At 45.0% G+C, this 72,089-nt stretch overlaps 1 long non-coding RNA gene, 1 other non-coding gene and 1 pseudogene across 3 annotated transcripts in view; 2 read left to right on the forward strand and 1 right to left on the reverse strand.

Annotated features, from left to right (window-relative positions):
* The first annotated feature begins 11,174 nt into the window (after positions 1–11,174).
* Positions 11,175–12,409, forward strand: LOC118001983 (annotated as a pseudogene). The gene has a single exon (XR_004676902.1). The product of XR_004676902.1 is annotated as an IST1 homolog (transcript).
* A 22,008-nt stretch (positions 12,410–34,417) lies between these two features.
* On the forward strand, positions 34,418–34,524 carry LOC118001998. The gene has a single exon (XR_004676908.1). It is a non-coding gene; the product is annotated as a U6 spliceosomal RNA (small nuclear RNA).
* Positions 34,525–64,289: 29,765 nt separating this feature from the next.
* The window catches only part of LOC118001912, a 111,393-nt gene continuing 103,593 nt past the window's right edge, over positions 64,290–72,089 (reverse strand). The window contains exon 4 of the long non-coding RNA XR_004676880.1: positions 64,290–64,315. This is a non-coding gene — a long non-coding RNA (uncharacterized LOC118001912). The remainder of the gene's footprint in view (positions 64,316–72,089) is intronic.

Here is a 72,089-nt window from a genome sequence, read left to right on the forward strand (position 1 = left end):
GAAACAGACCCTGAAATGACCCAGATGTTAGAATTAGTACATAAGAAATTTAAAACAGGTATTATAAATATGTTCAAAGTCTTAAAGGAAAAGATAGTCTTAATGAGCAAGCAAGTAGGGAATCTGAGCAGAGAAATTAAAGCTATAAAAAAGAAACAAATGGAAATTCCAAAAATAAAAAAAACACAAAATCCAAAATGAAAAAATTAATCAGATGATCAGATTATATAGGGTAGAAGAAAAGGTGAGTGAACTCAAAAAACAGATCCATATAAATGATCTGATCTGAAGAACAGAGAAGTAAGATCAAACCAAAACAAATAGCCTCAGAGACCTGTGGGATATCAAGTGGACTAACATGCACATAATCAAGTCTCAGAAGAAGAGAAGAGTAAAAATGGGAGCAGGAGAAGCATATTTGAAGAAAGTGTGGTCAAAATTTCCCCAGATTTGGTGAAAAGACACCAATCTACAGAACCAACGAGTCCCAAAAACCATGCGATGGCAGATCATAGTCAAAATTCTAAAAATCAAAGATAAAGAGAAAATTTTTAAATGGGGGGGAAATAAAAGTGGAGCAAGAAGAAATGATATATTATATTCAGAGGAACAACAATTCAAATGATGGCTGACTCTTCATCAGCAATAATGGAGGCCAGAAGACAATGTGATGAAATCTTCAAAGCTCTGAAATTTAGAAGAAGGAGGAAGAGGGGGAGGAATTTTCAAATAAATGAAAGCTAAAAAAATGTATTCCCAGGAGACCTTTGTTACAATAAATATTAAAAGAAGTTATTTAGTATAAAGAGAATAATACCAGATGGACACTCCGATCTATAAAAATGACTGAAGAACACAAGAAAGCTAAATACATGGGTAAATACAAAAGACGGGTTTTTCTTAAGTTTTGTAACAGATAAATAACTATTAGACTAAAAGTACTAGCATATGCAGAGTAAAATATATGACTCAAACCCAATCATATCGATAATTGCATTGAATAAAAAGGACTAGGCACTCCAATTAAAAGGCAGAAATTGTGAAGTGAAACCCAACTATCTTCTGTTTGTAAAAGACATATTTTAAATATAAAAGAACAGGAAACAAAAGCGAAAATGAACTTTTGGGACTTCATCAAGATAAAAAGCTCTGAACAGCAAAGGAAACAGTCAACAAAACAAAAAGGTAGGGGCACCTGGGTGGCTCAGATGGTTAAGCGTCTGCCTTCAGCTCAGGTCATGATCTCAGGGTCCTGGGATCGAGCTCCACAATGGGCTCCCTGCTTGGTGGGGAGCCTGCTTCTCTCTCTCCCTCTACTATTCCCCCTGCTTGTGCTCTCTCGCTCTCTCTGTCAAATATATAAATAAAAATAAAATCTTTAAAAAACAAAACAAAACAAAAAAACAAAGAGGCAACCCTTGGAATGGGAGAAAATATTTGCAAATGATACTATAGATATAGATCCAAGATCTATAAAGAACTTCTCAAACTCAACACCCAAAAAACAAATAATCAAGTCAAAAAATGGGCAGACGACATGAACAGACGCTTCTCCAAAGAAGTCATATGAATGGCTAACAGACATGAAAAAATGTTCAACATCATTAGCCATCAGGGAAATTCAAATCAAAACCACGTTGAGATACCACCTTATATCAGTTAGAATGGCAAAAATTAACAAGGCAGGAGACAACAAATGTTGGAAAGGATGTGGAGAAAGGGGAACCCTCTTACACTGTTGGTGGGAATGCAAGTTGGTACAGCCACTTTGGAAAACAGTGTGGAGGTGCCTCAAAAAATTAAAAATAGAGCTACCCTATGACCCAGTAATTGCACTACTGGGTATTTACCCCAAAGATACAGATATAGTGAAAAGAAGGGGCACACGTACCCAATGTTCATAGCAATGTCCACAATAGCCAAATGTGGAAGGAGCCGAGATGCACTTCAACAGATGAATGGATAAAGAAGATGTGGCCCATATATACAATGGAATATTACTCAGCCATCAGAAAGGAAGAATACCCACGATTTGCATCGACATGGTTGGAACTGGAGGCGATTATGCTAAGTGAAATAAGTCAAGCAGAGAAAGACAATTATCATATGGTTTCACTTATATGTGGAACAAAGGAATAACATGGAGGACATTAGGAGAAGGAAGGGGAGAAGGAAGGGGAAAATGAAGTGGGGGCAATTGGAGGGGGAGATGAACCATGAGAGACTCTGGACTCTGGGAAACAAACTGAGGGTTTCAGGGGTGGGGGTGGGGGGATAGGTTAGCCCGGTGATGGGTATTAAGGAGGGCACGTATTGCAATGAGCACTGGGTGTTATATGCAAACAATTAATCAGGGAACACTACATCAAAAAGTAATGAAGTACTGTATGGTGACTAACATAATATAATAAATAAATAAATAAATAAAGGCACAAAGACATACTAAGCAAATGGTAGGCACACAAAAACTAGTGTGGCTGCCTTAATATTAGACAAAGTAGACTTTAAAACAAGGAATATTACCAAAGATAAAGAGGGACATCTCATGAAAATAAGAGTCCGTTCTAAATGAAGACATATAAATATGCACATAAGCTATTTGTATGTACATATGCATGTTTTTCTCTTTTAACTCCCAATTCCTTCTCCATTCCACCTTGCTTCAGAACACTGATCTGTGCTCCGGAGTTTGGAGATTTCTCAGACTCTCCTGCATCCAGGCTCTTTCTACATGACCAAGGACAATCTGATGTCCTCAAGTGAGATCTGGAAGGCAGGAGTGAGGTAGAAGCTGTGCATCTGAGCACAGTCAAAGAGGCCCTTGGGTTTTTTAACACCAGTGTTAGCAGAGGTTTCAGTGTCTAGTCATTATCTTGAGTGTCTACTGAAAAGGAACAGGACATCCCTTTTGCTACTGTGGATCACAACAAGTCCTGGAGCCAGTAGACACATCCCATTTTCTGCTTGGGGTTACTCCCTCCTCCTGGCAACCCTTTATCATGGAGGCTTGGTTCTGGAGTCAGTGGCTTCCTAATCTGAAAAGTCAGTGCTGAAAAAAAAAAAAGAGAAGTCAGTGCTGCAATATGCCTTTGGGACACATTCCTAAACCTGAACATAAAATCTGTTTCTTCAGCATTCCCAGTGACTCTCTAAGCCAACTGAAGACTGGTAATAAGTTCTGTCCTGTCTAATCCAACTAGAGAGGGCTCCATTTTCAGCAACCCAACCCTGACGGATACAGGTCTGATCTTCTAGCCATGGTTATTGTGTTCATTCACTAAAATGTTAGGGTTTGTTTGCTACCCCAGCATACCCTATCTTCTCCTGATAAATGCAGTGACTAAGCGGGTCTTGTAGCCCATATCTGTCTAACTCCAAAAGCCTGCTCTTAACTACCCTCTACTGCTCACAGTTCTCTTGGAAGGGCAAGATGGATGTATGGTCATGAGAGGTCATATTACAACACAAGAAGGCAAAATGAATATACAGCCATGAGAGACGGAAGAGCAATATAAGAAGGCAAGATGAATACCTAGTCATGAGAGATGCACAGCCATGCAAGATGGGAAGGAAGGGCTCAGATGAGTGGTGTGGACAGTGAGCCTGTAGGAACACACACGAGCGCTCCCCAGGAGTGGAGATGGTGAGGAGGGGTAAAGCACAGGACCGGGACTGGGACTTCACATATTTGGCAGAGGGGAGAGAAGCTAGAGCTCGTGGTTCTGACCGAGTCCGATTTCCTGATTCCCTCCCTCTCCCTGTGTGACAGTGACAAAAGCCAACTGGATTCTACCACAGACACCATTTGCAGCAGAAATCCAGAGACTGCTTGGCCCCTGCAGAGCAAGCGGCTTATTGAGAGAAGATTGGATCGGTTAGCTCTGCACACAGTTTTGTCCCTGGCCGCTTCTGGTAAATGAGCGTTGGCACATGTTACCCACCTTTCCGCACCTGTTCCCTGAAGCGGCTTAGTCAGACCTGCTAGTGTGCTAAATGATGGGTAAGTCTGCGAGAAGAAAGTCCTACTTAGAAATACCAGTACGTACAAGGAAGGAGAATATACGTCCAAAAGTACACCCCTAGCGTTTTGCAGAATTGCTGCTCTTGAATTTCACTGTAATTAATTCATGTCATTAACACATTTCATAGGCTTGGAGTAGCATCATCTTTTACTTTAAAAAAAAATCACAGCATATCATCGTTTGAAATAAGACATCAGCTTTCTGGTTCCTAGCTCCTGATACTGTTACTTAACCTGTCAAAGATTCTATTTCTTCAATGAGGACCTGGGAACAATATCTGGTGATCAAGCCAGTTTATTTGTTTATTCTACCTGCATTCACTGAGTGCCCGCTCGATATTGTGAGACCCAGGAAATAGGAAAACCGGCCCAAAGCAAATATTCATTTATCTCAAACACTTAGCATTTTGTTTAATGGTCATAAACACCTGCTCTGATGCCAGGTAACTGTGTCTATAATGGCCACTCCCATTGGGTGAGGTGGGTGAAGCCCTGCTAAGTGAAAACCCCACTGCTGTGAAGCCAGGGGCAGCTGCAGACATGGTACATGGGTGGTAGGTGGTACGTGGCACACGTGGTACATGGCGGCTCCTCGGGGCTTTGCACCTGCTGCAGTTCTGGTGCCTGGGCTGCTCCAGGAGCCAGGAGCCTGGGTAGCAGAAATAACCCTTGAGGAGCATGCGTTTTGGACGTCATCTCTTTCAGGAAGAGGGGGGATTCAGATCCTCAGAGGGGGCAAATCCTGTTTTTCCAGTCCTGTGCCCGACTCCTGCTCTGTTTAAAAGATTCAACTGGGGGCACCTGGGTGGCACAGTCGGTTAAGAGGCCAACTCTTGGTTTCGGCTCAGGTTGTGATCTCAGGGTCCTGAGATCGAGCACCGCGACCGGCTCTGCACTCAGCACAGTCTGCTTGTGTTTCTCTCTCCTTCTCCTTCTTGCCCTCCCCTCCGTGTGCTCTCTCTCTCTAAAATAAACAAATCTTAAAAAAAAAAAAAAAAAGATTCAAATGGAAATCATTGGTAGTTTCAAACAACTGAGCTTTAAGTCCTGAGAAAGACAAAACCTATTTACCCAGGAGAGGCAAGAGGGGAGCAATGGAAGGAGCCAGCAAGATCAAATTAAATCCCTCCTCTGCCCCTCGGTCGTTTTGTGATCTCAAACAACTCACTTAGCCTCAGCTTCCCCACCCATCAAATGAATGTGGTAAGAATTCTCGCCTCTTGGGCGTTTTTATGAGGCTCTGGGATAAAACATGTCAATGGCTTAGGGAGTTGCTAATATGCAGCAAGTGCTCAATAAAACATTATTATTTCTATCATAAACTTTCATATAATTACCCACATTTCACGGGACCCTCCCATCTCAGCAAATTGCTGCATTTCTGTGCATGCCTCTTCATGCACATGCTATTTTACTTTCTTATAACCCCAGAGATGGATTGTTCTCTGACGGGTCACATGCTGCAGAGGAACCTGGCATGTGCTTTCTGGAAGCTGGGCTGGTTGCTCGGCCCTCCTCACTCAGAGGCTTCTTCAGCAATCCCACAGCTGCGCACCAGCCCTCCTCGGGTGACTTGCTTCTCCCTGGCATCTCCAGCAACGCCCCCACTGGCCATTTCAACCCCAAGGAGGCCACCTGGCGATCTCCACAGGCTTCCCACAGGCCAGAGCTCCGACACCGAAAACGGCCCCAGGATGGCCCTGGGTGTCACTGGAAGATCAGCTGACTTACAGAGAGGCTAAATCCCTCAGCCTGCCTGCCCTGCAGGAATGATCATGATGAGCAAAACGGAAGTGTGGGAGTCAGAGGGCTGAGGTCACAGACACACTGTGGGCCGATAGGCAAGGGCTTGCCTTGGTGGAGCGTCACTCCTTAACTGTACGCCGAAGGGCTGAACCCTTTGACCTGTAACTAGGGGCCCAAAGTCAGCAACATAGCCTCTGTCTGTCTGTCTGTCTCTGTCTCTCTATGTTGCTTTGTCTCTCTCTTTCTTCCTCTCTCTGTCCCTCTTTCCACCTCTCTCTCTCCATTTCCCTCTCTCTGTATCAAAATTTCCTGTAGGCCATAGGTTGAAGACTGAAGTGGAGGCCTGTCTACTTCTCAGAGTTAATCTGGAGCATTCCAGGCTCAGGGAAGCAGAGACAGAACAACACAGAAAAACTACTTAAGTATTTTGGCCTCTTGTCATTGAATCTCCAGACAAGCGTTTTGAAACTGCTCTTACCTATCTGATCTTATTGCCATGTTACCTACTTGCATGTGTTCATCTTCAGGGATGAGTTCAAGAGTGGGGCTTGTGATTGTGGGTATCTCTTTGCTGCCGACGGAGAAGCTTCTGTTTGGAAATCCTCACTCATCACAATAAGACTTCTAGTTCAAAATCAAGGGATTAGAAAACACTCTGCAGGCAGGAGCGATTTCCTGTGAAGTCATAGGCTTCCAACCATCCTCCTCCAGGTATCCAAGGCTGAGTGGGTGGGGGAGGAGGGAAGCCCAGGGACCATCACCTGAGGCCCACACCTGGCCCCTGTCACATACACTCCCCATGTTGCTTCTCTCCAGGGAAAAGAGGGTATAAGACCCCCAAGGGTAGCTTTGAGAGGGGCCAGGTAAGAGCGAGTGGGACAAAGAAAGGTAACACCAATGCCCGATGGGTGGGGCTGCATGGGTGGGGGATGTGCATGGGGTGAAGGTGGTCATGTGACCTGGGCTATTTCAGAGTCACATAGAACCACCTCCTGCTCCAGGTGCCTCCAGAGGGCTCAGAGCCAGCTGCAGAACACCCCTGTGAAATATGGGGTGCCCCCGTTTATGGCCTCCTGGGAGGAGACTACAGGCAGGATGACCCCGGCTCTGCCCCAAGAACCCTCTCAATGCATGGAACTCAACTCTCCCTTTTCAGGTTTTCTCCACGGACAGAGAGGGTTCTGTTAATTGAATCATGTTCCTAATTCGTTGGTCCCAGAACCCAGTCGGGAACTTCAGCATTTGCCAGTTGCTGAGTTATTCACAGGAGAGGGTTGCATACACCTTCACCAGCAGCCTTTAGGAGAGCTGAGTCCCACCTGCTTTGTTTGGAAAGGGCTCACACGGTAAGTATTAACTTCTGCCTGAGCCAGCAGCTGGGAACGATCCTGATCCAGTCTTGCAAGTGACTGTGATGAACTGTGGCCCCAGCTCTCTCGACGGCAGGTGTCAAACTGACATAATCCCGGGGTGGAAGTGGGGCAGCGGGGGTGGCTGGCCATGAAATCTTCGGCTGTCCATCCCCATGTGCTTCTGTGGATATTTGTGGTTTGCATTTCCAGTGGATTTCATTAAGTATGAGTCTCATGGCCCCAGAGAGTCTGCTAACATGATCACGACTCATTCAAGGAAAGAAAAATGGAAGCAGAGAGAAAGCGAGTCCACAAAACTGACCAGGGGCAGAGGTAAGGAGGCAAGTGGGTCCCGCACACCAGCCCAGCCAGGGCTTTTGGCTCGGACAAGCTGTGAAGCCCCCACTCCTACAAAAGGGTGCAGGGGTCGCTCCAACTATGGAGCCTTGTGAAAGTCATCCTTCCCAGAAGTGGGGGGTAAGGCTTGGGGCATAACAGGAGAGTCTCTTAACAAGAGATCTGCTCAGAGAATTTTTCTCCCAACAGTCAGGAGGGCCTTCGATTTGTGGGGAACTGGGCAGAGAAAAGGGGTGCTAGCTGGAGGGAAGGGGGGATACTTTCCAACCAAAAGAGTTCACAGAGTCACGATGGTCTGGCTCATGATCCGCCTGGTGACCATCCAGATGCTGAGAAGTCCCACGGGAAATAAGACTGGAAAAATGAAGGTAAATATGAGCAGAAACTGAGGTCTAAAACTTGTCATATGACCAACAAGTCACTGGATGATTTGGTTTGTGCCGCAGATATTTGAAGTAATACTTCATTAACACAAAATAAGGTATTCAATGTCTATGTTAGTTATAAAATATAATTACACAAGGAACATCTGCCCAACTTAAGAACCAGACCAAAGCCTTTGAAATTACCTAGATGTTTCCTCCCGATTGGTTGGCCTGCGATAAGCAAAATCCTGAAAATGGTGTTTATGGTCGCTCCTTTTAAAAATGAGAGCATGATCACTCTGTTGCCTTATTACTTGAATTTTCACTAAGAGCATTTAATATTTTACTTAAAAGCATACTTTGTAGCATAAAATATCCTTGGGTTGACATCACTGAGTCCAGCTTCTTGTTATTCACACCTTTGGTTTTTATTAACTTCGCCCCCCCTGCCAATAAGCTGAGCTGCACCGTGAGGGAATGAGACGTTGATGGGCTCAGGAAAGATAGAGAGGTGCTGAGTGTGGTCCAGGTCCTGAGGGGGTCTGGGCAACCCCTGAACACGAAAGATAGTAACTTATGAGCACTTACGTATGGCAGGTGCTGTTCTTAGCACTCTGCTAGCATTTTAACAGATTATCCTCACAATTCTGCAGTAAATTCAGTACTATCTTTGTATTACAGAGGAAGAAAATGCCTCCTAAAGAAATAACTCACACAAGATCACTTACTTTACAGAAGCAAAGGCAGAATTTAAACTCTGCCCTGGATAGCTCCAAAGCCAAGGCCTTTAGTTTCAAATCAGTCATTTTACTAGACAACCTCTATTGCTCCATTGAGTTTGACTTAAAACCATGACAGTTTAGGACTGAACTGGGTGTGGTTGGAGGAGTTAGGAGTTTTGCTTCCCAGTTTTGTTTCAGCTCAGGTAAAATGGGTTTTAGGACTCCACTCTACTAAAGTGAACCAAATGCTTGAGGGACCCCAGCCCAGCACTGCATGTGATGTGAGCATGATCACTCTTTCTAAGAGATTTGTTTGACACACAGAGACATTTGACAGCTCCGAAAAGGGCTTGGGAAATTATAAACTATGATATTAGACAAAAAGACGAGCAGTTTTCTGAGTTCTAGAACAAACAGTACCTAGGGAAAGAAAAGAAGAAGCTGACAGAGATTAGGGGAAAGATTAGTAACACCCTATTTAAACCTAAGCAGACATATCCTGATATGCTGGCGCTGAGGTTTTGGAAGCTGGGGTGGAAGGAATGGTAGAAGTCACAAGCCACTGTTGTAAGTTGCAGAAGCACTGGAAGTTCTTTAGGAAAGAGCAAAAGAGGACCTTGGAAATTTCATTTGAGGACCTACTGTATCATTTAGGGGCTAGCAGATACCAAGGGTCCCTCACCTATTGTCTCTAAGTTCCTTGAGAATAGGAACTGGGCCTCAGTCCCCACTTTCCCTTCACCTTCCAACAGTGTACCTTTCACTATGTGGTGTTGCAATAACCCCTCTGACCTCAGAACCTCAAGGAGCATAAGCCAAATTTATCAGGGTGGGAGGCACAGATCGGAACCAGAGGCCAACTTCTGGAAATGCAGCCCCAGAAGTGGACCAAGACGTGTGCTGACTGGCAAACCTTACGCTGACCATCACCCCCCATGAGCAAGTCATGCCTCTGAGTCTTGCTGCCTGGTAAACTTCTGTAGATCCCTGCAATAAAACAGACGATTTCCACTCCCTATCTCACTTAATTTACTGCTCAATTTATTGTGGGTGGGGCTAGCCACAGGGAATTGGGGCTTGAAATGGTTCGCTTTGTTCTCTGCATGCTGCCTACACACCCACTTCTCTGCCATCTATGAAGGAAGAAAGTGCAATGTGCCTGGAATGAGAACACTGAACTCCCATGATGATATTCATCTTAGTGACTGAAAAAAAAAAAAAGGCAGAGAGGAGAAAGAGACTTAAATTAACATCCCCTGGATCTTCGGGGAAAGTGTTTAAACACTGAGAAAAGAACAATACCATTTCAGTATGGGAAGCTATACACAATAAGCACACTTACTTTTTTGTTTTTTTAAGATTTTATTTATTTATTTGAAAAAGCAAGAGAGAACAAGCTGGGGAATTGGCAGAGGGAGAGGGAGAAGCATGCTTCCTGATGAGCCTGATGGACCCTGGGATCATGACTGGAGCCAAAGACAGACACTTAACTGACTGAGCCACCCAGGCGTCCCTATAAACACATTTTCTATAATGGCTTTTTCTAAACATGACTCCTTAGTAACTGAGATTAAGTGTAAAAGTTGTAACGAAGGAAATTTCATACCTTTCTTAAGATTAGCAAGGCATTTAAAATTCATTATATTTTTCATAAGGTAAAAAAAAAAACAACTTTTGCAATCATTAAACAAAGTTGGATTAAAATAACCACATAAGTGGCCACTCAATCCTGAGGATGAAGAAGAATGTTCTTGTTTGTCTCATGACTTTGGATGATTTCCCTGGTGCTGAGTCCATGGAAGCATCCCTCTACAGAGCTTGGCGAGTCAGTGTGGCTGGTGTGTTCACATGAAGGAGCAGAAGGTGTGTGGGAAGGTGAGCAGGGTTCCCATCTCAGAGCTTTGTACATCACATTGGAACTACATCCTAAAGTCGGTGGGTGTTCAGTGAAGTGTATCAAGTAAAGGTGTGGGGAGGTGGGTAGGCCCCAAGATGGCCCAGTGACTGTGTCCCATGATATTCACACCCTGGTTCTACCCCTTCCCTTTGAGTGCGGGCTGCATTTAGTGAGTTACTTCTAATGAAAAGAACACAGCAAAAGTAAAAGGAGGTCATTTCTGAGATTAGGGTATAAAACGACTGTGGCTTCCATCTCAGTTTCTTGGTCTCTGTCTCTGTCTCTCTCATTGAGAGAAGAGGAATAAGTTGCCATGCTGTGAACTGCCCTATGGAGAGACCCACATGGCAAGGGACTGATATCCACCCAGCTAAACTGCTTCAGGACTTCTGACCCTCAGAAGCTATGAAATGATTTTTGTTGTTTTCAACTGCTAGATTTGGGGATGATTTGTTATGCAGCAATAGACAAATACATGTCTATTATTTGTATATTAAAAAAGAATGGCCCTGTTGAGACTCCGACTCTTGATTTCGGCTGAGGTCATGATCTTAGGGTCATGAGGCTGACCCTGTGTTGGGCTCTGCGCTGGGCATGGATTCTCTCTTTCCCTCTCTTTGCCCCTCTCCCTCACTTGCACACTTGCACACTTGCACTTTCTCTCTCCCCCTCGCAAAAAAAAAAAAAAAAAAATTGAAAAAGAAAATGGGCTGAGGGAGCCGCCATTTTGGGTGCTGAGCTTTAAGTGCCAAGTTCCTTTCACCCGTTTTCATGCCTGGATTCAGCCAGGAGGAACAGCACAGCATGCTGGGCTCTGGATTTAAAGCTGAGCGTTTACGAGTCAATTTGCGATTAGTCATAAACCGTCTTAAACTATTGGAGAAAAAAAAAACGGAACTGGCCCAGAAAGCAAGGAAAGAGATTGCTGACTATCTGGCTGCTGGGAAGGATGAACGAGCTCGGATCCGAGTGGAGCATATTATCCGAGAAGACTACCTTGTGGAGGCCATGGAAATTCTGGAGCTGTATTGTGATCTGCTGCTGGCTCGGTTTGGTCTCATCCAGTCTATGAAGGAACTAGATTCTGGTCTGGCTGAATCCGTGTCTACGCTGATATGGGCTGCTCCTCGGCTCCAGTCAGAAGTGGCTGAGTTGAAAATAGTTGCTGATCAGCTCTGTGCCAAGTATAGCAAGGAATACGGCAAGTTATGTAGGACCAACCAGATTGGAACTGTGAATGACAGGCTAATGCACAAACTGAGTGTGGAAGCCCCACCCAAAATCCTGGTGGAGAGATACCTGATTGAAATTGCTAAGAACTACAATGTGCCCTATGAGCCTGACCCTGTGGTCATGGCAGAAGCTCCTCCTGGAGTAGAGACAGATCTCATTGATGTTGGATTCACAGATGATGTGAAGAAAGGGGGTCCTGGAAGAGGAGGAGGGGGTGGTTTCGCAACACCAGTTGGGGGACCTGATGGAACAGTGCCAGTGCCTATGCCCATGCCCATGCCCATGCCCTCTCCAAGTACTCCTTTCTCCTATCCACTTCCAAAGGGACCATCGGATTTCAATGGATTGCCAGTGGGGACTTACCAGGCTTTTCCCAATATTCACCCACCTCAGATACCAGCAACTCCCCCATCGTATGAATCTGTTGATGACCTTAATGCTGATAAGAATGTCTCTTCTGCACAGATTGTTGGCCCTGGGCCCAAGCCGGAAGCCTCTGCAAAGCCCCCTTCCCGACCTGTGGGTACCTACACAACTTTGTACTACCGGAGCTGTACCAGACACACTACCAACTGCATCTGCTGGTGCCAACGCCTCAGCATCTGAGGACATTGACTTTGATGATCTTTCCCGGAGATTTGAAGAGTTGAAAAAGAAAACCTAGTTCTCTTCAACCAGGCAACCTCCAGGCTCTGAGATTTGAGACTGAGCTTTTTCTCCTTGTAACAAAGAATCTCCATGAAATTCGTTTTCATCACTTAACCATCACTGAGCACACTCTTCCTCTGGGTTCTCTTTCTGCTCTAAATTCTGCTGCTTTCCAGTTCTCTGTTGCTCCTAAGAAACTAATGATTAGAGACTATGAGGCCAGAGCAGCTGACCCCGGGCAGCCGAGCTTGTCCATCTCCCTTGAGTGTGAGCCCAGGTTCTCCCATCACCTGTCCTTCTGTTCCTCTACAGGGGAGTGGGAAGGTGAAAGCATTATGAGGAGAGCTGCCAAAGATGGCTGGACACGGAGAAGAATACTTCATGAAGTCTCTCAGCCCTGTGCTGAAGTTCTAGAGTTAGAAACAAACCCCTCTGTCCAGAGGGGTTTGTAGTGAGCAAAGGTGTGCCATGAATGGGAGAGACGGACTCTGGAAGCCCCTTTAACAGTTCTTGGAAGCTGGGTGCTCTCATTGGGTTTATACACTACTCGCTGCAGGCACTGTTCTACCTGGATCCAGTTGCAGAGTGTATTGGGAAAGTTGAAGGCTTCTCTTGGATCTACTGGATTCTCAGGGAGCCCTCCGTGGCCTTTTGCTTTGAGTGCTGTGCTCCCCTCTTGCCAGAGGGCAGCACTGCATAAACTCCTGTTTCCCCCAGGGCATGTTCTGTTGGACTGCATTTACTGGTGAACGAAGGACAGGTCACACACTGGGCAGAAGTCACCAAGGCTAGGGTGGGCTTCCAGTTGCCTTAACAGAAGTACTCAAGTTTCTTGGGTAGTGAGCTGGAATGCCTACAGGGGAAGTGGGGTTCCTGTTTTCATTTGAAAACTTCATGATTAAGAGAACCTTTAAAAACTGATTTCACATAAGTTTTGGGTGCCCATAAAAAATGTGGCTGCAGTTGTTGACTACTTTTCTAGGTGGATGAGACTCTTACTATTGTAACTTAACGGTGTTCCTTTACCCCCTAGCTGAGGCCATCCTTCCCCAGAGGGATGGCTTTGGGATCAGAAGATAGGACTCTGGCTTTTGTGTAGTGTAAATATACACACCTGTTTCAAGCAACTTAAATGTTTTTGATTGGTTTGTATCTCATAGCTCAGTAGCTGATAATAAAGTTAAAAATTCTGAAAAGAAAAAGAAAAAGAAAATGGCCCCAGCACACAGGAAAGAGTGGAAACTGCCAGGATGGTGCCTTGGATTCAGCAAGTGATGGTTAGCATAGTAAGAAGGAGGCATTCTAGGGACAGTTAGGAGGAGGGCAAAGCAAGTGGTGAATTGCTTGCATGTTAGGAAGGAGGTAGGGAGAGGAGGCAGAGGTGGTGCCCTGGTTTCTGGTGTGAGCACCCAGTGGGCAGAATGACCACTCACTGAGGCAGGGGCCCCAGCAAAGCCACAGGAGTGCACAGAGAGATGATGTGCTCAGGCTGGGAAAGGTCGATTTGAAGGTGCCTTAGGACATCCAGGTGGAGGCACCTCACAAGCAGCTGGAGATGTAAGCCAAAAATTCCAAAGGGAGAACTGAGAACTAGAGTGGTGGCCTTTGCAGTCGGTGGCATTTCGGGAGAGGGGGAGAGGGGGAGAGAGGGCTCCATGAAAGTTACTTCCCTGTGCCTCTGATTCCCAGTCTGACGACAACAAATTGGTTGAGCGTGTAAATTGGCTATCCTGTAAGGCACCAGAACAGGACCTGGCATGTAATAAATATTCAAGAATGGCTATTGTTAATGAACATCTTTGGAGAAGAGCAAATGGCCGGGATGGCCCAGGAATTGAACATAAGTCAGTTTTCAGGCACAATTATTTTGTACTTTGGTTTTCTCTTCTACAACATAGTTGTCCAGTTGTCAAGAGAAATCTGTGTCAAAAAATCTCACATCTGGTTATGAGAGGATAATGTGAATAAAGGATGTTAGCTCTGACTTCAGGGTCCAAGACAAATTCAATTCACGAGGGGAAAAAAAAATCTCAAATGCTTTCTCTACTGGAATGAAAAGTGCATTCTTTTAAGGAGTTGAGGGGCAAAGACCAGGTGGAGAGGTACTTCCCTGGAGGCTTTCAGAGCAGTGAGTTTGGGAACCTGAGGGAAGATATTCTAACACAGTCAAGTTGAGACTAGAAAATTGCCTCACACACACCAAGTCCCAGAATGAGCCTGCCTGCCTTGTTTTCTTCCTAATTAAGATGTGTCCAGTGAAAAGAGGAGGGGCATGATTCATGTCTCCGGCCATTCATAAATAGTTGAAGCTGACACCAAACAAAATCTCAACTGTGTTCCCCAACACTTTCTGCTTGCCCATTGATCAGACCACCATCCTCGTTGGGAGCTCCTGGCTAAGCCGATGGGTAACACAACAGCTTAATTACCGAATGTGCGGTTTCTTCAGAAACATGTGCTTTGCTAACCACGAACGATGTTTTAAAGCTGAGAGTGGCACATGTGAATGAATGAATAAGGAAAGAAAGAAAGAAGAAAGAAAGAAAGAAAGAAAGAAAAAGAAACAAAGAAACAAAGAAAGAAAGAAAGAAAGAAAGAAAGAAAGAAAGAAAGAAGAAAGGAAGGAAGGAAGGAAGGAAGGAAGGAAGGAAGGAAGGAAGGAAGGAAGGAAGAAAGAAAGAAAGAAAGAAAGAAAGAAAGAAAGAAAGAAAGAAAGAAAGAAAGAAAGAAAGAAAGAAAGAAAGAAAGAAAGAAAGAAAAGGTAGTGTTGATGATGAAGAAAGCTGCCACAAGCCATCCAGCCCGTCCACAGGGATCCAAACTTGGACACAAGGCAGCAGTCACTTTGAGATCATTCTGCTCCCTTGCCAGGATTCTTCTTTCTTCATACAACAAATAATGCCCCGGTCTCTCCTCTGTTCGTGGAGGCGTTTATAGAGTGCCTTCTGTGGCTTAGGTCCTGTGGCGGGCCACAGAGATAAAGCTGAGCATGACAACCTCTACCCTCAAGGGGCTCAGCTCACACCTGTCAGTGGATTACTGAAATCACAGGAAAGAGGGAAACCCAAATTAAATATTATCATAAAGCAAAAAGAGCACATTAGGTGAATCACAAATAGAAGTGTGAGTGTTGCGGTAGCAGAGAGAAAGTAGCAAAATTCACTGTTTGGGGGAGTTGGCTTTGTACTGTTTGTGAGGATTTATTTATTTATTTTAAAGAGAGAGCACAGGCAGGGGGAGGGGTAGAGAGAGAGGGAGAGGGAGAAGCAGGCTCTCTGCTGAGCACGGAGCCCGACGCGGGGCTCGATCCCACAACCCTGAGATCACGAGCTGAGCCGAAATCCAGAGTCGGATGCTTAACCAGCTGAGCCATGTTTGGGAGAGTTTGAAACGAAACCAAGAGGATGTATATATACATACGTACAGATTATCTTAAGGAACTGGCTCGCAGGATTATGTGGGTGGCAGGTCTGAAATTGGCAGGATGGACTGGCAGGCTGGAAACTCAGGCAGGGTCTCTGTGTTACAGTCTTGAGGCAGGGTTGTTTCTTATGGGGCCCCAGTCTTTGCTCTTGGGGCCTTCGGCTTGTTAGAGGAGGCCCATCACGTTATGGAGGGTAATCGGCTTTACTAGGGGTCTACTGATTACAAAATATTAATCACATCTAAGAAACACCTTTGCAGCAATAGCTACTCTAGTGTTTGACCAACCTCTGGGCACTGTGGCCCAGCCATGTGCTATTAACCTCCGCAGTCAGGGAAGGCTTCTTGGAGAAGGCACTTATTTATCCTTGTGTGGGTGGCTTTGAGAGGGGGTCCCAGGAAGCACAGACGAGGGAGGTAGAAGGTTATTCAGGAAAGGGACAGGAGGCGATCAGGTGTGGTTTATATGCAGGTTGTCACTGTGGGCAACTGGTTTGCAGTCCTGCTTGGGACCCTCTGCATCCTTGGCCCCTGGAATCATAGCACATTGGCAAGAGAGCTTGTGCAGCAAAACAGGGTGGCCTCATCCTAAGCCTGAGCGCTGAGAGAGGACTCCCAGGTATCCATGCTAAAGACATGTGGGGCTGGAAGTCCAAGCATGTAAGTCCAGCCTGGCGACGTGCCCAGACCCCAGCTCCACAACTGTCCCAGTGTGGCTGGCCTGCACAAGTCCTGAGTGGGACTGGAGGAAGCAGCCTCAGGAGGGAGATGGGAAGGGCAGGCATTCACAAGTGGGCCAAGTCGGTGGACAAAGCATCAGCATCACCTGCCGGCCGCGCCCAGCTCTGCCATCGACCGTGCGACCTTGGCAAACTAAGTAACCTCTCTGAGCCTCACTTTCTTTATCTGTACATGGGTGGACTTGAAAATTGAGGCGCTCAGGCATTTCCAGTGCTTAGAACAAGGCTGAACTTGCAGCCGACCTTTTCCCTCTCCTCGGCCCCGGGCCAAGTGCAGCAGTCTGGATTTACTCCGTTTCCAAGGCAGAGAAGCTTTGCTCTCTTTGAGTGTCTGCAGGCTTTAAAGCATTCCAGTGGAGGAAGGGGGTCTGTGCCGAGGGGTCGTGATGACCCACAGTGGGTCACAGAGCTGCCTCACACTCATGACTCACTTTCTCAAAAAAAGACACGCCAAAGATGCCAACACTAAGGAGGAGGGTTTCTTTGATTCTCTAGAAGCAAGTGTTTTTGATGTAAATGTCTCTGAACCCATTTCCCACACGATCAACCCACACAGTCTTATCTTTGGATGACTCAGGCAAGGGTCAAAGAGCCGGCAGACGTTTTTACAGTCACCCTCTCATAGTCTCCATATGGATTCCGTTTTCCAAGGACAATGCAGCTGCGTCTGGGAGCGGGAGGTGACTTCGCCCATCCGCAGCGGCCCCTGAGTCCTGCACTCCGTCTCCCACTTTGGCCACAGCTTGCACACCAATCGTGGGCAGTACCGCTCCACGACACGGCTCACCCTGTTGCCACGCTTGATCCTCTGCAGGGCATGCCCTGGCCAGCTGCCCCGTCCTGGAGTCATTAGCACCCTTTCCTAGGAACTGCCCTCCCTCCTCAGTCCAGATGGTGACAGGGTCTCCTGGGAGTTTTAATAATAATTCTAGCTAATATTCACTGAGTACTTACCGTGTGACAGGCACTGTGTATCCAGTAGCCCATTTAATCACAGAAACTCTATGGGGCAGGTGCTATTCTCGGCCTCGCTGACAGATGAGGAAACAGGCAGGAAGGGTTTCCTCAGGTGGTAATATATTCTCAAGATCGGGTGGATCAGGGTCAGAATCCGTGAAGTCGGACTCTTACCTGCCGCGCTGTCTTTCCTCCATTTACACATGCCGACCTCCGTCTGGCTGAAGTTCACTGAAGGTCAGCGGTGGGCCTGCCCCTGCTGGGAAAGAGCCCTCCGTCTGCATATTTAGAATTAAATCAAAGTATACATAGGCGGGAGGGAGATAGCACATGGCAGAACCATGCTGTGCAAACAGGGACAAGCATCTTCCCTGCCCCCTGCCCGAGCAGCGGAGGAAGCCCGCCACCAGGACAGTGGTACAGACAGGCGAGCCCACGGGGCAGGGCCACGTGGGAAGAAGGCCCGCGGTGCTGGCTGCCAGCCCTGTCACTAGAGAAGAATCATGCTCAACTACAAGCCAAGCACAATGACGTCCTGCAAAGCCGTCAGCCGTGCCTGCTAACTGCTTTCCTTTGGAAAGATCACATATCGGATTTGTTTTTTAATTCTGTGTCTGCTTTGCTGGTGCTCTAAGCGCCGTCGTGGTCTGCTCTTGGGGCCGTCTAGCACTGCTTGCATGTTGACAACAAATCCTGCTGCCTCACCGGAGGCGGTGGTCCCTAGTGGCTTGGGCCCCTCGTTCGGAACTTCCCAGGGGCTGCAGAGCCGTGTGGGGAGGTGCAGGCTGGCTGCCCCCCAACGGCTGCGGGCCAAGCCTGCAGACACAGCGGCCGTTTGCCGCCAATTATAAAGGTATTTTATGCTGTTTTCTTTTAAGTTGAACATAGGTCTTTCACAAATGTGCTTTCCTTAAGATATATTCAATGAGAGGTTTAATTATATCTTCGTAGAGACTGAGAAAGAGAATGTGAGCAGGAAAGCATAAAACGGAAGCACGGTGGACTGAAGCCTTTGGGCTACCCAGATGCAGGACAGCGTCCCCAGGTCACGCGACGTGCACACAGCGTGAGGATAGCCCCGTTTCAAAGGGATGAACTCCACCGACATTTCTGTGTCCCTCTCCCAGGGCCACCGTCACCAAGCGCTGCAGACCGGGTGGCAGACCCAGCAGAAATGTATTCTCTCCCAGTTCTGGAGGCCAGGAGACCAGCATCAAGGTGTCCTCAGGGCATGCTCTCTTGAGGCCTTCAGGCGAGAATCTGTCCTGTGCCTCTCTTGGCTTCTAGTTACTGCCATCCTTGGTGTCCTTGGCTGGTAGGCAATCTCTCCAACCTGTCATCACATGGTATTGTCCCCTGTGTGTCCTCACATGGTCTTCCCTCTGTGCATGTCTGTCTCTGCGTCTCTTCTCTTCTTCTTCTTTTTTTTTTTTTTAGATTTTATCTATTTATTTGAGAGAGAGTGAAAGTGATCACAGAGGAAGATGGAGAAGCAGACTCCCCGCTGAGCAGGGAGCCCGATGCAGGACTCAATCCCAGGACCCTGAGATCATGACCTGAGCCGAAGGCAGACGCTTAACCGACTGAGCCACCCAGACGACCCTTGTCTCTTCTCTTCTTACAGGGACATCAGTCACATGGATGAAAGCCCTTGCTAAAGATCTCATCTTAACTTAATTGCTTCTGCAAATCAGGTCACTTCACAGGTACAGAAGGGTGAGGACCTCAGTGAATCTTTTGGGGGTACAAAATTCAACTCATAGTAATGTCCAAACAATCCTCACCTTGTTCCCGCCTTGCCCCCGAACTCCTAGCGGGAGCCCAAAGCCCCTCCTGTCCTGCTCCCACTAACCCTCAGGGCACAGCTTTTCTAGCTGTTTGCGCTCACCCGGCTTAGCCAGTTAATGGCCACGGTCTCAGGCTCTTTCCTTTGAACTTCTTCCCATCCCAGGTTCTACCTATCAGCCTTCAAGATGCCATAAGCGATTCTGGAAATCTCTTAGGGCTCCATCTCACTTCTTGAGTCATGCACGACCCCTTTCCATACTGAATTTTTTGTTGGTAAAGGAGCCCTCACGGCCTGGGTGAGGCAGATCTCTTTGTTTGGGAGTAACCTCCCCTGGTTCAGACCCATTGTGTATTCCTTTGTCCTGCATAGACGTGTGCACCATTGGCCCTCGGGCATGCTCCGGTTTTCCGTATTTCAGACAGACCCGCAGGGGTTGTGTTGGGTGTCTATCTGCAGCATGAGCAGGTACGCACAGACCATGGCCCCACATCAGCTGCTGGCAAGGCCCACGCTGAGGCCGGTCTTGCTGTGTCTCCTTCACTGGAGTAAAGCATTGTCCATTCAGGACCTGTGTGAGTCATGCCTTTCTTGGCGGCCCTGAACCATGGTGGGGGTTGACATCTGGGACTGCTGCTCCTGGTGGGGTGGTCTCCTCCCCTGGAGGGGCAAACCCCTGTCACTTGCTTGACAATTTTGTCTCTTATCTGGCCTCTGAAACTTGAAGTGCATTAAGGATACAAGATCCTTAATGTGACTCTCCAAAAGGTGCACACGGATATATGTGGGTTCTGAAGTATTTATGGAATCAATGACAAGCAAATTATTTTCTGTGTGACATATCAAACATTTTTTTTTCTTTCTCTAAAGATTTTATTTATTTATTTGACAGAGAGAGAGAAGGAACACAAGCAGGGGGAACAGCAGAGGGAGAGGGAGAAGCAGGCCTCCCGCAGAGCAAGGAGCCCAATGAGGGGCTCGATCCCAGGACCCCGGGACCACGACCTGAGCTGAAGGCAGACGCTTAACCGACTGAGCCACCCAGGTGCCCCCATATCAAACAATTTGATTTAATGCTGTCACTCAACTATTTGGGACAAGGTGAGGATTGTTTGGACATTATTATGAGTTGAATTTTGTACCCCCAAAAGATTCACTGAGGTCCTCACCCTCCTGTACCTGTGAAGTGACCTGATTTGCAGAAGCAATTAAGTTAAGATGAGGTCTTTAGCGAGGGTTTTCATCCATGTGACCGATGTCCTTGTAGGAAGAGAAGAGACGCAGAGACAGACATGCACAGAGAGAAGACTGTGTGAGGACACACAGGAGACAATCCCACGTGACAACAGGCTGGAACGATGTGCCTATCAGCCAATGGTTGTAGACTTCATTTTGCAAAAGGATTCCCTTGGAATGTTCATTAAATTTCAGATTTCTGGGCTCACTTCAGAGATTCCAGAGCAGCAGGGAGGGGAGAGCCCAGGAAACTGCTCCCCAGGGTGATGTTGACAGACGCGGGCTCTTCCAAACATTCTGAGAGGCAGCCACGCAAGCACAGCCTCGGGGAGGAGGAGCGAATTCTGTGATTTTACACACACACAAATACACGCATGCACCCACACACAAACACATGCGCACACATATTCACATAAACACACACACCACACGCACATCCACACACGCCACTCGTTACACGCACACACACACAACACACATACATAACACACATGCACATACACACATACCCACACAGTTATACATACACACACACACACCTCTTCAATCAGTTTGACCAAGTTGATTGGCCACTTCTTTTATGTATATTTTAAAGATTTTCTTTCTTTATTTGTTAGAGAGAGAGAGAAAGAAAGAGCACAAGCGGGGGGAGGGGGGAGGGCAGAGGAGCGTGATGCGGGCGGGGCTGGATCCCAGGACCCCGGGATCATAACCTGAGCCGAAGGCAGACGCTTAACCCACTGAGCCACCCAGGCATCCCTGGCCACCACTTTTAATAAAATGTTCCAGCATATGTTAGGATAATGGTGACTTTTGTCCCTATGTCCCAGTGTGTTGGGGTGCTTCATTTCCAGCACACCTGTCACTCTGCTAATTCCCGAGGCTTGGCCTTAAGACCGCAGGGACCTCAGCTGCTGAGCTTAGGAGCAAGAAGAGTAAGCCAGGACCCCGACGGAATGGAGCGGGGAGGAGGAGCCTTGGAGATCTGCCCTGGAGGAGGCGCCTAGCCTCCCCCACGGTGGTGCCGGCCTGACCTCCAAGGGTGGCCGGTGACCGAAGCAGGGGCTGCCACAGGAGTCAGCGTGAGCCACGGCCCCAGCGATTGGCGGCCACCAGGCCAACGATCACAGGAGGCGCGGCTCCCACCGCAGTCCCTTGAAATCCCCCCGCGGCCACACACGTGAGCTTGTTCTCTCTTCCCCTCCCACTGACCAGCCCCGGGACTCGCCGTGCTCACGGAGTTCTTCTCGGTGTGAGTCACTTTGGGGTAAAAACATATCCCCCTGGGTCCCCTGCCGTGGGTCCTGAAGCTGGCTGCTCCCTCGGGGGGGCGGGCCATGGCGAAACAAACCTCGCCCCAGTGTAAACCGAGCCTCGTACACACGTGCACATATCCACGTAGTCAGCACACCTGTGGGGTTAAATTTTCCTGAGGGGACCAATCAGGAAGCACAATACCCGATCATGAAAATAAGGTTGGAGAGATGGCTTTTGTTCATCCAGTTGATTCTCACAGCCCCTCTACCGAGTGGGTACCGTTGGAACCGTCGTTCAATAAATAAGAAAGCATGAGCACAGAGAAGTTGAGACACTCACCCGGGGTCCAGGGGACATCTCAGGTGCAGACACAGGCTGGCGAGCCGCAGAGGGAACGGCAGAGAGCCGGAGGCCCCCACGCGCTGCTCCAGGGTCTGGGGGGCCTGGCGTGCCCCTTTGCAAGTTTATTCTTCATTCACTCTGACACTCAGAAGATGCGAGAGCGTACGTGGTGAAAGAAAAGGAGGGGGACCGTGAGCAGGACTGCAAGAAGCACAGCCAGCTCAGAGTTGCTCACCGGCACGAGGAGACGCACATACCCAGAGCACGTGTCTACACACACAGAGAAAAGCCCACACCACTTAGCGTGAAGCTTTCTGCTCAGCACACCCATTGCCTCCATCTCAGCTTCAGGGAACTTTCCTGTTTTTCAGCTGCTGTCTTCATTTCCGTCCCTAGTATGGGGGAGAGGGTATTAAAATTTGAATGGTTTCTTAGCTCTGTTCCTTTTTTTCCCTTCTGGGAAGATTTCCTGCATAAATGATGTCTCAAAAAGTCCGTTTCCAGGGGCTTGTTTTTCTTTAAAAAAAAAAAAAACTCTAGAGATTTTTCTGTGCAGACTTAACGTCTGAAACACACCCAGTTCTCTCTCCCGAATAGTTTCCTCTGTACGTTTCTCCATGTGGGTTTTATTTCCAATGGAGCCAGCGTGGCCACAGGCCAGACAGGGCCCTTTCTGAGCCTGTTCTAGAGGCCAGGGGTGTTTCTACAGGTTACAGACAGAGGGGGGAGCACGTTCCCCACCCAAACCCTTGCTAGAGCTCTCTCCTTTTTCACACAATTGAGGTTTGTTTTACAGGTTCCTCTTCATGCAAAAGACTGTCTTGGATTCTCTGCTGCAGGTATAGAAACTTCTGTACACACCATGCATTACCATCAGATAAAGCTCTGGATCCCACGGAGCACGGTCACTGCGAGCCCACCGCTGTCCACCGACTTCTCTTTAGGTTCTTGCCCGGCAGAAGAACTGGGCACGTTCATGTCGGCAAGAAAATGAACCTAGAATATGGGATGTATTAAGCTTATTATGGGAGACTGGAAGGAATGAGCACTTTATTTGCTTAAGGCAGCTTAGGGACACCTGATATTAATAAATGAAATCAGGGCTGAACACTATTTAAAACAACCATACAAATTGGAACATGGTCATCTAGTCAACAGAACATGAAGAAAATCCAGAAGTTGGCAATAAATAAACCGAGTAAACTCAGTCAGTCATTTCAATTCTCTTTTTGTAAGATGTTCATGAAAATTGGATTTTTGGAGGATCTCCATGAGGTTTCACTTTTTTTTTAATTCAAATTCAAGTTAGTTAACATATACTGTATTATTAGTTTCAGGGGTAGAATTTAGTGATTCATCAGTTGCATGTATCAGCCAGCGCTCATGACATCAAGTGCCCTCCTTAATGCCCATCACCAATTATCCCATCCTCTCACCCCCCTCCCCTCCAGCAACCCTGTTAAATATCCCTAATGAACATGGATGCAAAAATTCTCAACAAGATACTAGCTAATCGAGGGGCACCTGGGTGACTCGGTCGGTTTTAAGCATCTGCCTTCGGCTCAGGTCATGATCCCAGGGTCCTGGGATTGAGCCCCGTTGTCAGCTCTCTGCTCAGTGGGGAGCCTGCTTCTCTCTCTGCCCGCCCCACCCCCCGCTCACGCTCTCTCTCTAATAATAAATAAAATCTTTTTTGTGTGTGTGGTGATGGAAACATCCTGTATCTTGACTTTAAAAAAAAAAAAAAAGAAAAGAAAGAAAACCCAAGACTCCATCAAAAAATTACTAGAACAAGAATTCAACAAAGTCGCAGCGTATACAATCAACGCCCAGAAGTCTGTTGCATTTCTATACACTACCAATTAAGCAGCAGAAAGAGAAATCAAGGAATTGATCCTGTTTACAATTGCACCAAAAATCATAAGATACCTAGGAATAATCCTAACCAAAAAGGTAAAAGATCTGTACTCTGAAAACTACAGAACACTTATGAAAGAAATTGAGGAGGACACAAAGAGATGGAAAAACATTCCATGTTAATGGATTGGAAGAACAAATATTGTTACAATGTCTACGCTCCCCAAAGCAATCTACACATTCAATGCAACCCTATCAAAGTACCACCAGCATTTTTCACAGAACAGGAACAAACAAATCTGAAATTTGTATGGAACCACAAAAGACCCTGAATAACCAAAGCAATCTTGAAAAAGAGAAGCAAGAGGCTCACAATTCTGGACTTCAAGCTCTATTACAAAGCTGTAGTGATCAAGACAGTATGGTCCTGGCACAAAAACAGACACATAGATCAATGGAACAGAACAGAGAGCCCAGAAATGGACCTTCAACTCTACGGTCAACTAATCTTCGACTAAGCGGGAAGTTTCACGTCTTGCACTGAATTTGTATTCCCTCTGCCTTGTACCAGAAAATTACAGAACAAGGACTGGCATCTCAAACACAGCTGGGTCTCATGCAAATTTTGCTTCCTGCTAAAAATTCTTGAGACTCCCCAAATGTATGTAAGGACCACATGCACTAAAATAATGATAACTAAACTTTTTTGAGTATGGGCCACTGGACTAAGTGCTTTATGTAAATTATCTCATCTAACCCTCACTAAACCTCATTATATATTGTCATTTCCTTCTTATGTGTGGGAAAACCGAGACCTGGAGAGGCCCCAGATCCTGCCCGGGGTCACACGCCTGGTGGCTGGTGACACGGAAGTTCAGCTCCAGCCTGGCAGCTGACCTCACAGCCTGCGCTCCTGTTGGCAAGATTATTCGGTAACCCTCAGTTATCCAGGGGCTGATCATCTGGTGTCATCTTTTTTTGTTCCAGCTTTATTGAGATGTAATTCATACATAACACTGAGTCCATTTAAGGTGTAAGCGTGCTGATTTGATACACTTACATGTTGCAAAATGATTACCACTATAACATGAGCCAACAAGGCCATCACATCACATAATTACCATTTCTTTAGTGTATTGAAAACATTTAAGATCTACTCTATTCAGTTATTAACCGTATTATTAACAGTATTTTTTTTAGAAAGAGAAACAAAAAGCATGCAACCTGGGTGGGGAGGAGCAAAGAGAGAATCTGAAGCAGGCTCCATGCCCAGCATGGAACCCAACGCGGGGCTCGATCTGACCTTGAGATTGTGACCTGAGCAGAAATCAGGAGTCGGACGCTTAACTGACTGCACCACCCAGGCACCCCTCACAGTATGATGAACTATAACTACCATGCTGTACATTAGAGCCCCAGAACATATTCGTCTTACAAATGGAAGTTTGTACTCTGACCAGTACCTCATTTCCCCCCTCCCAGCTCCTGGAAACCTGTGCTCTCCTCTCTGTTTCTGTGAGCCCAGCTTATTCAGACTTCACATGAAGTGATGTCGTACAGTATTTGTCTTTCTCTGACTTACATAACATAATGCCCTCAGGGTCCATCCATGTTGTCACAAATGGCAGGATTTTCTTCTTTTTTGTGGCTTAATAATATCCCATGACACACACACACAATATACATCTTCTTTATTCATTCGTCTGTTGACGGACGCTCAGGTCATTCTCAAGCCTTGGTTATTGTGCATAATGCCCCACTGAACATGTGGGTGTAACTGTGTCTCTGCCGTCCTGGTTTCATTTCCTTTGGATATATACCTGGTATTCTCATTTCTTATTGAGGGGTACATGCCAATAGTTTACACAGAGCAGAGACCGTGAAAGCAGCCACATTACGATTTCCTGTGCAAGGCACGAAGGTAATGTAGCATGAAGCCTCGGCCTGTCAGAAATCTATAATCCATCTGCATACAGACAAGGCACACAATTAATTAAATTAAGGTACAATTCAAGGTAATGGATAATCTTCATTAAAATCATAGCATATTTTATCAAAGCTCAGAGCTTTGTCATGAAAAGACCAACATACGAGAAACCACCTTCTGGAAACCCCCAAATCTCTCACATGATGAAGTAGTATGGCTAGGGCATAGAAGCTTCTATTGGAGTGTCTCAGAAACTCCAGAATTCTGGGGTGAAGATGGGGACTAGCAGAGGGCAGAGGGTCCAGGGACAGGGGCAAAAGGGGTCAGAGGTCAGTGAAGGAACATGAAGAGCCCCCAGCTGGTCCCAGCTTCCTCTGATCGTGCCCCTCACCCTGGAACGCCTTGGCCACCACATCCTTGCTTCTTTTGCTTATTGAGAAAGGAGAGGTGGGAGAGAAGAAAATAGAAGGAAATGAAAAAAGGTATTAAGGAGTAGATGAAGGGAAATTGGTGGGAAAGAAAATGCTTTAAATGGCCTTTTGCTCTGAAGGTGGCAAAGCGAAACAAAACCACCAAGAGAAGCCCCTTCACTCTTAGCGATTTCAAGCAAAGGCTTTCTGACATTTGCTTCTACGGAGCAGAGAAAACAGGCAGAAGGAAATGAAGGGATATTCCAAGGAATTCGATACAATGACCTCATATAACTGGGGCTACATGCTTTCTGATGATATGACCTGTGCAGGATTAATCCATTTGGCCTCCTATTATTCCCATCAGGCATTCTCAGCACAGGATGTGTGCTCCTCAGACGGATCCAGAAACCTGAAAATTTTGTAAATTATTAAGCTGCTGTGATTTTTCTGGGGAATGGTCCTGGCGTTCCCCTCAGCGTCATCAGAGATTTCCCAACCCTGCCGATGAAGGCAGATTAACAACTGCAGATTCCAGCAGATATATTTTAAAAGCCTGAGCTTTAAAGTTCTCACTTGGCAGGCCACTGTGAATCATTCCCCAGGGAGCTTTGCTTATTAGGATAAAATGGTGACTTTATCAGACTTTCCAGAAGCCCAGATATTGTATAGAGTCTTTCCAGGCAAACATCCATACCCTTTAACCATCTCTCTTATGATAAGGTTTCAAGTTTTCTCACCAATACCCCAGTTGCTTCTGTGTATCCACTGGTCTGTCATATTTGCGGCATCCACAAAGCCAGCATTGTGTTCCAGGACAAGTCTGACCAGCATAGAGGAAAGAGGATTAGCAGCCTTATTTTGGATGCAGTGCTTCTGCTGATACAACCTAAGATCACACGAACTTTCCTGATAGATATGTAACCCTTCGTCTTGCATCAAGTCTTTCTGACAAGTGAAATTTCTACATCTTTCCATGTGCTACCTCCAGACTCACTCACTTTCATTTCTCTCATACTTACATGGCTGATTTTGAGAAAACTAAAGGGCAGGATATTGTGTTTATCACTTTTAAAATGTATCGCCTTGGATTCAGTAATTGTTTAGAATATCACACTATTTTAGGATCCTGATTTCTCATCCAATGTATGGAGTTGTCCCTCCCAGCTTCATGCCCCCTCGTGGGCTTGTTTATTATGATCTCAATGGCCTATCCAAATCCCTGGTTTCACCACTGAGCAGGAGAAGTCCAAGGACTGGAAGCTCCTCCTATCTGACCCTGATTTAGTTTGATCAGTGAATCCATGCTCTTTCGGTAGAAAGTGTTCTACCAGTCAGCAATCCAGCTGACTATTATAGCATCCAGCCCACATTTCTCCATCTTGGCAGTTGGAATATCACAAAATTCTTTCCTAAGGGTGCACGGAGGGGCCATTGGGGGAAGGTGGTCAAAATGTACAAACTTCCAATCATAAGACAAATAAACATTAGGGGTGTAAATAACAAGATGACTAAAGCTAATATTGTTTAATAAGAATATATGAAAGGTTTTTAAGAGAGTGAATCCTGGTGTGCCTGGGTGGCTCAGTTGGTTAAGCGTCTGACTCTTGGTTTCTGCTCAGGTCATCATCTCAGAGTCTTGAGATCAAGCCCCGCATCAGGCTCTGAGCTGAGCGTGGAGCCTGCTTAAGATTCTCTCTCTCTCGCCCTCCACACCTCCCCCTGCCCTTGTTCCTGCATGTGTGCTCTTTCTCTAAAAAAAAAGAGAGAGAGAGAGAGAGAGAGAATGAGAGTGAATCCTAAGAGTCCTCATCACAAGGAAAATTTTTTTTCTTTTTTTTTCTTTTTCTTCTTAGTGTATCTATATGAGATGATGGATGTTGCCCGAACTCAGCGTGATAATCGTTTCACCATACATGTAAGTCAAACCATTATGCTGTCTACTTTAAGCTTATACAACGATGTATGTCAATTATACATCAATAAACTGGAAAAATAAAAATGGAAAAAAGAACTTGCTGAGCCTTACTCTTCTTACATACAGCGTTTTTCAACGTTCCATTTGGCCTCATGAAAACCATTACAGAGAAGACAGACTTGATTGGGCAGGGAAAGCTGCTTGGAGGCAGAATGGCTGCTCCAGCTGACCGTGAGCTCTTGGCCTTTGCAGGTTTTGTCCGACAGGTCATGGATTGGGAATAAGATAGGAAAGATTCAGGTATCGCACAGGGATCTAATTCTGTAATCTGTATGGTGACTTGCAATTCTGAAACGTTTTTACAACAGATGATTCCCAGGGATGATTTCCAGCTTTAGGTGCAGCTTGATTCAGAGCCCAGCGCACTGTGATCTCTCTGCTCTGCTTCTGTTGTGTGTCAGTTTCTCCCTCAGCCTGCCTCTCCTTGCTACAACCAGATGGCCACAGCATCTGACTGAGCCTGTGTGCTCACGTCCCCAAGCCCGGAGGAGAAAAGAAGGTCTGTGTTCCATCATTCCTAGCAAACAGCTTAACACTTGCACTCATTAGACTGGCCTGGGTCACATGTCCATCCTGATACAATCACTATGGCCAAAGAGATGAGATAGACTGTTCTGGTTATCTGTTGTGGTGGAACAAATCCTTCCAAAATTTGGGGACTGAAACAACAATCAGCTCATTATTCTCATGGTTTCTGTGGGTTAGGAATTTGGGTAAGCTCAGCTGGGTGACTCGGGCTTGGGGCCCCCTGTGGACTTGTAGTCGGATATACTAGAAGCTAGAACACTGGGGAGACAGAGGAAGTTGGTGTTGGGAGCTGGCAAGGCATACCTCTCTCTTGGCATGGTCTTGGGGCCTCTCTTCTGGACCAGTTTGCGCTTCCCACATCATGGAGCTCTCAGGACAGTCAGACCGCTTATACATCAGTGTCCCAGGAAAATAAGGTGTGTTTGGCATTTTTATGGCCTGGCCTCAGAAATCACATAGTGCCACTTCACCCTGCACTGGATGAAACCCCAAAACCCACCCAGGTTTAAGAGAATGGTACACAGACTCAACCTCTCGATGGAAGGGGGACAAGGTTCTAGAAGAACATCTAGAAGAACAGCCATCTTTGGAAAATAAAATTTACCACATATCCTGATGAGCTTAATCTAATCCAAACCCAGTCCGGAGCTGAGAACCCCATGGTTGGCAGTCCCTGGAGTAAACCTGGGGTTACTGATAGAAAAGAGGGACATGGACAATGGTGAGGGATGGAACAATCCCTCCCTCCTCCATGTTGGGGGTGCTAAATGAAGGACAGGTAAGGAAAGGAGGAGGTCACTGTTCTCTGCCTCCTTTGATGCTTTTTTTTTTAAGATTTTATTTATTTATTTGACAGAGAGACACAGTGAGAGAGGGAACATAAGCAGAGGGAGTGGGAGAGGGAGAAGCAGGCTTCCCGTGGAGCAGGGAGCCCAACGCGGGGCTCGATCCCAGGACCCTGGGATCATGATCTGAGCGGAAGGCAGATACTTAACAACTGAGCCACCCAGGCGCCCCTCCTTTGATTTTTTATGTACATATTTCTATAATTACTTTATCATAAGACTTAAGTTTTGCAGAGAACATATTTTTAGCCAAAACTAAACACAAAAGCTTACTTTTAAAAAGAAGACATACACCTCATTAACTAGAGCCACAATTTAGCTGTAATCCAACACATTAGGCTGAATTTTCTTTGTGCTGATTATAAACAGATTAACAGTGTAAACAAAGGTGAAAGCCAATTATCTCTTTTTAGGGACATATACAAACAGTTTTAATGTTGAAGGGCAAGGTGCTCATTTTAAATATCTCTGAGAATCTGCTCACTTGACACTTTTGAGATTATAAAAGTTATTTCCTATCCTCATCCTATTGTAATATTATTAAATTCAGGTAAGAATTTAGTATATGCAGGCAAAATGTCTAAAAAAATAAAGGCTTACTTCGCTTAAGATAGTCAATAATTCAGTATTTTTATGCTTTTGCCAAAGTGACATTGACCCTCTCCTATTAGTGGCAGGCTGTATATTGTTTTCTCATTGGGGTAAATGTCTACCAAAGAAATAGGAAATTTATTATTATAAATTCATAATTAAAAGGTAAAAAAACAACTACTGTGTGTGTATACAATTGTTGACTTCCTTTCATCCCCCCAGATTGGCTGATGCCTTAATTTGAGCATTTCTGCTGTGAACCTTTCTTCTCTTTCTACATAAATGCATTGAAAGCTTATTAAAATGAATTCCCTCCGCCCTCTGACTCTGAGGGATGGCCAGCTTCAGATAATCACCTGTTGATAGCTACAGAGAGTAAGTCAGTGTTTCTCCTATAGATGTGCAGCCCACCAGGACCAGTGATAGGGCTGCGTGCGCAGGTAAGATGCTCCTGCCTCCGAGTCTGCACTCCCTGACACCCATGGCTCGATTTCAAAAGCACAGTGCTCAACCATCGGAAGAATCTGCTCCATGGCTCTGCTGTTGACAGCTCTGGGGGATTTCTGAGCAGCTCTCCTCACTCAGGTGCATTCGATGCCAACAACCTAACAAAGGAACCAGCTAAAAGTTCAGTGTTCAGACAACGGTCCATTGTTTGGTCTGTATAACTTCAAATAGCAGTCTGGCCTACTTCCTTTTTTTTTTTTTTTCTAACCCTATTGACTAAATTAGTCTATTATTTTAACATGATATAGAATTTTTGAGTCACAAAAACCTACTCCCATTTTTAATTTTTTGCTGGATACACTTATTCCAGAACATGTGACTTCTTTGCCCGCGAGCAGTATTTTACCAGCTTTTACCAACACAGCTTGTGCTTTACCTGCACAGGGTGAGGAAAATAGATGAGCCTTGAGGGCTGGCCTGGGCTGTCCTTCTCCTTTTCCAAGGTCATAGGAGAGGACAGCTTTGCCTGCCGCACCATCCCATGTGCTCCATTGTCAACAGGTTGTCGTCCCACCCAGGTGACAACTTTCTCTCTCGCTTCCTCTGACCTCCCCAGCTACCTGGGAGTTCCCAATTCCTCCATCTCCCCCAAGTAATACACATGCAACACGGCGACCACCTGGACACCACTCTCACCTGCACAGCGGGGAGCCTCTCGAGGTAGGGTGGGGGCAGAGCACAATTTCCACATTGAGGGCAGCTTGGTCCTGAGCTCCCTGCTCTGACCGGCCACTAGAGGCTCTAACCCTTTGTGTGGGCCAGGCATGGCTGCTCCCCAAAGGCTGTCATATTCTTGGTCATGCTTGCACTTCACAGCAACCCTGTGAGATTGGCAGGGTCAGAACCTCTGTCCCATTTTCCAGGAGAAAAAAATGGAGGCTCAAGATTAAGTGATTTGCCCCAAGGCAACCAGCTAGGAAATGGCAGAGACAGGCCTCAAACCCAGGTCTTTCCATCAGGCCAAAGCTATTCTGAGGGTCTCAGTGGCTCATGGTGCTTCAGAAACCCTATTCTGAAGACCACCTCAGCTCCTCCTCATTCATTCATTTGACAAACACTTTGTAAATACCTTCTATGTGCCAGGCACAGTGCCAGACTCTGAGGAAACATGCATCACACGTCATCAGGTGGGTCACAGTCTAGTGCAAGGAACAGATGGACGCCATGCCAGGGAGTCTTGAAAGAGGATCCCTAATCTGTTTCAAATGAAGGAACTGGATTCGATGGGCTCCAGGACCACTTTCTGTCCCCAGTATTCTTTGGTTCTATAACCACAGAGCCCAGCAAAACTGTCATGATTCTGAGGGGGTGAAGAACACAGAAAATTGAACTTCATAAATAATCCCGATATTTCTCCTAAACCTCTCAATTAAAATGTCCCAATTGAGCTATTTACCTTTCCTCTTTTATTCCCTACTATGGGGAAGGCTGATAAAGAATGGGAAAATGGCTCAAAGTCAGGTGACGGGAAGGAAGCTAGATGCCACTTGGGGCTCCAGTGGCGAGCCCAGCATGGTCCTCCGTGCGTGGGAGGCCGGGACTTCACAGCACCTGCCCTTGGGCTCAGGGCCACCTGCCAGCCACGCTCCCCCACCGATTGTTAGCCACCTCCCTGGAAAGAAAAAGTCACAATTTCTGAACAAGCTCTAGATCTGCCCTCATGCCCACACATGCACACAGACCAACAAGTTGAAAGGAATCACAGACAAGGGACCTGACACCATCTGTCCCTCAACCTTGACCTTCAGTGGCGAGAGTAAGGAGGTGTGAGAAGCAGGGCCACTAAAGCTCGCGTGCTGCTGGGAGGCGGGCCCTAACCTGGGGGTCCATGCATGCAGCCCCCATTCCACAGCACCCCCCAACCTCCCTCAGAGGGCCAGCACACGGTGAGCGGGGCAGGGGCTAGAGCAGTGGCCAGGGGCAGCTACGTGGGGACTCTGGGTGTGTGTGTGGGGGGAGTCTTATAGTCTCACTTGGGTCCCATGAGCCTTTGGAGTTTGTTCAAGGTCTCCAAGTCTGGATTCTCCAAATAGCCAAGGATATGCTGACTGACCGTTCACAGGGGACCACTTGAGTCTTCCTGGGGGTCCTGTGGGGTTACATGGCTGGGATAAGACACTCACATTCGCCTGATAGGTGCCCCTCACCCTACCTCACCGTATTAACCATGCATTTCTGATGTTTTGTCATCTGAGGCCTTGCTGACCCTGCAGTCTGCTCCTCCTGGCCCATTTCTAGAGATAGTAAATTCCTAGACCTTGCCTGTGAGTGCAACTTTCATCCTGAACACACCCCCACCCCTACCTCCTCTGATGGCTCTCCCACTCAGGGTTCCGTGCCCCAGTTCTCATCACCCCAGGGCCAGGTTCCAGACAACTAGGGACAGCCCTGACACTCTGGAGTCCACTGGAATTACTTAAACTAGCCAATCCTCAGCCTGCTTGCCCCGCTTCACCCATTCCTTGTCCTAAGAACTGCAGTAAAGTCTCCTGTCTGTGATTCCTTCGCCCCCTCTGCCTCCTGGTGTTGCCCTGTGTGCCACGGCAAGCCTCTTGGGATCTGTGACAATCCGTCTCCTTATCTGTTGGCCTTACCATACCTGAATAACAATAAAACCTACATTTTAAAATACACTGTCCCAGGGTGCCTGGGTGGCTCAGCCGGTTAAGCGTCTGCCTTCGGCTCTGGATCCCGGGGTCCTGGATGCAGCCCTGCATCAGGCTCTCTGCTCGTCAAGGATCCTGCTTCTCCCTCTCCCTCTGCCTGCTGCCCTCCCCCGCCACTTGTGTTTGCTCTCTTTCTCTGTCAAACAAATAAATAAAATCTTTAAAAAATAAATAAATAAAATACACTTTCTCGTGGATAATCTCTGCCAGAAAAATCTTTCCTGGCCAGTTTATACACATCTGTATCGTAACTGTTAATGTCATGGTCATCAACTCATCTTGTCTGTACAAAGCAGACCATTACAGGATGTGGGTAGAACATGCGGAGGCCGTACGGATACACACTGCACGCTCTCCGCCCAGGGTTTGGCGCATCTTAGGTCTGACCGTGTTGGTGACAAAGGCTGCTTCCGACTCTCTCCAGGCCGCTCCTCATCCCAACCTCCAATAATTTTCTACCACTTCTTGGAGCAATAATACTCGCCTCTAGGAATCCCCAGGCCTCAAGACTGGTAGGGACGGGGCTGCCAGGGTCTAGTTTCCTGAGAGGTCAGGGAGCCTCAGGAGAAAGGACTCATCCTACCTGGAGGAAGAGACAGAAGACAAGCTCATCCAGTAGCTGTGTCCCGGCTGCTGAAGAGAAAGAACAATTCTTTCACTTTGCTTTGTTTCTGGTCCAGCATCCTGTGGACTTATACCTGCATCCTGAAAACCCAAAATAAGCTGCTCTCTTAAAACTCCATACAACATCAGCATCCAGGGCGGTGAGACTGACAGCTTACGGAACACAAACATTGACCTCCAGTGAATGGTGTGCATAGGGAGGAAGGGCACTGGTGTCTGCAGCTGACTTGGAAATGCATAAGAACAAGAAGACGGGCTGGTGGACATGTAGATGCAAAGACAGGGAGAAAAAGGTGAGGACATGCTCATGAGCTCCCTGGAGACCTGGTCCTTTGCTCAGCTGAGGGACTCGGCGCATGTCCTGAATCCTGCCTTAAGAGAGCTGATAGAACACCAATTACAGTGCTCACTTTGGCAGCACATATACTAAAATTGGAACGATACAGAGAAGATTAGCATGGCCCCTGCACAAGGATGACACTCAAATACGTGGAGGGTTCCATATTAAAAAAAAAAAAACCACACCAATTACAGCTGGAAATGCCTGTAATTTTTAAATTACTGTACAGATTTGTTTTGATCAGGAAATTTCAGATCCTGAACTATAATTAAATGTGCCATTTTTCAAGATCAAATCTCCCTTTTGTAAAATATTGCTTCCTCTGAGGTAGCAGGGTTCATATTATCTAACAAATGTTGAGCAAGAAACAGAAAACATTTTAAATTAAATATTATCAAAGTTCTCTCCCAGACCCGTGGCCATAATACCCTCTCTCTCCTCAGTGATGAACAGATTCCTACCCCAGGAAACCCAGCGATCCATGAAACTCCCCCAAACCAGGCCTTAGTCACTGCACAACTGAGAAGCCATGTTTTTTTTAAAATTTTTTTATTGTTATGTTAATCACCATACATTACATCATTAGTTTTTGATGTAGTGTTCCATGATTCATTGTTTGCATATAACACCCAGTGCTCCATGCAGAACGTGCCCTCTTTAATACCCACCACCAGGCTAACCCATCCTCCCACGCCCCTCCCCTCTAGAACCCTCAGTTTGTTTCTCAGAGTCCATAGTCTCTCATGGTTCGTCTCCCCCTCCGATTCCCCGCCTTCATTCTTCCCCTCCTGCTATCTTGTTTTCTTTTTTTTTTCTTAACATATATTGCCTTATTTGTTTCAGAGGTACAGATCTGTGATTCAGCAGTCTTGCACAATTCACAGCACTCACCATAGCACATACCCTCCCCAGTGTCTATCACCCAGTCACCCCATCCCTCCTACCCCACCCCCCACTCCAGCAACCCTCAGTTTGTTTCCTGCGATTAAGAATTCCTCATATCAGTGAGGTCATATGATACATGTCTTTCTCTGATTGACTTATTTCGCTCACGACCCTGAGATCATGACCTGAGCCAAAATCAAGAGTCGGACGCTTAACCAATTGGGCCACCCTGGTGCCCCAAGAAGCCATGTTTTAAACATGGAAGTGAAAACGAAGGGGTGTTTTTTGCCAAATTACTGCCACATAATCCCTGTTTTGTCTACCAGCAGAAGCTGAATAATGTGAAGTGGACCCCAAAAACATGTACTCACTCTGCTCCCCATCCATGAGGGAAACAGCTCTGACCATTTACAGAACCGTCAGAATGCTTTCCAGATATTAAGTCTTCTCTCAACTACTTTTTTCAAATCCAACTGTGAATGAGTCAGGAATATTAACTGAATCATCCCCACCTGGAACCAAGCTTCAAATCAACATAAAAAAAATGTCTGACTGATGAACATATAAAAATTAGAGGCAAAGATAGGAACCGCTCATTTCTTTACATCCATCACAGATGGGATCCTAACACCCTCATTACCTTGATTCTGCTCATTTGCAATAGGTCTCCTAAACTTGCCCATAGCCAGCCCTTCCCTACTTTGCAAGTCCCGCCGGATCGCTGTTGAGCTCAGAGGAGAGGAGATGAAAAGGAGAAGCAGGCAAATGGGACAGCATCCTGTGCACCTGACAAGGGAAAGTGCCACGTGGTAGGAATGGGGGCTCCCAGAGGCAGAAGCATGAGTAAGGGAACACGGCAAGGTCACAAACTTCACCTCCCACCATATTTTAGCTGGCTGAACACTGTGCAGGCTCTCCGTGTTTGCTGGTTAGTTCCGGAGCAGGCCTCCCCAGAAAGCGGAGTTAGTGGTCAATGCATGTGGTAAGGGAAGAGGCTCTAGTAGTGAGACCCTGTCACCCTCACCCCCCCGCCAACATCGGTTTGCCACTGATGATCAACATTCTACAGTTAGAGATTTATTTCTTTGACTTCAAGATTTATTCCCCTATTGTAATACTCATTAATGTAACATCAGTAATGATAGCTTATAGTTGATTAGAAATGGATTCCTAAAAGCCTTTCCTGAGAACATATTTTGATAGAGGAGGGAAGTAAAGAGCATAAGCAGGTTCTGAATCTGGTGTGGAGCTGATAGGCAGATGTGCTACATAGTCTGGGGAGGGGTCAGGGCCTGGGAGATAGGACTCACCCAGCCCCGATGTTTCATCTAATGTCTTCCTTACTGAAAGTGTCACTTGATTGGAGGACAGGACTAATAAGCTCGTGCTCACACAGAACACAAAGAAGGGTTCCTTTCCAGGGTATTCACTTTTTTTTCTTAACCCTGGCCAGAAACACATAAAAAGAAGAATTTGGCAAGAAATGAATGACTCTGCAAAGCTCATCTTCTCCCCTAGAAAGAAGTCAAAGGACGGTGCCTGCTGAGGGATGTCTGGGTCTCAGCTTCAAAGTGAAGATGACCAAATGTGAGGGGCTGCCCCGAGTCCCCCCAGGATGGGCGGCAGGGGAAAGGGGGCGGCAGGGGCCACTGCCTGGAAATCGGATCACCGAACCCAGGAGCCATGGATGAACATGAAAGCAGGCTTGAATTTTAAAGTAGGTAAAAGTAAATTTTAGCCCAAGCCCAAGATATATATGAACGTTAGGTCCCGAAAATGGAGCAAGCAGAGAAAAGAGGCCAGGCCACTGCGGTGGTCCCAAGAGAAAGGGAAGCAGCTGGTAGCGAGGCACCTGCCAAGCCTGGGCCAGGCCCCTGCTGAGCGCTTCAGGTGTATCACTCATCTCAATTCTCCAGCAACTCCATGAGGCAGGGACACCACTGCCCGGCTTCGCAGGTGAGAAGGCTGACACTGAGAGGTTCAGCGATTTGTCTGAGGCCACATTACTCAAGGTTTCACACCAATGAGGATGCAGTTTATGACTCTTAGGAAAATATTATCCAAGGATTATGATTCCTTCTTTTCCAGAGGTTGAGAATTCTTGCTCCAAAGCCAACCTATTAAGCATCCTATCTGAGAGCCTGCAAATCTGGAAAATCCTGTTCTGGGTGATCCATTCACAGAAAACACCAGGAACCAGAGCTGCTTACACGTGGACCTTGTTCCCCCTTTCTGAGGGGGCACCCCAAAGCAGGGGCAGCCCCGACTCCTCCCCACTCCCCAGAGCTGCGACCTCATGGGAAAAACCCCGTGCTTCCATGTGAAGTTTAGAAAGAGCTCACTGTCTGCCCTGGGACTCAGGGCACTGGGTTAAGGCCCATCATACCTAATGAAAAGGCAGAATACAGATTTTGATAGAAAAGTGGATAAACGTTCCCTTCTTCCATCAATTAAGAAAAAAATAGTTAAACATAATTCTGCCTTGAAGATTTGAACATTATTAACAAATTATTACCAGGTCCTGACCCTCTGTTTGTCTGGTGTTCACCTACATTTCCACCTTGGATCAGAGCTGGCTTGGTGGGCAGCAACAGATGCCAATGCTTCCAAGCCGAGGAAAGCGGTCCTCGGGGAGCCCAGAGCACTGAGCCAGGGAAACTGAGCCTCGCAGTGGGAATGTGCAAGCATTCAAGCCTGCCTCCCCTCGCAGAGGGGAATGTGCAAGCCAGCACTGAAGCCACCAGGCCTCTCCTCTGGCCTTCATTCTGCATGCGCACTGCATGGGCCAGCTTCTTCTGCCTGCTAGCAGCTCAAGCTCCCTCTTAGCTTCGGCTCGGGCGTGACTGGCACCTGCAACTCTGACCCTGGCCTTCATGTTCCACTAATTGCAAACTCTAGGTTCTGGGCTTCTTGCTTCCCCATCTCAAGAGAGAACTGAACAGGCTCACTGGAGTCTGTGGAATAGCCCACCAGGGTTAGGTGCCTGCTCCTGATCCAATCCAGTACAGAAGAGGGTGACGGCAACACTACATGGTCTATTAATGGCCACCCGGGCCTCTGTACCTGGCCCGTGGGCAATTCCAAATAAGGGGGTGTGGCTGGCAAGGTGCTCCCGAACGCGTGTGCTACCTAGTTTGGTAAGGCAGGTTTTATTCTTCTTATTTTACACATGAAGGAAAGGGCTAAAAAAAGAAAATATGCCCACAGTCACACAATTAGCAAGTGCAGAATTGAAATTAGAATTTAGGTCAGTGTATATGCTATCTATTGCTGTGTAAAAAAGTAGCCCCAAACTTGGTGGCTTAAAAAAAAAAAACCATTTTGTTTGTCCACAGTTCCCAGGTGGGGGGGGGCAGGGCTCAGCGAGAAGGCCTGTGTCTGTCCCACGGGGTGTGACTTGGCTTCTCGCAGGCGGCTGCAGGCTCATCTGGGAGATCTGAGATGGCCACATGCGTATGTCTGCCCTCAGCCGGGTCTGCTCTGCTTGTGGACCTTCATTCTCAGTGGCCTCTCTTCTCTCACGGAGGCTCATTCTCCAGGATCTCTCTGCCTCATGAGGTTTCTCCAAGAGGATAGAGGGACTTTTGTGGCACTCAGGGCTCTAAGAGAGTGAAAATGGAAACCAAAGGGAGGCCGAAGCCTAGCGAGCTTCGGATGTGAACTAACATGGCTTCTTCTACCTCTCTTGGTCAGAGCAGTACCAAGGGCTATCCCCGACTCCAGGGAAGGGGCAGTGGACTCCACCTTGGGAGAAGAGGAGAGACAAAATCAGATGTCAAAAGGCCTCAGGACAGGCCAGGGTGTTGGTGGCCATCACGGAAACCACCTTCCACAGAAGCCCGAACCCGTGCACTTCGTACAACGCCAAGCACCCCGGGGTCTTTATGGCTGCCAGTGTTCTCCTGATGCCATCAGAACCTCTTCCAGAGACAGCCTGTATCCAAGCCAGTGGCACGGGGCTGAAGGTGACACCTCCACTTCAGTCATTTAGCAAGCTTGGAGTCCTCAGTCAGCCTGGGGCTCAGCCAGACAACCAGAAGGTGCAAGTGAGTCAGACCTGGCCCCTGCTTTCCCAGAGTTGCTGTCTCCTGAGAGGAGAAGACCTTGTACTCCGAGGAACCGAGGAAGGTCCTGTCCCCTCTGGAGAACAGTGAGAACATCTGAAAGCTCATGGGCTGCCAATTAATTGAGGTCTATTAAGTACCTTATTTTTCTAGGCATTCTGTCAGACTGGGCTACTCAGTGGCCTTGGAAAATAAAACCTTAAACTGGGAAGTTATTAAATTCATATTTTTTTAAATGGGAAGTGATTAAAAGCAAATCCCCTCCACCTTTCGAGTTGGAAACATCCAGAAACAGAGATAAGCAGCAGCAGTAGGAGACCGTAGGGTGTGTCCCATTGTCAACGGCAGATGCCAAAACCCACACCCAAAGAAACTCAGCAGGAATCCAGGCCGCCTCAAGAGCGCCAGGTGGTGGGAGCCGGTCCAGGGATTGCAAAGCTCCCAGGGCCCTTGCTCTGCTAAACCTGAACGTAGCCACTTGGTGAGAGCAGCTAACACGGCCACACCTCCCACCTCGGTGGAGGAGCGCTCCCCCATCCTCCACCCCTGGTCTACAATGTAGCCCTCAGACTCCAGGACAGACCATGTCCATGAAAACCCCGTGCTTTCCCGAGCCTACCTGCTGCTTTCCCGGGCGAGCCCTGCCACCCAACCCCAAGGTGGCTCTGCACACCTGCATCCAGCACCAAGGCCCTTCCTCATGCTCTCCTGGGGTAGCTTAGCACGGGGCTATCCCAGAAATGCAGAAATACGGAGGTATTGCTCCTGGGCAACTCACAACCAAGCCCAAGACCGAAATATCAGCTTCTGTGTGGAAACCGAACAGTATCTAGAAGTTCACCATTGATCAACCAGTAGTTTGTAGTTCCTTTTAAATTTTGGAACCTGCCGTTTTCTCCTGTGTGTGAACGCACTGTGCTTTCAGAGATTCTTGTAGGTGGTAGATCATACCCGGAGGTTCAGGCTTTCCCTGTCTATGACTTGCAAAGGTGCATGAAGGGCTGATTCGTGTGCTTCCACCAAAAATACAATAAATAAGTAATTTGCACCACCAGTGGTGTGGAATCCAGGCTGGAGGAGTGAAGATGGGATCTCATCGCCATTGGGGCTTGAAGATCTTATCTGATGCTGATGGCTTTTCCCAAAGCACTTCGTAATTCATACCTGGGATGTTTTATATTAAGAAGTTGGCTTTGCCAAAGGCCCACGGGTCTAATTACCCAACACTGGACGTGCCTGGGGCAGGGGAGCCTGGGAACAAGGAAAGGCAGAGGGTGAGTTAATTTAGGGCTCTGAGCAGGATTTCTGTAAGGGCTGCTGGCACAGTTGTTCCTTTCTCCCCCAAATCAATCAGAATTAAGATTTTTGTTCATAACGGAATAAAGATGAGCTAGCACTGTCTGGTGTCTGACCAGCCTGAGCACCCTTCATCCCCGTGTCTTCTCCCAGCCCTGCTCTGTCTCCCCTTACCTCCCTTCGCTTCACTCACCTTCTAAATTTCATAGCCCCCACCCCTTTAGCTTGGATTTCCCTCAGGATATAAGTGAACTCTCTATAGGACAACAGCTGGAAGGCTTTTCTTCATGACACTTCAAGCCTGGTGCCCAGGAGGCCTGTTACTTAAAGCTCCAGAAGCTGATAAGGGCCTCCTGAGCTCTGAAAGCAGCTTGAGCAAAGCTCAGAATAGTCTTCCTGCGATATTTTCCGGCCCCAAGTCAGATGCCTCTCCTGGGAGATTCAAGTTGCAAGTGTGAGTAAGAAGCAAAGATTCCATTCTAAGTCATGCTGCTCTCACTGAGGACATTCCTGGGCCCGACCTTCTAAAGGTAGAATGTTTTTCCAGTGGCAAGCACATCCGACCAGACGGCCAAACGAAGCTGGTAAATCTTAGGGAACTAAAAATTATTGGAGTCCAAAAAAAAAGATGCTACCCAAAATAGCTCCAATGTTTTCTTCTTCAGTTCTTTCACAGTCATGATCCTGCACAGATGATAAAGTCCATCCCTAATGCATCTCGAGTGGCGCTCGTGGATGGGAAGTCAGCTGACGATGAACTTCACAGGCACGCAGTCCCAAACCGGAAATTGAAAATCCCCATGGTGTTTCAGATAAAAGGTCAAACAAATATAAGCTTCCTCCAGGGCCATAGGTCAGGTGTGGGGCTTTGAGCACAAGTCTCCCCAGATGCCCTTCTTGAGTCAGTTCCAATCCTCAGGGATGAGGGAGGAACATCGGAACAGAAGCCCACCACCTGTGGCAGTGCCTTGAGTCTGCTTCAACACCGCCCCGGGGGGGACGGGGCTAGGAGGATCCTGTCCCTGATTCAGAATAGTCATGGGAAGTATTGACATTTGGGGGGACCAGAAGGAGATTTAGTAGGAAGTTTTGAATGCGAATTCTTCACAGTTCTCAGGTTGACGGGACTGGAGGTCTGCACTTGTGCTCAGAGGGCAAGGTAAGCATCTGTACCGAGACTCTGGGCAGCCCCAGGAACGGCACCGCCCCCTGACTCAACTGGAGCCCTCTCCGCTCCTCTACCTGGAAGTGGGAAGGGCAAAGAAGCTTAGAACTCAGCACTGGTGCCCCAGAAGTTAATCAATTTTTAAGAAAAATCTCCGTTTGCCTTCTATGGCCACAGGACCCGTCCTCCTTTTTCCCCACCTATGTCCCTGCCCTGTCTCCAATACTGAGAGAGATTCTTCCTTCAGGTGGGCTCTGCAGCAGTTCTGATGCATGGCCTCAAATGCTTTGACATTCTTTCCACAGATGGTGAGGCCTCTCTCCCCGGGGCTGTGGCAGCTCTGTGACTGCCTGACTGATGGAAGATGCTGGAAGTGGTCTCCAAGGCCGGGTGTAGAAGGACTCATTTACCAGAACACACACTCTTAGAGCTCTGACCCTCCAAGTCACAAGCCCGACCACCCTGGAGCCACGGTGCTTGGAGACACTCTAATGGGGAGCCCCTTGAGCCCAGTTTTCATGGCATCCCAGAACTAACTCAGGCACCAGACATGTGTGTGGAGAAGGCTCCAAAGGACCCCAGAGCCAGTTACTTGAGTCCCCTCAGACATCCTGGTCTTCCCAGCTGAGGTTCAGACACGGTGGAGCAGAGACCAGTCTCCACAGTGTGCCACATTTAAATTTCAGCTGCACAGAATCCATAAGCATAATAAAATGCTTCTTGTTCTATGCCACGAGGCTGTGGGATACTTTGTTACACAGCACTAGGTAACTGGGGCACAATCTAAGCTGCTTCTGTTATCCCATCTCTCATAGGGGCTCATACACTTCTGTGGTTCAACCCACAACATGTGTCTTTCATGTTTCATGTTTTTTACAGCTAGGCGCTATACTGTGAGGGGTTGGTGGAAAGGGGGTGAAAGTCCCCATCACAGAGCTCAAGGGACATCCAATGGGTTGGAGAGACACTCCTCCCCAACCAGGAGCTCCTTCCTGCATATTAACAAGTAGAGACTGTGCTTTAGGAGGTCCTGCAACCCCACCCTGTGGAGCGAGGTCTTCTCCCGCCCCTGATCACATGACAGCAGGAGGCACTGATCATTTCACGTTCTGGGCAGGTGCACTCCAAGGGGGCAAAATTCAGCCGGAATACAATGTGATTTGTGTCTCCTGAAGTTTGAAAGCTCTGTCCCCAGCAAGTGCCACAAGGGGCCTGGGGTCTTCCAAAAGCTCTCAAGAAATAATTCTGATGGCTCAGTACACAGCCCCTTCCCAGGTAACAAAGACTGACTAATTAGGGGGAAGAGGGAAAATAAGTGCTTAAAAGAGGCAGGAAAAAGCACCACTGTAGGCACCCCTGGCAGCACATGAAACAAACAAAGATCGTATTTATGAATCATGACACCACAGCAGAAAACTCTGCAGGTCCCTCCTCAGGTCACCTGGTCTACCCACGGTCCTGTCCCCCGGCACCTGCCCTGCTTGGAGACAAACCCCGGGACACCGAGGACACAAGGAATCCAGACAACTAGACACTCACGCAGGAGTTAAAGATCGAATTCCAAGGGCTGGATTTCTCTGGCCAACAATGACTTCACATTCTTGGGAATAAACTATTGACCAGATGCATGAAGAGAAGATTCATGTGCAAAAACAAGCACAGGGACAAAGCTAGGATTCTGAACCCAGAAAGTCTTTCACAGGCATGTCTACCCTGTGGGGCCCAGTTCCCAAGCCCTGTTCCCCAAAGCCCATTGAAGAGCAGGACTACACCTGCCTGGGGGGGGGGGGGTTCAGCCCCAAAGACAGTGTGTCTTCAGCAGATAACTTCCAGGAAGATAATACCTTTGGGTTCTACTTACTTGGGAGTCCAACTCAAATAATGATCACTGTCTGGAAAACTAGCTTTTTCCACCCTGGCAAATGTCCTTTCTATCTGTTTTAAATTTAAAAGAAAGAAATGTCCTAGAATGTTTAGAAAATGTAACTCCATATTCCCTTCCATGGGAAGCAAACCTGAAACATTTTGATTCTACATCTTGCATTGGCAGCTGTTGGCTACAGAAAAAGAACCTGAGGCAGCAGTGAAGGGAGAAGCTGGTGAAAGCCAAGGTGCTTATGAGCCACAATTGGGATTTCCAGCAGTGAGCTTTAGGGGGCAGCATTGTGTCTGGCCCCTTTGATCCATAGCATTATGATACCTGGCACTGAGCAGGGATTCCAGTAAGGATATGATGAGTGAATGAACTAATGGATGGATAAATAAAAAGCAAATGAATCAATGAGTGAATGAAGAGCAAATAAATGAGTGAATGAGTTTGCACATACACCGTGCATGCAGAGGGGAGATGGTCCTTGCTGGTACCTTCTCTCCTACAAGGATCTGAACTCAAGCCAAGGCCTCCTTCCTGACCTCCATGCCTGCACCTCCAAACATATTCTGACCATAGCTCATTGGATGACCTGTCATGACTTTCATGCTAAAGCCAAGTGCATCGATATATCATTACCAAGTCCAGCTCCCTGCCCCCACAATGTCACTATTTTCTGGTGAAGCCACCACCCCTTTTAATAATTACTCAGCGAAGGGGCGCCTGGGTGGCTCAGTCATTAAGCGTCTGCCTTCGGCTCAGGTCATGATCCCAGGGTCCTGGGATTGAGCCCCGCATCGGGCTCCCTGCTCAGTGGGAAGCCTGCTTCTCTCTCTCCACTCCTCCTGCTTGTTTTCCCCCTCTCACTGTGTCTCTCTCTGTAAAATAAATAAAATCTTTAAAAAAAAAATTACTTAGTGAAAAATCTTAGACTCCCCTCTACCTCCCACCACCCCTGAACTTCCACATCTAGTCAGATACCCAGGTCTCTTGGTCATATTTTCAAAATATCTCCTGTTCTGTCCCTTCCTCTCCATGCCTCTGTCATGATCCCGTCTCTGGCATTCACACTGCACAGGGGCACTCCTGCTCTGCACAGAGCTTTGTAGTTGGGATCCCACCCCCAGTGGCTTCCACTCCTGTTCTTTACCCATGGAATAAGAGCCAAACACATGAGCCAGATATTCAATGTTCTTCAAGTTCCTGTGCTAACTTATCTTTCTGATCAACTTCTTTGTCCTGATCCTATCCTTACAGATTTGCCCATTCCACCAATTGCCTGTAAATGGCACCATTTCCCTTCCCTATCTCTTGAAATAAAATCCACACTTCAACACTCAGCTCAATCCTTGCCTCCCTTATGGAATCGTTTGACTAGTACACTGGAAGGAGTCCCTCCTATAAGAAACCTGACCCCAAAATACCCTCCCTCCCTGACCCAAAATACCCTCCTTTGCAGTCCTCCACATCACCTCATTTTTGAGCTTTGGGCCCTCTGTGTTCACTGTGACTGTATCAGTTGGTCAATCCTAGCTTAGGTCTTCTCTCTCCTGAGATGCTGGCACCAACCATAGTCATTGGCATTTTGTCTTTGGTTGGTTCTTGTCTTATGACCACAGATGTCCCAGTTTTCACACTCCTTAGGGGTGTGCCCTTTATGAGGTCACTTACCACATTGCATTAAAATGATCTGTTTCTCCTCCAATTTGATTAGAAGCTTTTAGAGTACCATGATTCTGTGTTATTCATCTTTTTATCACCAGCACCTAGCAACTGAGCAAATCACATTTGTGAATTAATAATCATAGTGATTAGTACAGCTACCATTTGTTGTTTACCCATTACGTACAACACTGGACGGAGAAGGTGCCCACTCATCCCCACAACCCACTGAAATTTATGTGTCACTCTCTCCATTTTACAGACGAGAGACTCGGTTTAAATATCCTGCCCAAGGTGAAGGTGAAGGTGGGATTCCAATCCAAGCTGTTTAAGATTACAATCCATAGTGTTTTCCTCTGCGCACTTGTTTCCTTCATGCACAAAGAACCCCAGCATTATTACACTCAAGCAGAGGCACAGAAACGCGTTAAGTGCTGATTACATCCACCAACACACCGTGATCTGAAGGCCACAGGAAAGAATGGTTAGGTGCCATTGTTCTACAGATTCGTGCACTTGAACTGAAAGAAGGTATTACCAACTGGAGGGTGATATGGTTAACTAATACATAGGTAGGATTTATTGGATGTCTTTAATATTCACTGCCATCTGGTGATAAGAAAGACAACGATAGGGGTAAATTTCACCACCTTTAAACTTGACCCAAAGGTTCAACTTATACCCAGACAGCTGTGTGTGTATATCAACTTACTAATCCACAGTGTGCCATTAACTTAATCCATTTTGAATTGGATGTCCATCTCCAATTAGATTATTAGCTTCTTTGTTCATACATAAATCTTTAGGGAAAATACTTAGCTGGCTCCAGTTATATCCGATTTAGTTTCATATACCTATTATCAAAGAGTACATGAGAAACAAAGTCAAGGCCAGAAAATACAAAGAGAAATTAATATAAAGATAAATGTGAAGAAAAGCTTTAAATAGCCAGTTTTGATATACATTTTCAGACAAATGTCTATTCCAAAGCAGTTGAAGTTTTCTTAACCAATAGCAAAAAAAAAAGTGGCTATTGAATAATTTAGTTCTTGTATACATTTTGGCCCTCTTCATATTCTAAAATACACTTAAGAAAAATGTGGTTTATTTTACTGGATTAACTTATCGGATAAGTGATTTCATAATGTTTATAAAACATATGCTTAAAAACCTATCTGTTTCCACCAGTTTTAAGCACACTATCTTGCTATTGCCAAGAATTTTAAGTTTCTAGTTTGTTCAACCAGAAGTGACAGGAACCATTACTTTTTTTATATGCAAAGAGCAGAACTTTAAAGGCTCTTGCCTGTATAAAGAAATAATGAAGGAAACATTATAAGGAAGAATTGACTCATTTTGTGCATATGGTGCTTGATCATGAAAATACATTAGATGCAGAGATAATGGGGAAAATATTGAACATTTCCCCTTATGCTGTGGTCTAAGCTAAATTTGGGCAGCTTGGCCCCTACACCTGCCACTTTAAATGAAGTCAAGATCCACTTGTACCCAGAGTAGGTACCTGCAGGTCAGCATCACTTTTCAGCCCTAAAAGATGTTCAAATCATGAAACCCTTCATGATTCATTACCATTCTATTTGATGCATGGATAGATTTGGGCGCTGGAGTAAATACTCCCCCTCAGATTCCTACTAATCTGGCAGTGCTATGACTCCAAAACTCCTGGGCCCGCCAACGGGAATGAACGATGCATTTATGCCTTGCCACGAACAGGGGCCCTGTAGCAAGTGTTGATATGAATGCTGTACACTTGCCTGGAGGCTCGCCTGTTTTCAAAGGACTCCCAGAGGTGTCACTGCTAGAAATAAATGGCTGGGCGCTGAAACGGAAGCCACTTGCCTCTGTATTAGTGGGGCCAGTCTGGTCTGGGCCCTGCAACCAAATGTGCCAGCAATTCAGGTGCAACTCCAAAGAGAACAAAAGGGACCATGGTTTCCAAAGCAGGGAAAGAAAAAAGACAGGAGGGAGACTTTTCAGCGGCCTTAACTTCGGAAATAAATTCTAAGGGTCAGAAGAAAACCAAGTGGTTTTTTTTCTCCTGGCTCAGACGATGTGAAGGTGGGTAAAGAAGCCCAAACGCAGAGCACCTGAGTGGCGAGGCTGTCCCCGTGGGAAGGCGGCTCCCTGCTGGAGATGCTCCCTGCCTAGGACGCCACCTGCCCTCTATCGGCTCCCACTGAGCAAGTCTACGACTGGCAGGGAACTGCCCGAGATAGGCAAGCACCCTGGGCCACCAACGGTGTTTACGCTGCGTGTAAAATGTGGACCACTGGGCAAACAGAACCATTCATTCATCTTTCAAATTATGTTAACTGCAAAAATGGAAACAGATCTCAGGCGGAGAGAAGAGGCCTCCACCTTCCCGGGCTGACTGCTCAGACTGGGGCCCGTGGGAGTTTCTCTCGGAACTTAACACTGCAAACCTGTGTGCAGTGGGCAGCGTGCTCTGGGAGATCAGGGAAGTGGAATGTGCTACTCAGAGTTCCTGTGTGTGATGCTTGGCCTGGGGCGTCGTGGAGCTCCTGTGTTGATGCTGTTGTTTAATCAAATCAATACTGACTTTGAGAGGGGGAGAAATGCATTTTTATTATGGAAAATTCTGAGCATAGAGAAGACAGGGAAAAAATGTTCGGGAGCCCTCATTTCTCCATTATCCGGTTTTAACAATTTTCCCAATATTTTGCTGGTCTTCCTTTGCTTTTCCCACACCTTTCTCTCTCTCTCCTCTCTCTCTCCCCTTCTCTCTCTCTCCCCTTCTCTTTCTCTCCTTCTCTCTCTCTCCCCTTCTCTCTCTCTCTCCCCTTCTCTCTCTCTCCTTCTCTCTCTCTCTCTCTCTCTCTCTCTCTCACACACACACACACCTTTTTCTGGACTATGTGAAAGCGTATCTCAGATTATCATGTCATTTTGCTATAAATACTTCAGAAGGCATCCCTAACTGATAGCATTTTTTTCACATGATTACCATAACAGTATAAGACCTAACAAATTTTAACAAGGATTCCTTATAACCAGTTAGTATCCCTTTGATATTCAAATTCCCCCAATTGTTTCATAGATGTCTTTTTTACAGTTAATATGTTGGAATGAGGATCCACACTAGACCCCATGCTGCTACTGTTGCTATGTCTAATCCAGCCACTTCTTTTTTTTGGTGAAAAATGGTCGTTTATTAAAGCATGGGTGTTGGGGGCGCCTGGGTGGCTCAGTCGGTTAAGCGACTGCCTTCGGCTCAGGTCATGATCCTGGAGTCCCGGGATCGAGTCCCACATCGGGCTCCCTGCTCAGCGGGGAGCCTGCTTCCCCCTCTGACCCTCCCCCCTCTCATGTGCTCTCTCTCTCTCATTCTCTCTGTCTCAAATAAATAAATAAAATCTTTGAAAAATAAAAATAAAAAAAAGCGTGGGTGTTGGGGCAAGTAAGGAAAAGGGAGGTTTCAAAAGACCTTTCATATGCTAAAGAGAATTGATACCAGACACCAGCACCATTGTCAGGTTGTTTCTCCCCCAGCAAGGTATTAACATTAAAACAGTTGGGAGATTCCTGGAAGGATGTCACACACGTCCCACCCAGAGTGGGGGGGGGGGGAGGTGGGAGAGGTTGTGCTTATGCTTTGTCTTCAGCTAGCCCCTTCTGCCCCCTCATTTCCTCCCCGAGCAATTTTGACCCTTAAATCTAAGGTTGTTGAAGGCAGAAGGTCTCATTTTCTGTAACGTCCTCCTGCTGAATAGGGGTGTAGAGATGTCCCTACCTAGGGGAGTTACAAAAGGGGAGGCAGCTGAATCTAAGGCTGACAGGAAGTCAGGAAGTATCTCTGTGGGTGGTAAGAATCATCTGTTGATGTGAAGTCATCGTAGGGATGGAGTCTCGCACTAAGGGGAGAGATACTGGTGGGGAAATCTGGAGTGGGGGGTGTTAAGTCCAGGGGGTGCTCTTCTTTGATAGGGTATTGGAATATAGGCGAAATTCAGTGGGGTGAGTTCCAGAGCCGACAACCAAGAAAGGATTCTTGAGACATCTCTGGTGCAAAAGGATGGTTTATTAAAGCACAGGGACCGGACCCGTGAGCAGAAAGAGCTGCTGCCTAATCCAGCCACTTCTTACAGTTGTTCTTTCCCTGTGAGTTCTCGAAGTCCCAGCATTTTTTTTTTTTTATTCTTTGTTTACGTTCAGTTTAGTTAACATTTACTGTATTATTAGGTTCAGGGGTAGAATTTAATCATTCCTCATATTCATATAACACCCAGTGTTCATTACATCCCATGCCCTCCTTAATGCCCATCCCCTAGTTACCCCATCCCCCCCACCTCCCCTCCAGCAACCCTCAGTTTGTTTCCTAGAGTTCAGTGTCTCTTATGGTTTCCCTCCCTCTCTATTTTCATCTTATTTTATTTTTCTTTCCCTTACGTTCATCTGTTTTGTTTCTGAAATTCCATCTATGAGTGAAATCATATGGCATGTCTTTCTCTTACCTGACTTATTTCGCTTAGGATAATACCCTCTAGTTCCAACTACATTGTTGCAAATGGCAAGATTTCATTCTTTTTGATGGCTGAGTAATATTCCATTATATATATATCTTCTTTAACCATTCATCTGTTGATGGACATCTGGGCTCTTTCCATAGTTTGGCTATTGTGGACATTGCTGCAATAAACATTGGGGTGCACGTGCCCCTTCAGATCACTATGTTTGTATCCTTTGGATAAATACCCAGTAGTGCAATTGCTGGGTCATAGCATAGCTCTCTTTTCAACTTTCTGAGGAACATCCATACTGTTTTCCACAGTGGCTGCACCAGCTTGCATTCCCACCAACAGTATAGGAGGGTTCCCCTTTCTCACATCCTTGCCAACATCTGTTGTTTCCTGACCTGTTAATTTTAGCCTTTCTGACTGGTGTGAGGTGGTATCTCATTGAGGTTTTGATTTGGATTTCCCTGATGCCGAGTGATATTGGATCAATTTTTTCATGTGTCTGTTAGCCATTTGTATGTCTTCTTTAGAGAAATGTCTGTTCATGTCTTCTGCCCATTTCTTGACTAGATTTTTTTGTTTTTTGGGGTGTTGAGTTTGATATAGATTTTGTATATTAGCCCTTTTTCTGATAAAACATTTGCAAATATTTTCTCCAATTCTGTAGGTTGCCTCTTAGTTTTGTCAGCCATTTCCTTTGTTGTGCAAAACATTTTTGCTTTTGTTTCTCTTGCCTTTGGAGACATGTCTAGCAAGAAGTTGCTGAGACTGAGGTCACAGAGGTTGCTGCCTGTGTTCTCCTCTAGGATTTTGATGGATTCTGAAGTCCCAGGGTTGAAACCAAAGGGCCAAGCAGCAGAGAGTGAGACAGGGTTGCCTGATTTAGCCCTGCCTACTAAGGTCTGCCCCTTCCCTTAGGAAGCAGTTTCTGTCTACATTTCCTATGGTCACCACTGACATCACAGCAACAAAATTGAGGAAAGTCACTTTCACTGAAGATCAACATTTGTCCCGTGGCCCACATGACCCTTTAGGCCTCTGAGCTATTTCTCAAAACAAGAAACAGAAGAAACCTCACCCTGACAAATGCCAAGAGGAGAGTTACTTGTATGTGGGGAGGTTCAAGGCTTTTATCCAGCTCCTTTAAAATTTTATTTTCCCTTCACATCCAGATCCAGCCCAGGAAATAATTTATTCTGAAGTTTTTAAAAAGTTTCCAATTAAAAAATCTTGGAAAGTAGCTGACCTATATTTACTGTAACCATATTTTCCAACTAAAATTCCAGACACATGGTCTAATAAGTATGTGTGCACTGCCCACACTACTTAAAAATAAAGTACATTGCCTTTTTTTCCTGCTTAAAAAAAAAGAATCCATGTTAATTTTAGAGATTAAAGAAAGGTCAAAGAAGAAACAAAATATCTGCAATCCCCATCCAGAAATAACCACTATTAACATTTGGATTCATATTTCTCTTCAGTTTTTGTCTCTAAAAGAGGATGATTTTTTATCAAGTTGAGTAATACACTGTATTTTATATATAATATATATAATTATATATGTATTACATATAATTTTGCATCCTGAATTTTCTAATTAAAGCTATGTCATAAAGATTTTCTCATGTCATTGAAGATTCTGTGTAAATCTTATTTGTAATTGCTGTATAATAGTCTATCTTTGCAAATGTCATAATTATTTTTACCCACCACACGTCATTGAACATTTAAATTGCCACCAGTTTTTTGCTATTATTAAAAATACTGTAACAAAAATATTGTGTTAAACATTCATACATATATTTGTTCACCCTTCTGAAAATATCCATAGCATAGCCAAAAGCCAAAATTTTGTATCACAGGATAAAAACTCTTAAATAAATCTCTCCATAAACACCACCAACTTTTTTTTTACAAAGACATTGAACTAACTTCCACTTAACACCTGTTTCTGAAGGCACCCATGAGAGAATATCTGACATTAGCACTGTTCCAGAAAATTTGGAAGGCTTTAAAAATACGTTTATCAAGCACTTATGTTCTAGACACTGTGCTAAGTGCTTTCTATTACTGTCATTTACTCTTTACAAAAGCGCCATGAGTAAGGACAAGACGCTCTGATGATTCCCATTTTTCACACACAGAAAACTTGGGTGACTAGCCCAACTTACACAATTCCTCATAAAGCTGAAAGTGCATGGTAAAACGCAGTCAATGTAGGATGTTTGTTTTGGTTTTTACTCCAACCATTGTGCCATTCCTGAGGCTTCTACAACAAGGGTCCCAGCTGAGAGTGTGTGACAGAATCGCTAACCCTCAGGAGAGGGCCTATTCCATCAAGTAGCTGACATTGGGCTTAGATCCCTGTGTGATGAAGTCGAGAACACCCCTGGTCAATGCCATGCTCTACGTGATACTGGTTAGCTTGGAAATGAAAAAGGACTCTGTGGCAAGCCGGAAGGACTGACATGGTCACTTTTGAGCCTGTCCGAGACTCCAGGAGTCCCTCATGCAGAGGAATGGGATTTCATGGAAGGAGAGCAAAGTACTGCAGCCTCAGAAGCTTTACTACTGGGCACTCAGGACATTACAATCCTGTTGAACCAAACATCGTAACATAGAAAGATGACGTTCATCTGTTCTTCTTACATGAGTTAACATAGGCCTAGTCAGCTTATTTTGCACACTGTTCAATGCTGAGGGCATCAGTCATGGCTCAAGGGGTAAATGGGACCAAAAGCCAGTCCAAGCTCCATTGGCCAACAAGGGTGTCTATGAGCTGTATCTGCCTCCCGTTGTGTCTGTGACCTGATAGGCTACTCCTCCTCCCCACCTGCTTGCACAGCTGCAGCAACACTGGGTCCCTCACAGCCCCTCTGAGGACTGTGCCCCAGCCTCAGGAACTTTGTGCTGGTTGTTCTCTTTGCCTGGAAGCTTTGCCCCATCTCCCTCTTCACGTCTTTCCCAAAGTATCTCCTTCTCAATGACCACTCTATGAACAATTATAATTCCCAATACTCCCCAACCAACCCCACCCCCCAGCAATGCCTTCCAGGGGGGACAGTGATTTTTGTTTATTTTGTTTGCTGATCTGTTCCAAGTGCCTAGGACATTCCTGGCAAATGTCTCTTAATAAATATTTGTTGAATTGAATGAAATCACTAAATGGGTGAACTGTGGAGATGACATTCTTGCTTCAGATATTTTCACAGTGAGAACACTAAAAGCCTGAGGGGAGAGTAACTTTATCCAAGGCCACCGGTAGGTGTTCTTTCCCCAAAGTGCCCTCTCTTCCATAACTGGCCTTGGAGTCCTTCAGCTCAGCCCAAATAAAACCCTCCCACAACGAGGCCAATCCAGAGAGGCCCAGATCCAGTCAAAGCAATCAACGAAAGGTATGAAAGATGACTAAGCATCACCCTTCTAGGGAGTAGGCTTCACATGAATCTCCAGTTGAGGGAAAATCTCTTTCTGGACAGCAAGCAGGCTACAGACCCTCTCCTTTCCAGCCCTCTCTAGAGCAACTGTCTAACAACAACAAAGCCACCAGGAAACCAAGTTCCCCAAGTCCATCTTGTGTAATAGCTCAAGTCCTCCATGACCCATCCTTTCTCTTTTGCAAGTAACTGGACCCTGTAAGAAATTATTCCCAGCAATGCAACAAAGCGAACTGCTCTAGGGGATATTCAAACTACAGCTCATTACAAATGCCCGATGTCATAAACACTTCTCTGAAATATTTCCCTCTTCCCTCACAAGCATGTGCAGAGAGCAAACACAGACAATACATACTTTTGGAGCAGATTTCTTTTTTCCATGATCTCTGCTCTCTTTTAATGGGCAATTTGTTGTATATGTTAACTTAAAGTAAAATTAAATCCTGGCAGTGATGATAAAAATTAAGAAGCCCAAATGTAAAAGCTATCTCTTAATAAGCATGTATTTGGGGATTTCAGATACAAGGTCCACAGACCCTTGAGAGATCCTTATACAGAATTCAGTGGTCTGTGAATTAGTGTGCTAAAAGTTGTATACAAACTTTTGTGGATATATGAAGATACATGCATTTGTTGATGATCTCTCATAAGATTCTCAAGGGGATGTTCCCCCCAAATTACCGAGAACCGCTGATTTTGACCCACCCAAATGGGTGATAATCAAATTTAATTGCATAGTGTGTGATGCAAAACTTCTCATAACTAATTATATTTGCAACATTAATGCTTTCTCTTGTAGGGGGTGCCATTATCAAGACATAATGTCCTAGCTAAATAAACACTTAGTTTGGAAACATAAACAGAGTGTAATAAATTAATTTCCTTATTATTATGCCTTGCTGGTGATAAAATTTTCAGTCTGGTCTCTAACCGTATCTCCCTCTTTCTCTCTCACAGCTAACCTTGTGCAAAACACACTTCACAAAGTAAATATTTTGAGCCACATTTTTCAGATTAAGAACCTGAAACTCAGAGAGAATTAGCTTTCAGGCCTTTTGGCTGGTAAATAGAGGAGCCAAGATTTTAACACAGGCCTGCTGGATCCTGAAGCTTGTGGGTTTTCCAACAAGGCAAACCACTATCTTGAAATTTATATTATATTTCCTGACATCAGGATTTTCAGTTCAAGTTTTTCCTTTAATGGTGGGTGGTTAAACTGGAATATTTTATACCAGCAATTATATTTACCAACTGTTTTCATGAAAGACCTTTAAATATTGGTAGTTCTGACATGGTGAAAGTCATCATAACGTGTTTTCCCTAATTCTGGCTCTCAAATATTGGTGTAACTCAGTTCAGAACTCCCCAAGAATCTTCCCTTTGCAGCCAAAGGAAGCAGCCTAATGTACATATGAGAACTTCCCTGAGGCCAGTGTGTAATTACCTGTTACCTCTTTCACGAGTTAGGAGCCATGCCACCAGTCCCTCCCCAGGATGTGTGGGCACAACAAGAATTAGGACCTAACTCTCCTCAGTGGCAAAAGGCATTTAAAGTAAGTATCTGAATGCACATGTGTGCAGCAATATGAAGGTTCCCTACAAGAACATTATTTGAAAAGGAAAGGAGACATTATTTATAGCTTTAAAACGGAGTGTTCAAAATGGGAATATAAAGAACTTCTCTCCACACTACTGATGCGTTTTTTGGTGTCTATCTTTAGTGCACATCCACGGGTCTTTGTGAGGCCCCATGGTAATCCCTCATGATTCATGAACTACCAGTCACCATCACAATTTGTAAGTAGTTGGGAAGCTTTTAATCCCCAGAAGTAGCGATTTTCTCATTTAGTAAAAGATGGAAGGAAGTGGGAAAGTTTGGCTGAGGGCAGAAGTCTAAGAATGTCCCAGCATACACAGGCTCCAGAGAAGTCTGCCTGACGAGATGTTGGAAAGCATGGCTTGCTCTACCTCAGCCAATCACAGTTTCCAACGTAGCTTCCAAAAATCTATCCTGTGTGTTTTCTGGCAGATCTACTTCTAAGTTATTGGATTCTAGCACACTCAGGTCAAGTATCAGTGTGTGTCCTTATAAGTGAGTCACCACTGCACAGACTGCCAAAATCTCAAGTCTCCTCTTACTGTGTCATTGTGTGGGGACAGCCTTACGTGAGTCCAGGCGAATGAAGGCTACCTTCCCTTAGTATGCCCCACCCCCATCGCAAACTTACTTCTTCACACACATATAAGACTACAGACATTTGCTTGCCAATGACAACTCTTACCCATGTTGATTTACTCTGGAGAAATGTCATCTTTAAGTCATCAAAAGTCTAACCAATAGTTATCCACGGAGGGTACTGCCCCCTAGGGAACATTTTGGAAATTTGTAGGACTTTTTGATAATTATGGAGATTGGGTGTTACTGCATTCAGTGGGGAGAGGCCCGGAAGGTATGAGACAATCTTGTACAAGTTTTCAATATCCCACCAGACAGTTATGTAGGTGAAACATTTGTTTGTAGTTTTCTGAGCCTGGACACCCCCCACCCCCCAACTTCACTTTTACATATATCTAGAAAATATTTTTGCAGTTTTAGTAGACACTGAGTTTTCCAAGAATGCAACCATTGTATGAGTCAAAAAGAAAATTGTACATTTTGTATTTGAAATTTTACCAAGGGCTGTTCATTATTTTAGAAAAATCACGACATCAACAGCCATACAGCTCCTAGCATGGCAGTCACCAATCCAATACTCCTATGTTGTTGTGCACTCCCGGGGGCCATATTCAAGATGGTATTGGTGTGAGCACTAGTAAGTCCTTTCATGGGGTTGTGCCTTAAGCACTTGCCTACTGAAAATGAAAGTTCTTATTATTTTATTACAAATTATCTTCTTGCTGTTTTTCCTTTATTTAACACCCAGGGCATTATATTGATTTTTTATTTTTTTAATTTAATTTAATTTTATTATGTCATGTTGGTCACCATACAATACATCATTAGTTTTTGATGTAGTGATCCACGATTCATTATTTTTGTATAACACCCAGGGCTCCAAGCAGTACATGCCCTCCTTAATACCCATCACCAGGTTAACCCATTCTCCCACCACCCTCCCCTCTAAAACCCTTAGTTTGTTTCTCGGAGTCCATAGTCTTTCATGGTTCGTCTCCCCCTCCAATTTCCGCCCCCTTCATTTTTCCCTTCCTTCTCTAATGTCCTCCATGCTATTCCTTATGTTCCACAAATAAGTGAAACTATATGATAATTGACTTTCTCTGCTTGACTTATTTCACTTAGCATAATCTCCTCCAGTCCCATCCATGTGGATGTAAATGTTGGATATTCATCCCTTCTGATGGCTGAGTAATATTCCATTATATATATGGACCACATCTTCTTTATCCATTCATCTGTTGAAGGGCCTCTCGGCTCTTTCCACAGTTTGGGTATTGCGGACATTGCTGCTATGAACCCTGGGGTGCATATGGCCCATCTTTTCACTACATCTGTGTCTTTGGGGTAAATACCCAGGAGTGCAATTGCTGGGTCAGAGGGTAGCTCTATTTTTAATTTTTTGAGTCACCTCCACACTGTTTTCCAAAGTGGCTGTACCAACTTACATTCCCACCAACAGTGTAAGAGGGTTCCCTTTTCTCCACAACCTCTCCAACATTTGTTTCTTGCCTGTCAATTTTTGCCATTCTAACTTGTGTAAGGTGGTGTCTCAATGTGGTTTTGATTTGAATTTCCCTGATGGCTAATGATGATGAACATTTTTTCATGTGTCTGTTAGCCATTTGTATGTCTTCTTCAGAGAAGTGCCTTTCATGTCTTCTGCCCATTTTTTGACTTGATTATTTGTTTTTTCGGTGTTGAGTTTGAGAAGTTCTTTTTTTTTTTTTTTTTAAAGATTTTATTTATTTATTTGAGAGAGAATGAGAGAGAGAGAGCACATGAGAGGGGGGAGGGTCAGAGGGAGAAGCAGGCTTCTCGCCGAGCAGGAAGCCCGATGCGGGACTCGATCCAGGGACTCCAGGATCATGACCTGAGCCGAAGGCAGTTGCTTAACCAACTGAGCCACCCAGGCGCCCGAGTTTGAGAAGTTCTTTATAGATCTTGGAAATCAGTGCTTTTTGCCTGTAGTGTCATTTGCAAATATCTTCTCCCATTCTGTGGGTTGCCTCTTTGTTTTATTGACTGTTTACTTTGCTGTGCAGAAGTTTTTTATCTTGATGAAGTCCCAAAAGTTCATTTTTGCTTTTGCTTCACTAGCCTTTGGAGATGTATCTTGAGAGAAGTTGCTGTGGTCAATGTCAAAGAAGTTACTGCCTATGTTCTCCTCTAGGATTTTGATGGATTCCTGTCTCACATGGAGGTCTTTCATCCATTTTGAGTTTATCTTTGTGTATGGTGTTAGAGAATGGCCGAGTTTCATTCTTCTGTATATAGCTGTCCAGTTCTCCCAGTACCATTTATTGAAGAGGCCGTCTTTTTTCCATTGCATGTTTTTCCTGCTTTGTCGAAGATTATTTGACCATAGAGTTGAGGGTCCATATCTGGGCTCCCTATTCTGTTCCATTGGTCTCTATGTCTGTTTTTGTGCCAGTACCATGCTGTCTTGGTGATCACTGCTTTGTAATATAGCTTGAAATTGGGCAACGTGATGCCCCCAGCTTTGTTTTTCTTTTTCAACATTTCCTTGGCGATTCAGGGTCTTTTCTGATTCCATACAAATTTTAGGATTGTTTGTTCCAGCACTTTGAAAAATGTCATTGGAATTTTGATCGGGATGGCATTGAAGGTATAGATTGCTCTGGGTAGCATAGACATTTTAACAATGTTTATTCTTCTGATCCATGAAAATGGAATGTTTTTCCATCTTTTTGTTCAACATAGTACTAGAAGTTCCAGCAACAGCAATCAGACAACAAAAAGAAATAAAAGTTATCAAATTGGCAAAGAAGAAGTTAAACTCTCTCTTCGCAGATGACATGATACTTTATGTGGAAAATCCAAAAGGCCCCACACTCAAATACAGAACTCATACAGCAATTCAGTAATGTGGCAGGAAACAAAATCAATGCACAGAAATCAGTTGCTTTCTTATACACTAACAATGCAACTGTAGAAAGAGAAATTAGAGAAACGATTCCATTTACAATAGCACCAAAATCCATAAGATACCTCGGAATAAATCTAACCAAAGAGGTAAAGGATCTATACTTTAGGAACTACAGGACACTCATGAAAGAAATTGAAGAAGACACAAAAAGATGGAAAAACATTCCATGCTCATGGGTTGGAAGAATAAACATTGTTAAAATGTCTATGATTTTTTAGATTAACCTATGTAGGTGAGTGATATGACCTATGAATATGATAAAACAAAATATTTCATTTTAAAAAGGGTCTTTGGTTTGAATAGATTTAAACACTGGCATGAGCCATGAAAACTTTATTTTTTTTTTAATTTTAATTCCAGTATAGTTAACATACAGTGTAATATCAATGTCAGGTGTACAATATAATGATTCAGCGATTCCATACAACACCTGGTGCTCATCAAAACAAGTGCACTCCTTCATCCCCATCCCCTATTTCCCCCCAAACCCCCACCCATCTCCCTTCTGGTAACAATCATCAGTTTGTTCCCTATAATTAAGAGACTCTTTCTTTGTTTGTTTTAAAATTTATTTTATTTTATTATGTTATGTTAATCACCATACATTACATCATTAGTTTTTGATGTAGTGTTCCATGATTCATCGTTTGCATATAACACCCAGTGCTCCATTCAGTACGTGCCCTCTTTAATATCCATCACCAGGCTAACCCATTCCCCCACCCCCTCCCTTCTAGAACTCTGTTTGTTTCTCAGAGTCCATAGTCTCTCATGGTTCATCTCCCCCTCCGATTTCCCCCCCTTCATTTTTCCCTTCCTGCTATCTTCTTTTTTTTTTTAACATATAATGTATTATTTGTTTCAGAGGTACAGGTCTATGATTCATATGCAATTCACAGCGCTCATCATAGCACATACCCTCCCCAGTGTCTATCACCCAGCCACCCCATCCCTCCCACCCCCCACCATTCCAGCAACCCTCAGTTTGTTTCCTGTGATTAAGAATTCCTCATATCAGTGAGATCATATGATATATGTCTTTCTCTGATTGACTTATTTCGCTCAGCATATTACCCTCCAGTTCCATCCACGTCATTGCAAATGGCAAGATTTCATTCCTTTTGATGGCTGCATAATATTCCATTGTGTATGTGTATATATGTGTGTGTGTGTGTGTATGTATATATGTGTATATATGTGTGTATATATATACCACATCTTCTTTATCCATTCATCTGTCGATGGACATCTTGGCTCTTTCCATACTTTGGCATTGTGGACATTGCTGCTATAAACATCGGGGTGCACGTAGCCCCTTTGGATCCCTCCATTTGTATTTTGGGGGTAAATACCCAGTAGTGCAATTGCTGGATCGTATGGAAGCTCTATTTTCAACTTTTTGAGGAACCTCCATACTGTTTTCCAGAGTGGCTGCACCAGCTTGCATTCCCACCAACGGTGTAGGAGGGTACCCCTTTCTCGGCATCCCCGCCAACATCTGTTGTTTCCTGACTTGTTAATTTTAGCTATTCTGACAGGTGTGAGGTGGTATCTCATTGAGGTTTTGATTTGGATTTCCCTGATGCTGAGCGATGTTGAGCACTTTTTCACGTGTCTGTTGGCCATTTGGATGTCTTCTTTGGAAAAATGTCTGGTCATGTCTTCTGCCCATTTCTTGATTGGATCATTTGTTCTTTGGGTGTTGAGTTTGATAAGTTCTTTATAGATTTTGGATACTAGCCCTTTATCTGATATGTCATTTGCAAATATCCTCTCTCATTCTGTCGATTGTCTTTTGGTTTTGTTGACTGTTTCTTTTGAGGTGCAAAAACTTTGTATCTTGATGAAGTCCCAATAGTTAATTTTTGCCCTTGCTTCCCTTGCCTTTGCGATGTTTCTAGGAAGAAGTTGCTGTGGCTGAGGTCGAAGAGGTTGCTGCCTGTGTTCTCCTTTAGGATTTTGATGGACTCCTGTCTCACATTTAGGTCTTTCAACCATTTGGAGTCTATTTTTGTGTGTGGTGTAAGGAAATGGTCCAGTTTCATTCTTCTGCAGGTGGCTGTCCAATTTTCCCAACACCATTTGTTGAAGAGACTGTCTTTTTTCCAATGGACATTCTTTCCTGCTTTGTCGAAGATTAGTTGACCATAGAGTTGAGGGTTCATTTCTGGGCTGTCTATTCTGTTCCATTGATCTATGTGTCTGTTTTTGTGCCAGTACCATACTGTCTTGATAATGACAGCTTTGTAATATCGCTTGAGGTCCAGAATTGTGATGCCACCAGCTTTGCTTTTCTTTTTCAATATTCCTCTGGCTATTCAGGGTCTTTTCTGGTTCCATACAAGTTTTAGGATTATTTGTTCCATTTCTTTGAAAAAAGTTGATGGTATTTAGATAGGGATTGCATTGAATGTGTAGATTGCTCTAGGTAGCATTGACATCTTCACAATATTTGTTCTTCCAATCCATGAGCATGGAACGTTTTTCCATTTCTTTGTGTCTTCCTCAATTTCTTTCATGAGTATTTTATAGTTTTCTGAGTATAGGCTCTTTGCCTCTTTGGTTAATTTATTCCTAGGTATCTTATGGTTTTGGGTGCAGTTGTAAATGGGATCAACTCCTTAATTTCTCTTTCTTCCATCTTGCTGTTGGTGTATAGGAATGCCACTGATTTCTGTGCATTGATTTTATATCCTGCCACTTTACTGAATTCCTGTATGAGTTCTAGCAGTTTTGGGGTGGAGTCTTTGGGGTTTTCCACATAAAGTATCATATCATCTGCAAAGAGTGAGAGTTTGACTTCTTCTTTGCCGATTTGGATGCCTTTTATTTATTTTTGTTGTCTGATTGCTGTGGCTAGGACTTCTAATACTATGTTGAATAGCAGTGGTGATAGTGGACATCCCTGCCGTGTTCCTGACCTTAGGGGGAAAGCTCTCAGTTTTTCCCCATTGAGAATGATATTCGCTGTGGGTTTTTCATAGATGGCTTTTATGATATTGAGGTACGTACCCTGTATCCCTATACTCTGAAGAGTTTTGATCAAGAAAGGATGCTGTACTTTGTCAGATGCTTTTTCTGCATCTATTGACAGGATCATATGTTTCTTGTTCTTTCTTATATTAATGTATTGTATCACATTGATTGATTTGTGGATGTTGAACCAACCTTGCAGCCCAGGGATAAATCCCACTTGGTCCCACTTGAATAATCCTTTTAATGTACTGTTGGATCCTATTGGCTAGTATTTTGGTGAGAATTTTTGCATCCATGTTCATCAAGGATATTGGTCTGTAATTCTCCTTTTTGATGGGGTCTTTGTCTGGTTTGGGGATTAAGGTAATGGTGGCCTCATAAAACGAGTTTGGAAGTTTTCCTTCCATTTCTATTTTTTGGAACAGTTTCAGAAGAATAGGTATTAATTCTTCTTGAAATGTTTGGTAGAATTCCTCTGGGAAGCCATCTGGCCCTGGGCTTTTGTTTGTTGGGAGATTTTTTATGACTGCTTCAATTTCTTTAGTGGTTATACGTCTATTCAGGTTTTCTATTTCTTCCTGGTTCAGTTTTGGTAGTTTATACATCTCTAGGGATGCATCCATTTCTTCCAGATTATCTAATTTGCTGGCATAGAGTTGCTCATAATATGTTCTTATAATTGTTTGTATTTCTTTGGTGTTGGTTGTGATCTCTCCTCTTTCGTTTATGATTTTATTTATTTGAGTCATTTCTCTTTTCTTTTTGATAAGTCTGGCCAGGGGCTTATCAATCTTATTAATTCTTTCAAAGAACCAGCTCCTAGTTTCGTTGATCTGTTCTACTATTCTTTTGGTTTCTATTTCATTGATTTCTGCTCTGATCTTTATTATTTCTCTTCTCCTGCTGTGTTTAGGCTTTACTTGTTGTTCTTTCTCCAGCTCCTTTAGGTGTAGGGTTAGGTTGTGTATTTGAGACCTTTCTTGTTTCTTGAGAAAGGCTTGTATTGCTATATACTTTCCTCTTAGGACTGCCTTTGCTGCATCCCAAAGATTTTGAACAGTTGTGTTTTCATTTTCATTTGTTTCCATGAATTTTTTTAATTCTTCTTTAATTTCCTGGTTGACCCATTCATTCTTTAGTAGGATGCTCTTTAGCCTCCATGTATTTGAGTTCTTTCTGACTTTCCTCTTGTGATTGAGTTCTAGTTTCAAAGCATTGTGGTCTGAAAATAGGCAGGGAATGATCCCAACCTTTTGGTACCAGTTGAGACCTGATTTGTGACCTAGGATGTGATCGATTCTGGAGAATGTTCTATGGGCACTAGAGAAGAATGTGTATTCTGTTGCTTTGGGATGGAATGTTCTGAATATATCTGTGAAGTCCATTTGGTCCAGTGTGTCATTTAAAGTCTTTATTTCCTTGTTGATCTTTTGCTTAGATGATCTGTCCATTTCAGTGAGGGGGGTGTTAAAGTCCCCCACTACTATTGTATTGTTGTTGATGTGTTTCTTTGCTTTTGTTATTAATTGCCTTATATAATTGGCTGCTCCCATGTTAGGGCCATAGATATTTACAATTGTTAGATCTTCTTGTTGGATAGACCCTTTAAGTAGGATATAGTGTCCTTCCTCATCTCTTATTATAGTCTTTGGTGTAAAATCTAATTTGTCTGATATAAGGATTGCCACCCAAGCTTTCTTTTGGTGTCCATTAGCATGGTAAATAGTTTTCCACCCCCTCACTTTCAATCTGGGGCTGTCTTTGGGTCTAAAATGAGTCTCTTGCAGACAGCATATTGATGGGTCTTGTTTTTTTATCCAATCTGATAGCCTGTGTCTTTTGATTGGGGCATTTAGCCCATTTACATTCAGGGTAACTATTGAAAGATAGGAATTTAGTGCCATTGTATTACCTGTAAGGTGACTGTTACTGTATATTGTCTGTGTTCCTTTCTGGTCTATGTTACTTTTAGGCTCTCTCTTTGCTTAGAGGATCCCTTTCAAGATTTCTTGTAGGGCTGGTTTCGTGTTTGCAAATTCCTTTAGTTTTTGTTTGTCTGGAAGCTTTTTATCTCTCCTTCTATTTTTAATGACAGCCTAGCTGGATATAGTATTCTTGGCTGCATATTTTTCTCATTTAGTGCTCTGAATATATCCTGGCAGTTCTTTCTGGCCTGCCAGGTCTCTGTGGATAGGTCTGTTGCCAATCTAATGTTTCTGCCATTGTAGGTTACAGATGTCTTCTCCCAAGCTGCTTTCAGGATTTTCTCTTTGCCTCTGAGACTCGTAAGTTTTACTATTAGATGTCAGGGTGTTGACCTATTTTAACGGATTTTGAGGGGGATTCTCTGTGCCTCCTGGATTTGGATGCCTGTTTCCTTCCCCAAATTAGGAAAGTTCTCTGTTATAATTTGCTGCAATATACCTTCTGCCCCTCTCTTCTTCTTCTGGGATCCCAATTATTCTAATATTGTTTCATCTTACAGTATCACTTATCTCTCGAACTCTGCCCTCATGATCCAGTAGTTGTTTATCTCTCTTTTTCTCAGCTTCTTTCTTTTCCATCATTTGGTCTTCTATATCACTGATTCTCTCTTCTGCCTCATTTATCCTGGCAGTTAGAGCCTCCATTTTTTATTGCACCTCATTAATAGCCTTTTTGATTTCGACTTGGTTAGATTTTAGTCCTTTTATTTCTCCAGAAAGGGTTTCCCTAATATCTTCCATGCTTGTTTCAAGCCCAGCTAGTACCTTTAAAATCGTCATTCTGAACTCTAGTTCTGACATCTTACTAATGTCTGTATTGATTAGGTCCCTGGCAGTCGGTACTGCCTCTTGTTCTTTTTTTTTTTTTTTTTTGAGGTGATTTTTTCCATCTTGTCATTTTGTCCAGAGAAGAATAGATGAATGAGAGAAAAAAATGCTAACAGGGTAACAACGACCCCAGAAAAATATACACTAAACAAATCAGAAGAGACCTGAAACTGGGGGAAAAGAAAGGGAAAGAAAGAAAAAAGAAAAAGAAAAAGATTAAAAAAAAGCAGAATATGATCAAATTTGATCAGGCTGGTGCATAGATCAGTGCCACACACTAGATTTTGGGCGTATTTTGGTCTGTTAGAAGAAAGTGCCTCCCAAAATTTTAAAGAAAGAAAAACTTATATATGTACAAAAATAAGGGTAAATATGATGAAGGGATGGAATATGACTGTAAAGATGAAAATTATAAAATATTTTATAAAAGGAATTGATAAGATAAGAAGTTGATTGAAAAAAGAAAGAAGAGGATTTAAAAAAAAAGGGGGGGGTGGAGAGAATGTGATCAGGCAGGAAACTAGAACAAAGCCATACACTAGAGATTTAGGGTATATTTTGGTCTGTTAGAAGAAACTGTATCCCAAAATTTTAAAGAGAGAACAACTTATATATATATACCAAAAATAAGGTTAACTACTATGAAGGGATAGAATATGACTCTTAAAATGAAAAATAAAAACGATTTTTTAAAAAAGAGATTGATAAGATGTTGGTTGCAAAAGGGAAAAAGAAAAAGAAAAAAAAAAGAAAAAGATATTTAAAAAATTAACTTTGAAAGACTAAAGAATCATGGGAAAAAAGCCATGGATTCTATGTGCAGTATTCCCCTAGCGCTGGAGTTCTGCCGTTCTCATTGATCGGTAAGCTTGGTATTGGCTGGCTGTTCTCACTGATCTTCTGGGGGAGGGGCCTGTTGCCGTGGTTCCCAAATGTCTTTGCCGGAGGCAGAATTGCCCTGCCCTTGCCGGTCTGGGCTAAGTCATCTGCTCGGGTTTGCTCTTGGGAGCTTTTGTTCCCTGCAAGCTTTCCATACAGCTTTGGAGGCCGAGAGTGAAAATGGAGGCCTCCCAATCTCCGCCCCAGAGGAGCCAAGACCTCAGGCCCCTCTCCTCAGTGCGCCCCCAGAGAAAAACAGTCAGTCACTCCCGTCTCCCTGGTCTCCAGCCGCACTCCGTGCTCACCCCACCTGTGACCACGCGTTTCTATCTCTGGCACCCGACCCCGTGTGGAGTCTCCAAACCCAGCAGATCCCTGCGGTGCACTCCTGCACCGCTCCTCCAGGTGGAGGAAGGGGAGTCTCCCTGGACCTGCTTCTTGTTGGGTCCCTGTTGGAGGAGCAATGGCCCAACTGTGCCGGGGATCACGGTTTATGGCAACCCCGAGCTGAGAGCCCGCGCCTGGGCTCCATCTCTGCAGCCGGCTTCCCTGCTCCGATACCTGGGAGCTGTGCCGCACTCAGGCACCCCCGGTCTTTCTGTGACCCTGAGGGTCCTGAGACCACACTGTCCCACAAGGGTTCCACCCCCAGCTTAGCCACTGGAGCGACATCCCTCAGCGGAGCCGACTTCTAAGTTCCAATTTTGTGCTCTGCTGCTCTATCACTTGCCAGAAGCGGCCGATGGAGGCCCCCTCGCCCGCCGTCTATCCTCCAGAATATCGCCTCAGATTCACTTCGCACATCCTACCTTCCAGAAAGTGGTCACTTTTCTGTTCAGAGAGTTGCTGCTATTCTTTTCTTCGATCTCCTGTTTAGTTTGTAGGTGTTCAGAATGGTTGGATCCCTATCCAGCTGAATTCCTGGGACCAGACGAAATTTAGGCCTCCTACTCCTCCGCCATCTTGCTCTTCCCCCCAAGAGACTGTTTCTTGATTTGTCTCTCTCTGTCTTTCTTTTTTTTCCCTTTGCTCATTTGTTTTGTCTTAAATTTGCATATGAGTGAAATCCTATGGTATTTGTCTCTCTCGGACTGACTTATTTCACTCAGTATTATACTCTCTAGCTCCGACCATGTCATCACAAATGGCAAGATTTCATTCTTCTTATACCTGAATAATATTCCATTGTGTGTATATATCACATCTTCTTTATCCATTCATCTATCTTTGGACACTTGGACTGCTTCCATAGTTTGGCTATTGTAAATAAGCTGCTATAAACATAGGGGTGCATGTATCCCTTTGAATTAGTGTGTTTGTATTTTTTGGGTAAATACCCGGTTGTGCGATTGCTGGATTGTAGGGCAGTTCCATTTTTAACTTTTTTGAGGAAACCCCATACTGTAAAACTCCTTTATGTTAAGAGCTACCTGATTAAATGGTCTTTAAGGATTTTTAGAGGGAAGGCAAATTTAGCTTTCTCTAGGCAATGTTATCCTACAAAGAGCAATGCCATTATGAAGTTTTTTTTTTTTAAGATTTTATTTATTTATTTGAGAGAGAGAGAATGAGAGAGAGCACATAAGAGGGGGGAGGGTCAGAGGGAGAAGCAGACTCCCTGCCGAGCAGGGAGCCTGATGTGGGACTCGATCCAGGGACTCCAGGATCATGACCTGAGCCGAAGGCAGTCACTTAACCAACTGAGCCACCCAGGTGCCCCATTATGAAGTTTCTAATATTGAGCTATATTCAACCTGAGAGTAATGTGGAAGTTTTTAAAAATTACCAATATCCAGGGGCACCTGGGTGGCTCAGTTGGTTAAGCGACTGCCTTCGGCTCAGGTCATGATCCTGGAGTCCCAGGATCGAGTCCCGCATCGGGCTCCCTGCTCGGCAGGGAGTCTGCTTCTCCCTCTGACCCTCCCCCCCTCTCATGTGCTCTCTGTCTCTCTCATTCTCTCTGTCTCAAATAAATAAATAAAATCTTTAAAATAAAAAAAAATTACCAATATCCAGGCCACAATATCTAACCAATGAAATCAAAATCCAAATATCAATTGCATGTACTTGAACCTTGAGACAATCCCTTAGAGAAGTGATTCTCCTTCCCGATCACATATTAGGAGAAACCCCCAAATGTAGTAGCAGCAACCCCAAAAAGAAAAGCTGAGTGAAGCCCAGGCCACATTATGTTTTTTTAACATTTCCCAGGTGACTCTAATTCATGACCAGTGTCAAGAATCCCCCTTCCGGTATATGACTAGGCATGCTGAGAACATGAGGTGTCAGTCAGAAGAGGCTATGAGCTCTGGAACTAAATCATCAGGCTCTGTATCTGAGCTATTCCATTTACCTCCCTGTGCCTCAGTTTCCTCCTCTGTCAAATGAGGAGCACAATAACATCTTGGGATGTGGTCATCAAACAAGCTAATACACTCATAGCCCTGAGAACGGTGGCACTTGCCTTTCTGTACTCCAAAGTCACTTGGGAAGAATTAGATAAACATTAGAAAAATATTCAGTATAATCCTATTCTTCTGAAATGTCCTTCAAATGTCATATCTTATTAACATCTGTTTCTCAGATGGTGGAGTATATTGATTTAAAACTGCTACTTTCTTCAAGGTGGCAAGCCACCACCATTCAATTTTTTAAATAGGCCTCTTGCTCTAGTCAAAATCAGACTTAGCTAAGTCAGGTCTCCTGTGTTCTACATTATTGAACTGCTTGCCACATTTCAAGGCCAAGTTTAGAGGCTGGAGTCAACCCCATAAAGAGTCTGGAAGAAGAAAGTATCCACAGCCATTTTAGAGGAAGCATCAATATTCTCAAGCATATGCATGTTTCAATGTATATGAAGTATAAGCCAAAATCTTAAGTCTTTATGTAACAGAGAGGTTAAAAAAAAATAAGGTACTGCAGGGATCTGAGGACTCAAGCACTCCAAGATGACTTTGAGAGGAGAGAATTTCTACAGAGCTCAGATGAGGGACAGCACAAAGGAAATCCGTTTGAGCAGCTGTCCAGCAAGCTCTGTGCATGCACAGACACTGTAGTAGTATTTTCCTGGCACTCAGCAATCCATTCCCCAGATCTGAGAACATCATCTAAATCCTAATTGATGCTGTAGCTGCACTTAATGGGGAGAGGAAGAAGAGCCAAGGTCCCTCACGTGTTTGAATCACATATCATAATTGGAACAATAATTCACATTCTTTTCTTCACTTTTTCTGATTTAATTCACAACAGTAAGAGAGAGCAACAGAGAGAGAGACAGAGACAGAAAGTACAATTTTAGAGCCTGAGAGATCTGCAACTTCTAAGACATGAGGAAGCTCATACAGTCTGCTTTCTCCCAAGGAGGTATGCAGGACTCCTCAAAGAATGAAAAGGTAGCATGCTACACTGGACCCCAGCACCTCCATCCATTCTGGGGATGATGTACTGCTATTTTTCTGTATGGTCCCCCTTCCCCTATAACATGACAATTTCTTCAATAGGAGTTGGCAAACTTTTCCTATAACGGTCAAGATAGTAAATATTTCAGGTTTGTGGGCTGTCTCTGTCTCATATTCTTTTTTTAATATATACAACCTTTTAAAAATCTAAATATCACCCCTAGCTCCAGAGATGCACAAACACAGACTGCAATCTAGGTTTAGCTGGGACCATGGTTTGCCAACTCCAGCTTTCCTTAAATGTATCTCACACTGGAGCTTGGACACCCTTAGAGCTCAGGTCTGTGTCTCCAGCCAAGTGGAATATGGATGAGGGTAAGAAGGAGAAGGCAGAGTAGGGAAGGACAGCCAGCAGGGGAGGGACAATATCTGGGTCCTTGACCGGGGGCAGGGGGAGGCACTTATATCTCACTTTACACTTGACAGCTGCTTTATTTTCATTTGGATTTCCAGAGGGCAAGAGAAAGGTGTGTTGGGGGAGAATGTCCACGCATATCAAGCAGTCTCAGAAGCTGTATAAGGTCTCCCGTTGAAGAAAAGGGTAGGCATCCTGCACATCAAAAAAGATTTGGGTTCTCTGCACTCAGAAATCCTCTCCCGGAAGCAAGCCACCACATGCTCGCAGGTCATTGGGCTGTCTTCACGTCGCCCTGTGGAATTGGGGCTCAGGACCAGCACCAAAAAATGCTGATTGTCTCACGGCGGCTGCTGTGAGTAATGAAGTCCTCAGTCTCGTGCCTGTCTAGGCCTGTACCCTGAACAGAGAAGTCTGCAGGAAAAGGAATTATGAGCCAGGAAGGTGTCCCCCGAAGCATGCGTGGACATCTCAGAATGATTTCATACTGACGCAAGCAATGTTGCGTATTTCTCAGGTTGTCCTCTTGGAGAGATTCAGAAGACTGTGGGACACTTGAGAGCAGGGACCATACTTTGCTCACCTTTGTGTCTGATTCAGAATCTAGAACAGTGGCTGGCACATTACGGATACTTAGTAAACATGGAGTGGGGAAGGAAGGAAGGACAGGAGGAAGAGAGAGAAGGAGGGAGGAAAGGAGAGCAGGAGGCAGCTCCCTCTAAGGAGGTTTTATTGTTCTGCTTTAGATTTTCTACAACTACTCAATTTTTCCAAAAACAGAGAGAAATCAGACATTTCTATCCTTTGAAGCAAAAAATAAATAAATAAATAAACTTATCCATGGTTCTCCTTACCCACAGCTTGGCGAGAAAATCCAGGAATGAACTAAAGCAATAAACAAAGACTGAAGGGGCTGGGGGATGGGAGAATATGTAGTATTTTAATACAGTTTCCCAAAATATGTATGACATGATTTGAGAAGGAATATCTAAGGAGCCAAACTGAGCTGTTTAATTGGGGTTGTGTTGTTATTAAAACAGCTGATAAAGACACTCTTTGTAGTCCCCCCAAATGAGTTTTTTGAGTGAGTCGCCACAGTCCTCGGATCTGTATGCATGACTAAATGTATAAAAAAGTAAATAGGGCCCCAGATGAGTGTCAGTTATGAGGATGCTAACAGTAAAAGCCTGCCCCAAAGCAATGACACATGCTTTGAAAACACTCTGGGGGTAAAAAAGCACGCTTAGGGAACACAGGGTCTCAAATATTATTGGTGTCATTATTATGCAGTTATTTTCCTAGCAATTTTCAATGATCTGTCCCAGCTTGGAGGAGAGTCTTCAGTATCATTGCCCATACAGGTAAATTTGGTGAAAGGGGAAACAGACAGACCTTTAACAGGCAAGTGTGGAGTGTGGGGACTGAAGCTTCATGGTAGCCATGGGACCAAATAAAATGGCAATAGGCCACCTTTTCCACTTCAAGGACCTTAGAGCAGAAATGTGTGGCTCTCAACTTTCCGGGCATGTTAGCAGGTCTCTGTGTGGCAGATGGCTGTCTGTCTGGTCATGAGGGCTCGGATCCCTCCTCTGTACCTTCCTCATTAGCAAGTGAGACAAGCACGATAACCCAGTCAGTCGGTCAGATGTGGTTCCATCCTTGATCTCAGAGAGATGGCCTATTGTCTACAGTATTTTCCAAACACTAATTCACAGTGCAGTGCTGAGCACACATACCATGACAATGTCCTGGGATGCTCTTACAATTTTAAGTTAAAAATCCAGGATTCTGATTCAGGCATGGAACACAAGGATGTGTCTTTTTTTATTTTCCTAGTGATTCTTAAATGATCAAGTTTAAAAATCACTGGTGTAAACTTTCCACTTTGGAATTTAATTAGATTGTCTTGGTGTTTTTTTTTTTTATCTAAGACTTGAGGGCTGGATTACCCCACCCCATCAATGAATGACCCAACCAATGACTGAATGAATGAATGAGGATACATCCAGAGTCAGAGGATCAGGAGGAAGGATATTTTTTCATGGTCTACACATTACTGGGAAAAGAAACACAAACCCCCCCTTTTAGGAAGGGATGGACAGGGGAGGGAGGAAGGAAGGAAGGGGGTGGGGAATGGGAGGGAGAAGGAGGGAGAAAGGAAGAAATTACATAGAAATTGACATAAAATGCCTTTGCTTTTGGGGTGTCATGTGATACATCTCTGAAGAACACCTCCAGGTCTGACAAAGACCTGTGAGATATCAGTATGAGGACTGCTGTGTAGACCCTGCCCCTCTCACCTTGAACGAGCTGAACATTTGACCTTATTAGGCCATCCTTCCCCTGAGTTTGCCTAGTTGTGGGCTCTGCCACCACTTCTCTTGGCAAACACATGCATGGGGAGGCAGAAGGTCCTGGGTCCAGGCTTGTGCCCTTCTCTCCTCCGACTCTACTACACTCATCCTCTCTACCCGCCATGTCCTGCACACCTATCTCATTCTCCAAGAACCCACACTCTCAGATCTCTCTTTGTCTTGGCAAGGATTCCAGCCCCTTCCTGGTTCTCTCTTTGTACCTGAACCTGCGCTCCTCCAAGTGTTAACAGGTGTCATGACAATTGGGATGGGGAACATTCTGGCCAAATAAGTATGGCAAACACTGGGTTAAGGAAAGTTAGACAAGTTCCTTTCCTTCGGGATTTCTCAGAGCTTTAAACTAGCTAATGCAATTTGAACATTTCCTAAAGAGAAAAGCATTATTGGAGCTTGCCCCAAACACACTTGGCAATGACACCTATTATATGATGCATCTTCTAGGAGCACTCTTATGCCTTTACCAACAAATGTGTATTGAGTACTTACTATGTGCCAGACATTGTACTGAGCACCAAGCAAGACCCACATAATCTATGCCCCGTGGCACTTAACTCAATAGGCATGTTTGGGGAGCACTTGTCCGAAAGTCCTCCTCTTAGATCTGCCCCTGAGTCCCCTGTTCTTTTCCTCTTCTTACCTTAAGTTCTGCATCTTCTCTCAGTCTTTGAAGTCCTCTGAGAAGCAGAGTCTTTCCTGGCTGGCTCCATCCCATTCCCACACTTTGAACTTCCAGGAGAAGACTGGCCTTGGCCATCATTCCACTTGCCACTTTAAACAGTGTCACTTGGGCTCTGCAATAGTTTCAAAACAAGCCTTTCTTCCAGTATGGTCCTTCACCACTTTCTCAGCCTCCCTGAATCAAGCTGCCCTTTCCATC

The sequence above is a fragment of the Mirounga leonina genome, unplaced genomic scaffold (assembly GCF_011800145.1).
Source record: "Mirounga leonina isolate KUSES-001 unplaced genomic scaffold, KU_Mleo_1.0 Mir_55, whole genome shotgun sequence".
Lineage (NCBI taxonomy): Eukaryota > Metazoa > Chordata > Mammalia > Carnivora > Phocidae > Mirounga > Mirounga leonina.